Source organism: Centroberyx affinis, unplaced genomic scaffold, assembly GCF_046629955.1.
Source record: "Centroberyx affinis isolate AG114_WGS23_722 - 3 ecotype Tasmania unplaced genomic scaffold, CSIRO-AGI_Caff_v1 ptg001542l_1, whole genome shotgun sequence".
Lineage (NCBI taxonomy): Eukaryota > Metazoa > Chordata > Actinopteri > Beryciformes > Berycidae > Centroberyx > Centroberyx affinis.
The window spans coordinates 77,496-142,646 of NW_027279998.1; the positions used below are offsets into that span (position 1 = coordinate 77,496).

Consider the following 65,151-nt stretch of genomic DNA (forward strand, 5'->3'; position numbering starts at 1 on the left):
AAACTTGAAGTGAGGTTAGACTGATAAATGAGTTTGTTGCTATATGGGGCCGATATTGGCCTTTTATTAAATATCAAGTATCGGCTAGTTAGTGTCCTGCTGCTGATATGATGGAGATTTCTCCCTGAGCACAGATTCATAAAAACTGTCTGTAAAACCATCCATTTAATTGTGCAATAGTGTTTTTTGTAAATGAATTCTTAAAGGTAGAATTTCTCTGCCATTGAATAGGTGCAGTGGGTCACCCTGCATTAAAGAGCAGCTAACACTAAAAGAATTTAATTAGTCTGTGTTTCAGTGGAGAGTTTTTGTGTCCCATGATGGTCTAAATGCTGTTTCAGATGATTTTACACCCTAACAACAACAACACGATTTTTGGGGGGGGAACACTTGGATGTGTCACCATGAAAATGTTAATAATGTAATGATATTGAACATTGGCACAAAATATCGATATTGCTATTGGTATCAGATTCGGTATCAGCCTTCAAAGACCCATATGTCGGTTAAATCCTAGCTTGAGGCATAGAGGCTCAGTTCCTCTTGATCATCTCATTTATATAATTCTTTCTAATATAATTTTTACTTTGCTTCATCATTTTATTCACAGATTTTTATGGCTGACTATTACTGTACCTTACACAGCTGTCTTGAACCTTGAACCTGCATGTGACGCATGCGTCTAAATAAATGTTAAATGATCCACAGTATCCCACTCTGAGGGGCTTAATAAAAGTAGACCTGTGTGCTGTACGGTTTAGCAAATAAAAACTTACCATTGGACCATTTCGGTCTGTTGTTGGCCTGCGGCGGAGGCTTGGCTCGTCCGGGTTGAACATCGACTTCGCTCTCCTCCATCACGTTGCAATGCCCGTTCTTGTCCTCCATCATCGCAGAGAAAACCAGATCCTGATGGAGAAGGAGTGTATCAGATTAGAGAATATCAATCAGAACAATTTAATTCACGCAGGATTTTTTTTCTTGGTGGCGTTGGAGCGGAGACAAAGGGTGTGTGTGTTGTGTGATACGCTGCAGACTATTTGTGATTTCTGAAAGTATGCAACTGGTTTTCAAAAGTTTCGGTGAGCCCTATAAGGTCGTGAAACCTGTCAACACTTAAACATCCATGTAAACTTTCAATCCAAGTTTTAAAAAAAAAAGAGAGATTTTAGGTCTTCATGTGACAGCAGCCATGCACCACTACACATTCACATTAGAAACAACAGTCTCACAGAAGAAATGAATGCCTGCGGTCACTTTGATAACCTAATGACTGTAATATATGACTGTGCAATATACTGTAGCTGTGGAGGAAGACAAACCTAAGTAACACTATGATACCAGTATTTATCACTCAGATCTGCAGGTTAAGATGTGACACAGGATGTTGCCATGACAGGATGATGGAGTGACTGATAGAGGAAGTTGACATGTTAATATCTGCTTGCTCAGTGAAACAAGCAGACACGAAGCTAGACGTTTACTCCTTTGGTTGTGTTTTTATAAGAGATAGAGTTAGAGATATCACACTCCAAGAAACAGCACATCACACCAAATGGCTGTAATCCCTTTCTTAGAGGAACCATAGCCTTTATCTATATCACAAACATGGGTGGTAATTTAGGGTGCAGTGGCTGAAGAGAGGCTCTTGAAAAAGTCCCCCGTTTCTAAATCAGCAGGAAACCTTTAGATCACTTCTCCTTTCAGAGCTGAAGGCATCACCGCTGTGTTCCTGTCATGCTGCTATCTACTCACACAGGCAGCACAAACAGGCTAAATTTAGAGGACTAGAAAAAACGATGACATGATGCATTTTCGTTTTTACGTGTTGTTACAGATGACCATTAAAGTGAATAGCAGAATGTCATTTTTTGAGGACTTGGTCTTCACCTTATGGGCAGCTAACTGAAGCAGTTTCTGTTTAAAGAGGATAAGGAGTATCTCTAGCCATGAGAGAGATATACTGTACCTCGACTGGGACCCTCCTCTTCTGCTCAGCGTACGCAGCACACTTCCTCTGCTCCTCTCAACAGCCTCTGTGAAAGACAGAGAGTGGAGGGGGGAAAAACTAAAGAAAAGCTACATGCAGACAGAACCGTAGCACACTAACAGGTCTTTTTCCATCTTGCTCTCTCGCCTGCCTGCCTGTGATGGAGCCGCATTTTGGCGTGGAAGTGTGAAAATTCATTCCGCAGTCGTGATGTCAAGTTGTCTCCTTCGTTCCCTTCTAACCTCTTTCTCTTTCTCTCTCTCTCTCTTACACACACACCTTCTCTCATGCTCTCTCTCTCTCTCTCTCTCTCTGTCTGTACTCGCTCATTCTCACTTCCTCTCCTGTAAATAATCCACAATGACTCTGAACCAATTTGTCAGTGCCAGTTTGCACTGCACCTGTTCAAGAGTGAGGGGGAAAAAATACACAGCGTTCACACATGAAGAAGCAAAAGGCACAGGCTGGGTCTGCACATCAGCAGCATGTTTAGTGTTTCATTACTAGAAAGAGGAAACTGCACTTCTTTGAAATGTCTCACATCTCAAAATTGTATTTGTGTTTTCTTGTTCCTGTCTGTATTTATGGCCTTTCTAGTACTGTAAAGCACATTGTGACAAACCTATTTTGTAACTAAAGCTGACTAGAGACGATTCATTTCTTCTATAGGCTGTGTCTTATTTCAGGTGCAATTTCTAAAAGGGCACTCAACAACTTTATGTCCAAAAGTTAAACTGAAGCCTGCATGTTGAGGCATTTCTGTTTTATGCCTCTCCAAACTGTTAAAACCTGTTAGCTAAAAACAGTTGTCATTGGAGTCAAGGGTAAAAGAAAGAAGAAACAAGCCAGGGCATTCTTCTTTCAAAGGGAAAAGTTTTTAAAAAGCCTTTATTTTCCTATGGCTATTCTACATGTTTCAGCATAGGTGCCTTCAGAAGTAGGCTATCTAAACTGAAGCTTTTGAATCATGCCATGACTAAGCATGAAAGTCCATGTTTTACACAATTAAACACATCCTACCTGCACTTCAGCTGAAGGTCCATCAAAGTCCCATTCACTTTAACGATGTTGTAATAATTGTATTCCCTTCCTCACTGAAAATACAACTCCATCCTCCCCACAATTCCACACATAGTCGTCTTGGAAGCGGACACAGCACACACAGACTCTCGAGTACTTTCATTTCATTCACACTGTAGTTTCTCCCCTTCTTTCCCCTGCTCTCTCTCTCTCTCTCTCTCTCTCTCTCTCTTGCTCAGCGTGTGACTCAGATCAGCCCTGCCGCATGACTGTTGGAATGCAGTCTGTGGTTCCCAACCCGGCAGAGACAACACTAGAAAGAGTGTGAAGGGTGCTAGGTCACCCAAGTGCAGCCATTATCTATATGCAGAGCCTTATTGTGAATTGACCTGGCACTATAGGCATGAAAATGTCAGAGCGACCTATTTCTCCAAATTCCAAAACATGTGTCATTTTGAAAAACTCCACCCTGAACATCTGTAACATCTGGTGAAAACCTGAGACCGGAGAGACAGACGACCTGCTGGAAGAACTGACACATTTTTCTTTGTGTGTGATTGACTAATTACAATTTTCTATTGTTCAATTATTTTTATTGTTATTATTGCTACTTTTTTTAATCACTTTTTTGCTTTGGCAACAGCTACTTTAATGCCAGTAAAGCTCATATGAATTGAATTGAATTGAATTGAATTGAATTGAATTGAATTGAATTGAATTGAATTGAATTGAATTGGCTATGCAAATTGAGTCTTGGTTTTTATGGGTGGGATTTCTGCTATAATCAACATAGTCATCACAAAAAGAAGCACTGTCATCATGATGGATAACAAATCAGCCTCATAGCTACACAATGAAAACTTTTTCATGACATATTGGTATTTTATTGGCATTATAAACATTATAAACAGACAGAGAGACCGACCTCATGCACTTTGTTAATTTTCTTTGGTATCATGTTATGGACTGGCGGTTTTACTGGAACTGTCACACATTAACTCATGCCTTGGCTGTGGATTCAGGGGGTCAAACAGGGGGCACACACACACACACACACACGCACACAGCCACAAATGAATCTCCTTCTGTGGAAATGTGGACATTTTCTTGTTGTTTGCTGTTACATTTGATGTTAATAAGATTTAATTCTAAACAGGTATTTAAATTTAGTTTTACTTTGTGTTACTGACCTAAACTGAGTCACAGTAACATGGCTCACCTAAATTACAGCAGCTGCTGGTGTGTGTGTGTGTTGCAAAGTCTGCCCCCATGTGGATAAAGGCGGTAAGTTTTGTTGTTTTTTTATGAGACATAAAAAATATGGGAAATTTAATTGGTCATGAATTGCACTTAAATACTGACAATAATTATCCAGATCTACTGCAATTCATACAGTGGGAAAAACATTTGGTTCCAGCTGAAAGGCGCTGGAAGTCCTTACAAGATGTTTTTTTCAGCAGGGGGAAATACTTTACAGCGGCAAAAAACATAAAGTATGTGCAACGATGTGAGATATTAACATTGTATCTCAATATGTCTAATACTGTCTTATATTTTCAAGGTTTCATTTTTTTATTCCGATCCGTGACGACAGAGTCATGTGACCGTCCACCTTGGTCATATGATCAAAATTTTGCAGTGGATGCGCTCAGCTCAGCAGCACAGAGAGATCGGGGTGTTTTCGACTTTGGAGTGTTTTCAACTTTGTCTCTCTCTCTCTCTCTCTCTCTCTGCCTTTCTCTGGTTTTCTTTTGAAACCCATCGCTTCATTTCAGCTTCATTTGACGGAGTAAAGTCGATGTTGGCAGGAGTTGGATCTGGATCTAATATGGGAACAAGAGGCCGCCGTGTTCCGCTGACATTACTTGTCTGGGCTGCGCTGCTTCCCTGTGTTTTTACCCGGTTGAGACAGGTACAGTGGTTCTTCCCCGGCTCCTAGTGATGTGTGTTGTCGCATTTTTGTCGCAGCATTGCTTTCAGGTGTAGCTTCTGCGGCCTCAGGGTTGTTGTTGAGGTTTGCCGACAAACAGGCCATCTCTTCCTGTGTCGAGATAACATCATCACTTGATCATATTTCTCTCTGCTGGTCACATGCTGTAGTTATTTCTCCTGAGTTTACACTTCCCTAAAATGGTTGTTGCTCTAGGTTGGCAAGGTTAAAACTCCTATTCCCTCCCCTAAGCCTGCGAGTCAGCCTGTCTGTCTTTCTTTCCATAAAATTGATTTGTATAGCGCCTTTTGAAACAAGGTTACAAAGTGCTTTACAAGATAAGAAATACAGCATAGACAAGAGCCAAGTAAAACATAAATAAAAGACAATAAAAAGAATAAAACAGTATTTTAGGTAATGGAATAAAATACAGTGAAAAACTTAAGATAGAAGGTCCTGCTCCTCATTTTCTGTCTCCCTCCATCTGTCTCTCCCTCAGATTGAACCACTGTTGGTTGAGGAGCAGCTGCTGTGGGGGAGCAAATGGGCCGAGGTGGACACCTATAGGATCCCCCTGATCACCTTCACCCCCAGGGGAAGCCTGCTGGTCTTCGCCGAGGCCAGGAAGGATTGGAGCAGAGACATAGGAAAAAAGTTCATCGCACTGAAACGATCCACAGACAGAGGTCGGTGGACTGGACAGTCACATGAGAGACAAACAAAAAGACAAAAAGTATACACACAAAACACACACTCATACACACACACACACACAAATAGAGAAAGTGTGGCGCTTAACAGATGCACATTTGGGAGTGGAAATATATACTGCATTCTAGGGCTGGGCGATATGGACCAAAAATCATATCTCAGTATTTTTAGGCTGAATGGCGATACACGATACATATCTCGGTATTTTCTACGAAGTGGGCTAAATGTTCAGTTGTAAGTAGGGCTGGGCGATATGGACAAAATCAAATATCACAATATTTTTGACCAAATACCTCGATATCGATATTGCGACAATATTGTAGGGATGACTATTGGTGCTTTCACAAAATATTTACACAATGAGATTTTGGATAAATAATCATCAGTAATGTGGATATAATGACTAAGTGGGTAAAGGCAGATATTAGAACAGCTATAACAGTCTGGTAAGTTCAGAAAATCACATCACTTTACTGTAATGCAGCCTTTAAAACCAGGAAAAGACAACACTTATGCCATATCATGATATTACGATATCCAAAATGTAAGACGATATCTAGTCTCATATCACAATATCGATATAATATCGATATATTGCCCAGCCCTACTGCATTCACAAAACAATTCAATATATTGACAATGAAATATTGTCACCACAATAGTCCATGATTACTTATGTTGAGGATAGTTTCCATTTTTTTTCCTTGATGAAAATAGATAGTGAGGACAATTTGTAGCTACTTTGGCATCAAACTGTACTTTTAAATTATGAATATTGCTACCTGATGGTAATCAGTCATAACCAAAACTGCTATCTTTTCAATTTCGACTTCTCTCGATTTTTTTATTGCTCAACAATGAAAAGTGTGATTTTTCTTGTACCACAGTTTTATTATTGTTAAATGTCTAATATATTCTTTATAACAGAAAGCAGCATCACGACAAAAACAGAAGTTGCAAACAAACAACATACTGTACATTAGCAAAAATTCAGTTAATACACAGGGAATACAGGTGTGATGTGCAGGAAATAAAAGCTAAGTTATTCCTTGAAGGAACATGTCTACTTTGTGATTTGGGAGAAACTTGATAATGTCATTCATTTTATGTTCTGCTGTCCGGCATATGTTGATCTAAGAAGTGTGTTGTATAGCAAAATGGCTTCTGTTTCTATGAATTTCTTTTGGCTAGATGATTATGAAAAACTTGAACTATATTTTAGAAAGGGTAGTTTCCATAACGCTTCATTCGTAAAGCATGGGGAAAAAGGCAGAATGTTGTGTTTGTGTGATATCTGAGTTTGATCTGTTTCTTTGTTATGATGCTATACATCCATGTAACTACTTGGCAGTGTCATGTAAGTCTGTGTGTGCTGGGCCTTGTGTGTATGACACTTAAATAAACTAATTAGGGCTGCTAATTAGGGCTAATTATTTTCATTGTCGATTAATCTGTTGATTATTTTCTCGATTAATCGATTAGTTGTTTGGTCTATAAAATGTCAGAAAATGGTGAAAAATGTTGATCAGTGTTTCCCAAAGCCCAAGATGACGTCCTCAAATGTCTTGTTTTGTCCACAACCCAAAGATATTCAGTTTACTGTCATAGAGGAGTAAAGAAACTAGAAAATATTCACATTTAAGAAGCTGGAATCAGAGAATTTTGACTTATTTTTCTTAAAAAATTACTCAAACCGATTAATCGATTATCAAAATAGTTGGCGATTAATTTAATAGTTGACAACTAATTGATTAATCGATTAATCGTTGCAGCTCTAAAACTAATCAATCAATCAGTCAAAAACAACCAAACTCACTTGATGTTTTGTGTGGATCCGTCTTTCCAGGAGCCACCTGGTCGCCCATTTCCTTTATTGAAAATGACGGACAGAGGCTGGACGGCATGAACCTGGGCGCAGTGGTGGTGGACGAGGAGACTAAGTCGGTGATACTGATCTACTCCATGTGCTTCCACAATGAGCAGTGCAGCCCGTCCAGCACCATGATGATAGAGAGCAAGGACGACGGCCTCAGCTGGACGGCGCCTAGGAACCTCTCCATCCAGCTGGGAGTCATGAGCTTTGCTCCTGGGCCGGGCTTCGGCATCCAGGTGAGAGGCTGCAGCGTTATACTGTCAAAATAAGAAAAATATTTTGGCATGATATTTTCAATAGCCTTTATTGGCTATAGGAGGGTCTATGCTGGCTACACACGATCAATATGATATGATGATATTTGGAATGTTTGGAACTTGAAGAATGAGCTTAACCTTCCACTTCCTGTTTGTTAAAACTGCAGAATGCAAACACCTATCTGGGCTTTTTGTTTGTCTACCCTCTTTCTCCTCATGTGATGCTTGTTATGTTATATCACCCTGTTATTAGATTAAATTGGATTGGATTATTGTCTGTTATAGTGGAACATTATCTTTAGCCTATCCCTCATACATGCAATAAGTACATACAATGCATACAAAGCAGACAATGGTGCATTTGAAATGGTCGCAGCAATAGAATTACTATATAGCAAAGAGTGAGCATCTGTATAGCTTAAATTATAAATATTTTTTGTACAGATTCCTGCTAGCTCTTGGGACCCTAAACCTTCTGTGGGAGCTGTGAAATTATGATTCCTGCTTTGCTATGCAATGAGATGTTGAGGATGTCAGAGAGCTGCTTTTGTGGTTCGCCAGTAACTTTCCCTTCAATTTTAACTATGTCGGTCGGCGTGTTTTTACTCTTTGCATTTACGTTCCCATCGTCTTGTAACACAAAGAAAATGCTTTCCTCTTGCCGTTTGTTGGCCGTTTTAAGAATCATGTAATTGCTCTCGTACATATAGCAAATTTCTGTGTTCAGCAAACCCATTTGAGATTTACAGTTTGATTTTTACAAAGTGAAGTGACTGCTGAGTTTTGTTTTTAGAGCTTCACTCACACTGATCGCAGTTCCACAATTGTACAGAATTCAGTTTCTTTTTTTAGAATGAAATTTACCCTTTCTTTGTGCAGTTTTGTGTGTTATGTGATGAGGCTATGTCCCTTCATATCTTTGTTCTACAGAAGCGCTACCTGCCACATAAGGGGCGGTTGGTGGTGTGCGGGCATGGGAAACTGGATAGGGACGGAGTTTTCTGCATCCTGAGTGACGACCACGGCAAAAACTGGCGCAACGGAGCCGAGCTGAAGAGCATTCCTTACAAACAGGAGAAGAAATATCTGGACTTCACCCCTGATGAGTGCCAGGTACACTTGGTGCTGTTCATGAAAATATATTGCGAATCAGACAATGTTGCTCACATCTTTTCCTGACAAGGCTTGCATCACTTAAAGCTGCTACGTGTAGCATTTTAACATGAATAAATAATTACCACGTTAGTTTTGAGACGTTAGTATTCACGTTAATACATTGACTGAGAACATTGGCAGCCTCTATCCTCCTCCACACTGCATTTTGCATTGTGTGCCACCCGGTCTGATTTTGTGGGAAATCTGGTGGATTGCTTCACGGGACAAAACAGGAGAGTTGTTTCTCACTTGCCTCTCACTTCATCTCTCTGTCTCCCTTCAGCCGTTTGAGATGACGGACGGCAGCATCGTCATCAATGTGCGGAACCAGAACAACTACCACTGCCAGTGTCGCATAGTGGTGCGCAGCTTTGACGGCGGAGAGACCCTGCCCCTAGACCAGGTGTCATTTGACCACGCGCTGGTGGACCCCGTAGTGGCAGCTGGTGCTCTGCAGAAAGAAGGAGTGCTCTACTTCACCAACCCAGCCAGCACTGTGAAGAGTAAGGACTGTTTCTGAAGCATAACACCACAGTCAAAAGCCACTACTGGCTGTTCTGCTGCAGGTTTGCTTTACCTCTCAGAAGTCATGAGCTCCTGTTGTTTTCAAAAATACAATTACAAACAGCTCACAGAGACACACTGCTGCCTTGACTAAAGTAATCCATCATTTTCAATAACACATGTATTGTATAATTTCCTAACTTGACTTTATAAGGCCAATTGCAGTCATATCAAAACTAGTTCAATTCGGCCAGAAAATAACAGTGTAAATAACAGCGCGCAGTAATGGAAAAAGTGGAAATAGTCCCCATTAAACACAATAATTAGCTGCGTGATTACGTTATTTTTGTAAAAACTGCAATACACATGCTACACATGCTACACATGCGTTAGTCAATGCAGCAGCATGTGTCTGAGCTGTTTATAAGGGATTTTTTAAAAGAATTTCAGCCTCTGACTGTGACAAACACACCAGCGGGTTTAGCCTTTTCATGAGCTTTAATGGCAATAGGAAAAAAGTTAAATTACACCAGTGTTATCCTTTAAGTTGGGGGTCAACAGAATCTCTTCTTCTCGGAGCGTTATTGACTGTTGTAGTTGTTGTTTTCCTTCATGCTAAAAAAAAAGTTATATTTTAGTATGAGTTCTGTGTGTGTGTGTGCATGTATATGAGTGAGTAAGCTCTGATTTCTTGCATTAATGTCACTGTCTCTACCCCGTGTCTCCCTCAGGAGAAAAACTCACCTTACGCTGGTCTCTGACCAATGGCACGACTTGGGAGGATAACGCTGTCCAGATATGGGCGGGGCCGAGTGGCTACTCCAGCATGACATCACTGGACAGCGGCAAGGCAGAGGACAGGAATTACATCTACATCATCTACGAGAAGGGCCACAATGTCTCTGACGAGACCATCTCATTCGTTAAGATCCACCTTTACGGCGGACTGTAGAGCTTGGCAGTGGGAGGTAAGGAGGAGAGGGAGGAGTCACTGACAGATTTGGTAAAAAACTAAATATCTCTGAGCATGCATCCTTCCACACTGTAATGACTTCACCTTGTTTTTTTCCTCCCAGATGCAGAAGCTGGAGGGAAAGGACGCAGGAAGAGGTTTATTCCCAACACTTTCTCAGACAGACTAAATTGGACTTTTAAACCTCAAGCTCAACACCATGAGTGGCACAAGCTTTGGGTTTAGTCTGTACATCTCTTAACGCCTAATCTTCCTGCTCTCTAAGACAAACTAGTCCCAGCTCCATGTTTTTGTTCTGGGATACGGAGGATGGAGTTTGTGTCGCCAAGCTATAAAAACAGCTGTGTTTTGCTATAAAATTTGCAAATTTGCACAAAAAAAATTCAGTTGCCAGCTCCTAGACAACAGTAAATATGACCAGTTAGGAGAAGGGTACAATATTGAGCAAATTATTTTGACAGATCAATCACACTAGTTTCCATGCAACATAAATCATACTATCATAAACATGTAAATATGATTATTATTATGTAAGTATATTCTGAAGTCGTCAACAATGCCACATTTTTACCCTAAAATACTACACCAAAGTATCACCATAATTACCATTCAATGGTTCTACTAGCAGTCTTCCATGCAGAAGCAGAGCAAAGCCACAAAGGGCAAGGTGACCAGCTCTTACTAGTTTGTCTCGCTATTATGTTCTTTAAAGTTTGGACCTTGGAATGCGTGTTTTTATAGTGCATAGTACTGTTGTATGGGGCAACGCTTTATGAATCTTAAGTACATCAGGAATTTATTGATTATCTGTCAGTCACTCACCTTAGAAACTGGGAAAGTTATATTAGGCACTTGTATGAAATGTGTCCTTTTTATTCAAATAATATACAATCATATACTGAAACTGGTTCAGCACTCCTTGGTGACCCACTTTCAAAGCATATATTGGTCTGTGCTAATGATTATAATGAGGAATTTTTTGCCTTTATTGACATGCATGATAGGATTGTGCCATGAACTAATGCGGATTGAATTTCTTCTACCTTTGTAATGAGATTAAATGTGTTAAGGCCACATGATCTTCTCCAGAAAGTGACTTCCAGAAAATGCGTCTATGACTGTTGATAGCCTTTTGTGATGAGTATGCTATTGAACAGACTCTGCTTTGCCCTACTGGGGTTTGAGATCAGAAGTGGTTTTAGAAAATCAATGATAGTAATGAAAAAAGGGATGTGTGTGTGTGTGTGTGTGTGTGTGTGTGCGCGCGTGCATGTACATGTGACTGTATGAGAGTGAGAAAGCAAGTTCATCATGTGGCCCAAGTATCCTCTTTTGTACATCATGTAATTCTATTATTTCCTAATGTCATGACCACTCTTTAAATCAGATTTGTACCCACGGTTACATTTTCTTCATCCCACACATTCTGATCTGTACTTTTTTCTCATGGGAATTTCAATAGAGTAAATAAATTGTGATTTCTAACAGATTGCATACCGTTGTATTTATTGTGAACATGGTCCTCCTGATTTGCGGTGTCATACAGCTTTTAGGCAAACAAGTCAAACCATTCTCCTGAGCACGGTTTCTGATACCACAAAGATATCAAATACTTTATCTTCAACGATACTGTGTAAAATAGCCTGGTGTGCTTGTGCATTATGTCAGTGATTTCAACATGGTAGAGGGAGAGGGCTTGATTTAAACCAATGCTAATAGGAAATAAAGTTGAAATGATACATCTTCCCATGCATCATCATTTCAACTTACTTTCCTATATCCTATTAAACCAATGCTAATAGGAAAGAAAAACATATTTATGTTTCTGGCGCTGTGTTAATTTCACTCCAGTCCCGTCTTTGCCCTGCATGTCCTAAAGTGCTGTTGCTAATAGGGCGATTTCATAAAACCAGTGGCATTTGCATGCATCTTGACAATATTGGCAGCAACATTTTCAGGAAAATCTACAAGAAAATTATGAAATGAGAAGTTGAAATTTCTCCTGTAAACAAGCATTCAAAAATTACCTTGAATTTTGATATTAGAAAACCTTTCTGTAGACGTATCAATGCTTTTTGAGAATGTGTCTCCCAACAGGCCTTTGATGAATTTGATCTTAGCATATAGCAATTAAAATGTTGAAATAAGCTCTGATTTTGTCATGGTTACAGCCATCTGTTTCTACTCCTATGCTTAGAATGTCTATTTTCTAACTTAACATTTGTTTACTGATTTAATTCATTCAAAATATTGCCAACCGTGAAGCTATCCCCTTCACCTCCAAGCCCTTTGACTTTTGCAGAGCTAAAATAAGGTTTTGTTGTTGTTGTTTTTTACCCGCCTAACACCTTTTCATTAAAAATGTATAACTAACTTAACATGGTATTGTCAAGAGAAAGCAACTGTTTTATGTCTATAGTTAATTATTTATTGCTCTTAGATTACACCATATGGTAAAAATATCTGTCAAACTATACTTTTTATATTGTATTGAATTCCTGATCAATATCATGTTGTGCTCTTATGTTTCCATCTAACTAACTTCTTAAAGCCAATATTCTTCTTCTTTCAGCCAGATTTCAACTCTGTTCAACTGTGGTGCAATGACTACAGAAGGTCTATTAATTTTCATAACAATATCAAATGCAAAAACGCACAATGTGTACGTTTCCGCATTAGCTTTACAAACGTGTCTTTCTGCATGCCTAAATATGACTAATTCCCATTATGAAATGCACATGAATAAATCAAAAACTCTCAAAGCCTTTTGATTTTTTTTCCTTCGAGGTCCCAAACGGCTCCCATCTCTCGGAATTACCCAGTAGCCGTTGACGGCTCTTTTGGTGACGGATCGAGCCCACTGTAACATTTTTCTTTTTCCTTTTTCATTTGTTTTGTGGAAAAAAGAAAAGGGGTACAAGTAAGCCGCTTTATACAAATGTTTTTCAATATCCCGTCTTCGGCTTTATAGTATTAATCAGATCTAGTTCGGGCTTCTGCATAGCCAAAGAACTAGCAGACTTCGAGGTCGGGGTAGCTAACGACGTTAACGTTGCTAGCTGGGTCACTTGCTAGAAAGCTACGCGATAGCATAGCTAACCTCATTATTCTGCGATACAACCTCGAGACAAGTCGGGACAAGACCAGGTCAGTGGCTGGCAAATTTTGCATGTTTTATGCAAACACCGATTCGGTTACGTTGTGTTGAGCGAAAATGATTACCGTTAGCTTTAATGTAATATGAATTTAGCCTGGAAAATGTTTTGTGGGGGTCCAGTCTATATGTTGGAAATGAACTGTTCCTTGGTTGTTGTTAGCTAGCTAGGTTGTTGGTTAGTTAGCCTAGCCGGGCTAACTGGTTGGCTATTGTTATTAATGTCAGAATATGAAATTCGCGTGTTTCGTATTATTCTATGAATTATGTAACGTTTTCTAGTCACATGAGTAACTGTTTGTAGAAATAGTTGGTACCTGACGGTAGCTACCTCGACATATAACGTAGCTAAGTAAGCTAATAAGTTAGCGGATAGCAGGTTGCTTGCCTGAAAAGATCCAATGTTACATCTCAGCTGGTCGTGTATAACGCCAATACACAGTGGATTTACGTTTCCATATAGTAAGAGCTCATATTTATCAGATGGGGATTTTACCGGCCAACATAAGGAGTCACAGCATGTGTGTATTTATGCCCTGCATGATAAATTGGTAGTTAACAGCGTACGTTGGTGAGTTGGCTTACAGCTACCCAGCCGGTCTATGTAATATGCATTGGGGCCTATCTTCACCGCCATTTTGTTTTGTTCTCCTAAAAAATATATTTTTCTGTGTTGTATTATGCTTCTGATGGGCGGCATGTAATCAGTAGTGTCTCATATAAAGGCCCGATTGCGATGTCAGTATTATACAAAAAAACAACCGCTCGTTGAATTGAAGAGCTATGAGCTAACGTTACCGCAAGGGATTGAAAATGCATTATGAAACATCGCAGTCCCCCTCCCAACGTGAATATTGAGGCCCTGTATTAGCAAGCTAGTTAGCACAGCAGGAAAGCTAGCTAATGTGTTGGCAACAGTCAACAGTTTGATGTTTATGTTAGCAACGTCCTCATTGAACGTTTTGTACGATATTCCTTCGTGTCTGGCTCGTTTCCGTACTGCCGGTGTATGTTTCCCGAGCCAAGGACTGCCGTGTATTAGTGGTCATTGCGCATCGTTAGCCATAGCTTTACAAGGCCCCTTTGTGGTGTATTGCAGTCACGGCTTGCTAACGTAGCTGCCCCTGTTAATCCCCATACAACATGTAGTTGGCCAGCCATCCCACGACCTAATTTCCTAATCTCATCGGGCTATTGAAGCACAGTGCGGTGCTGCTCGGTAGTCATTGTGTAGGCTAAAACTATTTGTTGCTTGGTATATTTATTTTCGGTGACTGTGTGATGTGTGTTGCCAACATCATACATTGTGTAGTTACAAGGCTTAGTGCGCAATAGTAGATTTTCCGCTTTACATTGGGTTTTAGAGCTGTTTTTTGTGTGGCCATGATTTCAAATCTGTCTGTTTGAATCCGTTGGCGTGCCTAAATATGGATACGTCAGTGTTGTTTATCTCGTTCCTGGTGTAAGCCTTGTTACAGCTATCCTTTCAGTGGACTTGTTGTTCAGGTGTGCCGAAGATTGACAAAGCAATGATGTCATGTGATACCATTAATTGTTTCAGTTTACCCAATTATTGAAATTTTGATTTGGACAGACTACTGTGATGCAGAACAAGGTGACACAATACTGAGCGCCATTACTTGAAAGCCTATTTATAGCTCTAATGTTATTCTTTTGGTCATGAACCGTTTGGATTGGTTTACATCAATTTCACCGCTTCAAAATGCCAGTGAATGAAATGACTAATGGTTTGTGTAGCATCAGATGGCTAGGAGAATCATCTGTTCTCAGTAATCATGCTTAATGGGAGATGGGTGGGGTTGGGGGGAGCAGTTTAACCTACTGGATATAGCCAAATCATTCTGAATTGGACAGATGTCAGCCCAGTGTGTTTTATTGATGTGCAGTAAAATGGGTTCAAGCAAAAGGCCTGGCAGTTGCCATGGAGGCAACCCTTTCTCAAGGCGAAGCATAGAAGAATATCATTTATAATGTGTCACCATGGCAACCATGGTTCTGCTTTTTTCTTTCTTTCTTTGGTACAGTGTTTCCTGTGATGAGGTGTTCAGTCATGCACTGTTCCAAGTCTGCTCGTCTAAGTGCTAAATCATATCACAAACACCCAGGGGAATCATCATTTAGGCCAAACCCCCCTCCATAATTGTCGGGGCCACAGCAGAAACATTCAGGATATTTCAGTTTTGCGGGATATTCGTAGGGTATTTCTGTTTGTGCTGGTTGTTTAGAATCTGTGCTGGCCAACTCAGCACATTTACTCTCACTTTCCATGTATACCTGGTGTCAGATGTCTTTCTCTTTCTTTCTCTCTCCCAGTCTCAGGGCTCACCATACTCAATGAGCGGACAGCGCAATGTCAGAGCGCTCTGGGCAAACTGCAAAGGGGAAGGATGGCAAAACCAAGTATGCGTCTCTCAACCTGTTTGATACATACAAAGGAAAGAGCCTTGAAGCACAAAAGCCTGTTGGTGAGTATCTTGATTTTCTCATGTCCAAGAGTTCATTACATGTCATGATATACAATCTATGGGATTTGCCTTGCTGTCTGTCTTCCAGTAACCCAGGGTATTAGTTTTCAAAATCGGATGCCTTGCCGGTTACTTTAGCATTTTTGCCAGATGTTTTTGTTTTTGCCGCTGACTGTAACAATGTAAGACTGGTGTTAATTTATCAGATGTAGCCTAAAGAAACAGATCAGCTTTGGTCACAGTTGGATTTACCCGCTGGCCTTTTGATTTAAAGTGGCTGACTGTGCTGCGTTGTGTCCTGCCACCGAGTGCTCCAAGTTTGATGTATTAGCTGACTGTCTCTCTAATGGCTCTGGTGCTGATTTCCAATGCAGGAAGTGGATGATATGCTACATTTCTCTGCTGCCTGACAACCTGGTTTTGCTGATACTCTTGTTGTTATCATTCAGAGATCAGGGATGTTTACCACCCTTATTTATAGGTCTTTACGGCTGTCTGGCAGAAAAAAATAAACATTGTCTGCTAGAATGCTACACTGCTGTAGCCAGATAGAGGGGTATAGAGACCTGGAGGGTGAATGACTCCTGAGCCTTGCCATGTCAACCGAGCCATTGAGCCTGACCTGAGACAGAGGCTCACTTGTGGACGCATTTTGACTTCAGTGCCGAGTCCCCAGTCTATGTTTTATTCAGGAGCTCCCCACCAGATCTAAGCAGCTGTCCCCGTTTCCAAAATACAGACTTCCCCCTCCTACATAGTGAGGCCATGTACTGCTGTGGTTTCTCTCAGCCTCCAGAAACAAATGAGGGATTGATATTCAGCACAGATTCACTTTTCAGAAGGTTTACAGCCCTGAAACCAGAGAGGGCTTTTCCATGCTTCTGCAAGCATTAATACTCTTCTATTAGCTCTAAGTAAAATGAGATTGCTGAAGTTTTTTTTAAATCATGACTTTGCTGGTAACTTTTCATAATCCATATTCATAAGAATCATCTGACTGAAACTGCCTGGCCCCAGGCCCTGTTGGATTGTTCAGCATTTTAATTGTATATCTAGCAAAGGAAGCAGCGACCACCATTTCTGTCCTCAGGCCCCTCCTCTCTCCCAGTGGTTTTCATTGGTGTCAGGTTTCAGTGGTCTCTCTCTGTGCTAATGACGTCTTTTCTCAATTACCTCCCTTTCTCTTCCCCATATCAGTTCCCCCCCGCCATGGCCTGCAGTCTCTTGGTAAAGTTGCCTCCGCACGGCGTATGCCACCCCCTGCCAACCTGCCCAGTCTGAAGGCGGAGAACAAAGGCAACGACCCCAACGTCTCGCTCGTTCCCAAAGACGGCACAGGATGGGCAAGCAAGCAGGAACCAGCAGACCCAAAGAGGTAAGTAGCCCCCCGTAGCCATCCCAACACACACACACACACACACACCAGTTAGACTTGTATCTGTTACAGTTGCTCCAGATGGTCGAGAACTGCATTAGGATGTTGTTATGTTGCTGAAGCTATCACAACATTTTTATAAGTGAGAGGTATACATTTTGAAATGTTTCTATGGAGAGTAGTCTTCAGTTAGTGTCATTGTTGGGTGTGTGTGGAGACATATTTTGAGTCTTACACATAAGGGGAAAAAAGATCCCACTATTACCACTTTTTATTTGCTGGAGTGTTTTACCGGTTAAAAATGTTAATTACCGCCTAATGGAAACCCGACCGTGATATTTTCTTTGTCTTTATTCTAAAGTTCTGCATGGAAACAGAGTAACACACAAACGAATAGACTCTTAGCTCAGTAAGTGTTTAGAGTACTGGCATATCCAACACTAACCCAACTGCTGTTTTTGTTTCTTTCTCGCCTTTTCTCTCCACTCCCTTCTCCCTTGTCTCCTTTTTGTCTCCTCTGTTTCATGCCTTCCTTTTTCTCTCAGTACCGATGTATTGTCAGCACCGCAGCCGGAATCGCAGCAGCCTGTGGTTTCACAGATGCCTGCACCGACCCGCCCGAGAACCCCGCCAGCTCCAGAGGTACCGACAGTCACAACAACAAACATGAATGCCGAAGCACACTGCAAGTTAATGACACACTTGGAGGTTTATAATGGCTGACATATGTGGCGTTTGTCTCTTTGCGTGTCCCTCTCAGGCTCTGGCCCCAGCTTCAGCCCAGGCCGCAGGGGCAAGGTCCTGGGCACAGGCCAGTGTTACACATGGAACACAAGGGGATGGTGGGTCTTTCTTTCTGTGTTTTTCATGAATTTCTTTGGAATGACCTTCTAGTTACACATGTTCCCCACTGTGAACAACATCCTCTTGTACTCTCCCCGTTTGCAGGTGGAAAGGGATCAAACCAACCGTCGCCATTCTCTCGCGAGGAATTTCCCACCCTGCAGGCGGCTGGCGACCAGGACAGAGCTGGCAGAGAACAGGGCACTGCAGATCAGTGGTATGGGCCCGGACCAAGCCTCCGCCCCCAGAGTGAGTAACGCCTACTTAAGCCTAGGTCAGACTAGACGATTTTAACACAGATTCTTAACCGATTATTTGTTCCGTCGCCTAGTGTGAACAGCCTCCTGACCAGACTGCAGGCGTTAAGTTTGAACTGCCCCTAGTTGAAATAGTCTTGTAGTCTGGCCTAGGCTTTAGTCTCCAATAATCAATCAATCTGTCCAGTTAATTGAGTCAGCCACAGTGAGACACTTCACTCCTCTATACTGTACGCTATCAAAGTTCATCACAGTGTATAGAACTTGATTTTCTATAAATCATATGTTTTTTAGCTGTATCTAATGCTGTATCTAATGTGATGTGGCGCGATCTTTTTATGATTGTAAAACATCACATACTCTAGCATTTTAGAATAAAGCACACTGCTGTATAAGTAGTTCTTTTGTGTATATATGTAATATGTTACAAGCTACATTTGCCAGTGGCTCATTTGATAATGTTATCTAGCGAGCCACATAGCCCAAAATCTGTTGTGTGTTCTCTGTAGAAGTGAACAGGGCGCTAGATCAACTAGCGAGTCAGAGAGCTGGGCTCACATTCAAATTAACTGCTAATTAATTGGGTCTGTACATCACCACCACAATTGTGCCATGGTACTGTACAGAATCTGTAGGTGTTGGTTCTGTTCATTTTATGCTAAGATTTGCAGTGCAGTGTACTTGACAATGCAAAAAAAGAAGAGAAAAGAAATATCTTGCAGCTGTAGACTGAAGTTTGTCTGATGAACATCCACCCAGAAGATGAAGTATTGTAGAGGTTGCTCTTACATTAAGTGGATGTGTTATGTTTCTAAAGTAATGGGTTTTCATCTCTGAACTCATTCCATTAACGCCCATAAACCATATTGACCTCTGTGTCCTTCCTTGCTTTCCCTCTCTCCTCAGACGTTACAAGTTGGCGGGACGGTGGGGGCCGTGCCCTGGCGCCCACCCTGTCTGGGGAGGGGGTAGCGGAGGGTGGCGGTGGCGGGGCTCTGGTGATGGAGGGGGTGGCCGGGGGAGGCCAGGTCCCCCCTCAGAACCCCCAGTCCCACGGGCCACCTAGGAACCCCCCAGCAGGCAGCCCCGCCCTGCCCCTGCCGCAGCCCCCCGTTGGGCCTGGGTTCCCCGCGTACCGAGGGATCATGCCTCCCTTCGTAAGTTTGCCTCCTCGCTTTTCTGTCTCTTTGTCTTCAATGTGCCTTTCCTTCTCCTAGAACTGTGCTGCCAGCAAAAAAAAAATGTTAACTTTCACTTAATGAAGATGTCTTTTTCCATAGCTGTAGGACTTAATGCTATGCAACGCATCCGCAGAACTCATTTAAATACTGTAACATTTGTGCACAGATGGAGTGCAGAATTTGCCAGCGCTGCACTTTCTGATTCTAAAGATTGTTACCTAGTTTTAATGAGCCCTTCCTCTTTGAATGAATGTACGACTCAGCAGAGGAGTTGGTTAACTAGCTATGGCACGTCAAGGTGCCTCAGCTAGGTGCCAGACTGTCAGTGTTTTGTGTGCTCACTACAGATGGGCCTGTAGTCTTCTTTCCACTGGGATAGCAGCGCTCAGCTGTCAGTCAGCTGTCCATAAACATGACTCTTAACTACAAGTTACCACCACTATTCTTAACACAACTCCATCTCTCTTTATACTGTACTTGGTGCATGAAGAATTGGTATCTGAACCTGCTCTGTTTCTCTTCTCTTGCTCTCTCCTAGATGTATCCTCCCTATCTGCCCTTCCCGCCCCCCTATGGTCCTCAGGGGCCCTACAGGTACCCGCCACCTGGGGAGGGGCCTGCCCCCAGGTAAATCCCTTTGTATTTCTCTCTAATGAAAACAATTTTGTGAAGCTAATGATTGAGCTGATTTGATGTTTTTCTCATATTGGCTTGTGTTTTGATGCAGTGCAACACTGCAGTGTAACTATTCTTCTGCTCTCCTTTCCAGCAGAATAAAACTCACTCTGAATGCAAATGAATTAATAGGGATATTTATCAGATATCAATCTGATTTATCAGATTTGTATAGGCTTTTAGGGCTCACAAGTTCCATTCATTTCTAATTGAATCCCAGTTTTCCTGCCTTTTTTGCACTGTGTCCTATGTTTTTAGCTGCGACCAGCAGCTCTATAGCTCGCTATTGCGAATTCGCGCTTGTTTTTCTGTATCTTCATCACGTTCCTGACAACAAACCTCGTCCTCCCTCCAGGTTTTCTCGTGGGCAGGGCGGTCCTGACGGGAGGCCTCAGGGCGGTCCACGTGGCGCAGGTGGAGAGGTGGTGAAGCGCCCCTCCATCCTGAAGCAGGACGACCTGAAGGAGCTGGACGAGCTGGACCATGATGGAGACGAGGGTTGGGCAGGTCAGAAGATTTCCATTCATGGATATACAGCTAATTTGTACACTTCGGATTATAATTTTCTATTCAGTTAGAGTGTAGTTCTGGCATGAAAGATCTGGCAAAACTAAGGTACGCTCTAGCTTTTAAAATATTTAACCCCAAAAGACACAAGCATAAAGTAGCATTCAGGTCATGAACTTATTGATTAACTCAGTTTTATTTAAAAACAATAAAAAATCTGATATAATCTTATAATTCCAAGATCACAAATGATCAAATGACAAGAAAAATAGGCCCATTAGACCTGTCTTAAATGCTCTATTATGTGCGTCCAAGAAATGTTTTAATAAGTCTGTTGCAATAAAGTGAAAGTAACAAAATATCAGAACGGTACCAGGTACCATATTACCTAGTACCTGGTACTTTTTTTGGTAGCACCTCCGTCGAGGTTCCAAGCGAGCTGAGGTGAGCTGAGGCGATACCAAAAGGTGACGTGAAAACACTGCAGACTACTGATTGGTCAGAGAGAATCGTCATCGCAACATGGGACATATGCTAATGTTAGCTACCAGGCTAGCTTACCCTCTTGCGTCGCCTTGAGCAACCAGAGAGCAGTCTGTTGTCTTGCTGCCTTCAGCCTCTTCTGAAATAAAATCTGTTTCCTTGCTTTGACTAACAGCTACATACCGAGAATCAAGAACACCATCCCTTCGATATCCTCCATTGTTGCTGTGTGTGTCGCGTTTCATGCAGCGTCGCTGCGTTGCTATGACGACCAGTTGTGGGGGGTGGGGCACATTGAGGGGGTACTATCTGCAGTGGAAAACCAAAGTGGTACTACCAAAAGCGAGTAGAGTTGAGGCGAGGCGAGTTGAGCCAGTACCATGCGGTGGAAAAGCGGCATTATTGAGCAGGATTTAAATCTTTGCACATAGATTGGTTGTGTCTTTGTGTACATGACATTCATATGGAACAGAAAAAATAAAGTTTATGCTTACCATTAGTGCAGAATGTTGACTATAGCTGTACTGAACTAGCACTTAAAAGGTCTTTTTTGTACAAGGCAGTGTCGGAAACCAGCGCTGTTAATTTTTCATGATGAAGAAGTACACCAACATACCTTTCATATCCAAGTGCAGTGCATGATGATTTAGTGCTTATGCTGCTAAATGATTTAGGAGGTGATGATTTAGCGGTAGTGGGTGAGATTGATGCTGCCTAACGCATTCAGATGTATTCTGCATATCATGTTTCCTGCTGAGCCAAGCAGAGGGGTCCTGGCCATTGCATAGGTCTACCGAGAGGAGGGGGGGGGGAGGGAGAGAGAGATCAGGTTTATCAAAGTGGGAGAGGAGTTAACAAGTGTCCATTGTCCCCATGCAGTGAATGTATGTTTATTTGTTTGTTTGTTTTTATACAAAGATGGCAATGGTTCAAATCCATTCCTTATGTCTGTTTTTTGTTTTTTGACTTTTAACAGGGGCACATGAGGAGATTGATTACTCCGCCAAGTTAAAGTTCAGCGATGATGAAGGCGAAGAAGAGGGGGATGAGGAGAGGACTGAGAGCAAAAATGGCTCACGGTATGTGGTTGATTCAAATGATGATTATGATCTGTCAATGTCAATCATCAGTCAATTATGATCAAGTGAGATGATAAAGAGAATGCTTTTTGTCGACTTAAAATTAAAATGTAATCTGAATAGTGACTGTAAATTTCCAACTATCTATAGTATGTTTAACCAACCGAGTAGAGCGCGTACCATGTAAGGCTCAGTCCTTCCCGCAGTGACCCGGGTGTGAATCTGGCCTGCGGTCACTTGCTGCATGTCCTCACCTCTCTCTCTCCCATACCTTCCCGTCTATCTCTCACACTGTCTCTATCTAATAAAGCATAAACATGCCTAAAAAAAATGTAAACAAACAGGATGTGTTATGAAGTTTTTCTTTTTTTTTTCTCTTTCTCAGGGAGCAGCAGAGGTCCCAGGATGGCCCCCCTGTAACCTCTCGCTCTCGAGCCTCGGACAGCAGCGGGGACACCCGTCGCACCCCTCCCTCCAACGCTGATGACGGCCCCCCACCCCCCTCCAGCAAGCCAGGATGGGCCGAGGAGGGAGGTAGTGGCTGGGGGGGCCAGGGAGCACCATCCAACTACCAGGTAGCATGCTGAACAGCAACAAGGTGTTGCCCAGACAGGATGGAGATTCCAAAGATGGAAATGCCAAACGTGACGATAGACAACAAACAGTTTGTACAAACTGTAAAGCAAAGGTTTCTTTGAGGGCAGAGATGTGTCAGTGTATGTGTGTGTTTTTGTCAGTGTAGTTTATTGTGGTGGAGCCTGGCTAACTGTGTCTGCCTGTATATAGGGGCGCAGGCCTGGACTGGGTGGTCCTCGGGAGCAGCCCTCCCCCCCACCTGGGCCGCTCCTTGGACAAGGGCCCTACTCCTATTATCGACAGGTAGATATCTGGATAGGGCCTCATAGATAAGCCATTGCTGTCATTCACTCATCCACCGCCCTTAGACCGTTTTATATATAGTTCATCTTTAGAAAAAAAAACATGTATGCTTTTTCCATGTGATTATTACAATTATTGTAATCACTGGTAGAGCAACAATGACATTGTTATCAAGAGGGTTAGTTACTCGTAATGGAGTGTGATGTTTTTTTATAATGTGCTCTTCTCAGGACCGGCCCCATAACCAGAGTGCCCCTCCAGGCCCTGTGAAGCCCGGCCCCTCCCAGCATCAACCAGCAGCGGGAGGCCCCACCCCTCCCCCCCAGGCTGGCCTGCTGGCCCCAGGGGCACCAGGGGCAACAGGGGCACCAGGGGCACCAGGGGCCCAGGGGGAGGATGAGGATGAGACTTGGCGTCAACGCAGGAAGCAGTCCTCCTCTGAGATATCTGCAGCTGTGGAGCGAGCCCGTCGACGCCGTGAGGAGGAGGAACGTAGGATGGAGGAAGAGAGGCGCGCCGCCTGCGCTGAGAAGCTAAAGAGGCTGGACGAGAAGCAGCAACAGCAGCAGGGCAGCAGCGTGGGTGGGGGCAGCAGCAGCAGTAAACCCCCCAGCCTTGATGGGAATTCCACAGCTGCCACGGCGGGCAGCCCCAGTCCATCTCTGTCGGCCTCCGCCTCCTCCCCCAACATCAGCCAGCCCCCGTCCCCCTGTGTGGACCCTGAGGAGCCCCCGGTGCTCACCGTCCAGCCGGGTCCAGGTCCTGGAGCCAGTGACAGGCAGCGGGCAAGCAGCAACAGCAGCTATGACTCCAGCGCAGGTGAGTTTGTCAGTTACAGGTGTGAACAGTGGTGGCTGATGTGAATCATTTTGAGCATTGATATGGCTGGCTTATTTCAGCTTTCTCAATCTTTGCTGTGCTAAACATGACAGTCCAAATAAAGGCAAATTTATGGTTTCTGCGGTGTGCCCGGTGTTCGCGCTGTTCATGGCAAGACCGTTCTCTCTGCAGAGGCACAGCATTTCATGGTAAATGCGGTAGCAGCGCAGTGTTTGTGGAGAGCGCAGGATCTCCTCCTATTGTCAGTTTTTGCCGGTTGTCAGCTGTCACTTGGCTCGATTAGACTTACCTCCCTGGTAACCAACTAACATAGCAACCATTAACCAATCATAGCCTCTGAACTGACTGCGGCATTTGCGGAGGCCTCCGCAGAGTTTCATTTTTTGAGAGGAGCGTGGAGCTCGGTGCGGACCCTCTGCAGACCCCCTGCAGAGCTCCGCGCTCGCCGCACACACCCTCCACACCTCGAACACCGGACACACCGCAGAAACCATAAATTTGCCTTAAAGCGTCCACCTCTTGATTAAAGCCCCCTGATTCAACTCTGTATTTGTATTCAAACTCCTTATGACTGAAACATCATGATTAATTAAACAATTAATTGGCTTAGCTTAATGGATTGCTTTACACCTACCTTCACAAACACTGTCTGAAATATTGGTACACTTTCTTTCCTGGTTTAGATGCCCAGCCGTGTCCCCAGCCTCCTGTGCCCCAGCCACAGCAGCCCCCTCTGGAGGCACCTTTACCAGGAGAGAGTAAGGAAGAGGCCATGGGCAACACTCACCTCCGTACTGGAGGAGGTGGAGGTGGTGGAGGAGGAGGACTGGACCCAGTGAAGATTGAGAACATGGGAGGGGGAGCAGGTCGTCAAGCCAGTGGTCCCCCTGGTCAGGGATACTCAAAGTACCAGAAGTCTCTTCCACCACGTTTTCAAAGGCAGCAACAGGTTAGGATTTGTGTTTCTGTATTGTTGAAGTCTTATGTCCAGGTTGTGCTTGTGTGGTCCTTGCTACTTGGCTACCAGCACTGGCATACCTTTATTGATGATAACGGTAAGTTTGCTTGATAGTCTAATACATCCTCAATGCTATCTTCTCCTGTTCCTATTTTTTGTCTTCAGGAGCAGCTGCTGAAGCAGCAGCAGCAGTGGCAGCAGCAGCAGCAGCAGCAGCAGCAGCAGCAACAACAACAACAGCAGCAGCAGCACAGCCAAGCGTCCCAAAGCCAGCTGCCCCCCCAGCCCCAGGCTCCACAGGGTCCCTCCCCAGGTTCTACACCGCAGCCTGGACCCGGACCCAAGCAGGGCGGACCCCTGTATCAGCCCAGCAATATGGGTCGACCCCCGCCCCTGCCAATGAACTTTGACCCTCGCTGGATGATGATGCCCTACATGGATCCTCGCATGATGCAGGGCCGCCCCCCACCCATGGACTACTATTCTGCTGGCATGCACCCCTCCGGTGAGTGGACATGACGTTATCTGTGAGAGCTGATGGAGTGCTTTGAAGAGAGATAATGCCAAAGCTCTATGCCCAAGTAATAATGACAGAATACAATAGTGGCATCTCAGAGAAAATGGGTCAAATGTTAATGTGTGGTGGGCCAATGTGATCGCTAGCGGGCTTAGGTGCATACTGTGTGGTCACCATGTTGAATCTGGTCCATGAATCGTCGTAATCTTTTTCCACGCTATACTGTACAATTGATCAGAAATGCAGATGATACAATTCCCATCACACAGTGTTTTTGTCTTTTTGTATCTCTTAAAAATAAAAACCTCTGTGTTACAGGACTCATGGGGCGTGAGCGGTCTGATTCGGGGGGTTCTGGTTCAGACCCCTTCGACAGGCAGCAGCAGCAGCATCCGGGTCACCCTCATCGTGGGACCCCCCCTATGGATCCAAAGCTGGCCTGGGGGCCGGAGGTTTTCCCTGGGGGAGGAGAGGGTCGAGGGCTGACCTCCCCCCTGAGGCAGAAGCAGGTGTTGGAGGAGGACGATGTGGCCAAGGGGCCCAGGTATGGATACAGGAGTTGGGTGCAGAGAGAGCTTTAACGTGCAGATATCCCAGGTCAAAAGATCTGTCTGTATTTTGGGATGCATAACTCCCATTGATTGCTAATGGAAATTTTGAGTTCTCTTTTCTGCTTTTATTTCCTGCCTTTCCTATTTGATCACATCTGTTATATGTATTGCATTGAGAACCACATTTGGAACTTCGGTACAGCCCTATATATGGTTGTAACACAAAATCTTGCGCATGATGATAAGATATCCATATAATGTATACCTATGCTCTAATATTGAATTACGATTGTATTAATTTACTTCTGTATGTTCTTTCCATTTTCCTTCTCATAGGAGTGACACCCCTCCACACCGCATGCGAGAAGGAGGACTGGGCCCCATCCAGCAGCCCAGCTCCAACTCTGGGTCCAACCAGACCCCACCTCCAGTGGGCACCCAGGTGGGGGCCCAGGCAGGCACCCACCACCCCCATCACTATATGGGTGGGCGGGGCAACTACAGCAACTTCCCTGATCAGGGCGCCAGGATGCCCCCCCACCAACAGCAACAGCAGCAGCAGAGGGGGGGTGAGAGGGGAAGCCAACAGCACAGCTTCACCCACCAGGATGAGGGGCCTCCCCGGGGGTCCCAGCAGGGCCAGATTTGGGGAGCCCCGCACCCCCACTATGATCGCAACGGTCGAGCAGACCTCTCCCCCATTGAGAGCAACTCTCACCTTCACCACCATCACAGCCACCACCCCCACCAGCCCCACTTCCCTCTCCACCCCCACAAGCCTGAGAATGGCCGTGAGAGGGGTGGTGAGGCCCCTGCCAAGAAGGGCGACCCCTCTCCCCCACTCCACCAGCCCTCTCTCTCATCCTCCTGCTCTTCCTCCTCCTCTTCTTCCTCTGCCAGGGAAGATGGAAGTGGCAAAGTTGCCCTGCATCACCACCCATCCCAGAGGGAGACAGAAGCTGGCATAGGGCACAGTGTCAGTGAAAGAGCCAGTGCTGGTAGTGCTGGCAGTAGCAGCCATGTGAAACAGGAGAAAACAGGCCCAGCATACGCTCCCCATTCCTCCTTGACCTCTGGCCCACCTCTCACTCAACATGGCAGCCATGCTCAGCCTCATCAGCAGCAGCATCCCCATCCCAAATCTAACCAAAGAGGGGGACGGGAACACAAGACAGAAACCCAGTGGGGCCCACGGCCCAGCAGCAGCAATACAGGGGTTGCCTCTTCACATGGCAGGAGGGCCAACAACGCAGGAGCAGGTGGGAACTCCCGTGGAGGAGAGGACTCCTCCAACACTCCGTCAGACCACAAACCCTCCAGCCAGACAGGAGGCAGCAATGCTAACAAGAGGGCTGGCCCCATCAAGAAGCCAGTGCTGAAGGAGATGAAGAGGGAGGGAGGGGAAGTTGAGGGAGGAGAGAAAACAAGCGTAGGTTCTGGGAAAGATAAAGAGCAAGATGGCAGCCAGGCCACCTCCACAAAGCAGGAAGCCTCCTCCGTTTCCCAGAACACATCGGCTCCATCTGGTAAAGACGAGCCCGTCCAGACAACCAAGCCCAGGAATGGAGGAAAAGAGCGGTCCTCAGGAGGAGGTGGGGGAGGATCAGGTAGAGGGCCTAAAGATGCCGACACCACTTCTTCAGGATTTTCAGGCTCTTCCTCCAGGAGGGAGAGGGACCGCTCCTTTGAGAGAGGAGGCGGCACCTCCTATCACCATGGAGTCTCCGCCAGAGGCAGCAGAGCCAGCCGCGGACGAGGGGGAGAGTTCTATGGGCGTGGCCGTGGTTACCGGGGCACCTACACGGCCAGCGCTGGGCCCAGCAGTAGCAGTCGAGGCAGAGTGGGCGGCAGGAGTGGCAGAGACTACCGCTCATCTGCTGCCAGTGGCTACCATCAGGAGTTCAAGGGTGAGGGGGCTGGTGGCAGGCACGGTCAGGACCGGTCCCAGCACAACCCAGCCCGCGCCAGGAACAGAAGTGAAACCCGTAGCGAGGGCTCAGAGTATGAGGAGATCCCCAAGAGGAGGAGGCAGAGAGGTTCGGAGACCGGCAGTGAGAGCGGAGCCAGTGACATCGGTCACTCAGACAAGGAAGACACCCGGAAACCCAATGCCAAGAATGGTTCCGATAATGCCGGCGCCGCTGGCAGCAACAGCGCTTCGTCTGCACCACCCAGAGGTTCCCAGGCCCGTGTCTTCACCCCTAGGGGCGTGCCCTCCAGGAGGGGCAGGGGTGGAGGCAGTGGAGGGGGAAGCATCTACAGGAGCAGTGGCAGTGCAGGAGGAATGGCTGGAGGACACCGGGTTGGAGCCGGTTCAGCTTCTCACGGCTGGTCTTCCAAGTCTTCGGCCTCATCCCGGAAGCAGCAGGCCCCGCCTCAGTCCTCTGGGCCCAAAGACACGGGCCGCGGAGGAAACGGCGGGGAGAAGAAGGACAAGGCAGCTGATGGAAGCCAAGCCCAGAGCCAGGGGGCCAACCCCCCTCAGTCGTCTTTACCTGCTGCCGCTCCTGCCACTCAAGGCTCCACTGAGAACGGAGGGGTTGTGACTCAGCAGTCTTCAGCCAACTCCACGGCAAACTCTGGAGGACCCAATGCGCTCCCTCTCTCCGGCGGCCGTGGGTTCCCTCCCAGCGGGTTTGAGCGGCCTCCTAGACGTCGCCGCCACGGGCGTTCCCAGCATCAGCAGGACAAGCCGCCCCGCTTCCGGAGGCTGAAGGAGCGAGAGAATGCCGCACGCATCAACGGAGGAGTGGGGGTCATTGGGGGAGGAAGACCCTCCTCTCCCTCCCTGAATTCAGTTCAGGACAATGACGTAGCCCCCGTCTCTGCTCCCATCACAGGCAACGCCCCAAATGCTAACCACAACGCCACACTAACAGCCAACAGTAACAACAACAGCAGCAGCGGCGGTGGGCATCTCGGCAATGTAAACAGCCACCACCATCACCACTACAACCAGGGCAACGCTGGGCAGACCCACTCCCAGCACCACCACAACCACGGAGCCAAGTCCCCCGACTTCTCCAACCAGAACTCAGACCAGGCCAACGAGGAGTGGGAGACAGCCTCCGAGAGCAGTGACTTCACAGAGTTCAGAGAGAGGGAGGGAGGAGGAGGTGGAGGAGGAGGAGGAGGAGGAGGAGGAGGCGGGAAGTCGTATTCTTCTCACCATCACCACCACCTGGGGAGGGGAGGCGGGGGTAGCGGAGGAGGAGGGGTGGTAGAGCGAGAGATGACGGGAAAAGAGTCTTCAGCAAACAAAAGAAGCTTCTCCAGCCAGCGGCCAGGAATGGAGCGACAGAACCGGAGGGTCAACGCTGGAGGCACAGGAGGAGGAGGAGGAGGGGGTGGAAGAGGCCCGCGAGGCCCACCAGGCGGGGGCGGCGGCGGAGCCGGGAATGGAGGAGGCAACCGTGGAGAGAGGCGCGGCAACTGGCCCTCCCCCAAAAATAGGAAGTGATGGAAGATTTCAGAACATTTCAGATGAACCCCAACCCCCCATTTAAATCCACCTTCTTGCATCTTTATCCCTCTTGATCATTCTCTCATCTCTTATCTGTTCTCATCCCTTAACATATTAGCACATTGTACAGTATATGGAGACGGTGTTCACGTTCACTTTAGCTGTCCCGCCGCCGCCTCTTCTCCCTCTTCATCAATCTGCTATCTACCGTCCGTTATTGTAAATTCTCCCTCTGTCCCCTGTCTTGCTCCCCTTTTCAGTTGTGCCCCCCTTTCCTTCCCTCAACAATCTCACCCCAGTTGGATTCAACAGACATGTGCTTCTCTAAGCATGTTGTTTTGACTGAAGACATTCACACAAAAGAAATCCACACACACTTGCATATACAAGCACAATATGACATCTTAAAACACATGGAACACATACGCAGTCATGTGGATGCAGTGCAACATGAAAATGTGGTATTGAATTGGCAAAATATTAGATTGGGCTAATTTTTATATTTATGTACCTGTGTATATTTCTACCACACTTTGGGCTCGGGTGGTATTCAGTAGTGCAGTTCTGCATCACCTTCCCTCACAAAGGGAGGAGAGTGCAGTTTCTTCTTTTAATGAGAACAATTGTACCATAAGATATTTTGTTTTTCTTTGTGTTTTTTTTTTTTTTTGGCCTCATTTGTCAGTTCAGTTTCAGCCTCTCCCTCCCTCATGGAAAAAAGTTAGGGTGTGTATTTTTCCTCTGCAAAGCAGGTCATTAAAATACCTTTTTATTCAATCCCCCAATCCTTCCTCCCTCCAAGTTTTTTTTTTCCTCCTGAAAAGTACATCTCTGATTACTGTGATAACAGACCCATTGAAGTACTACTGCTCACCCATACTTGCATTGATTTGTCTCTAATATCAATGTTTCTGCTGCTTGTTCAGATAGACGGTGTGAATCATCCCCCCCCCCCACCAATTGTTGACCTGCTCTATGACTTATCATTGCTCTTGGTTGGTCCTTTTAGGAAATAAAGGCTTTTTCGGCCTCGTGGTAGCATCTTTACCTGCAGAAGTTCTGCACACTGCAAAAGTGGAAGTTTCCCCAAGGACGATGATTTCCCCCTCGCTCTTCTTCTTTTACCAAGTTTTGTTTACCCGATGAAGACTGAATTGATAGCTTGATGGCTTTATTTTAACAACCATTATTTCCTCAATGACTTCCATTTTTTTGTATTGGAAACATTTTTTTCTTCCTCAAAGATACTTTCAGCTGAAATATCTATCTTGTTAGGAGAAAAATGAGTTCTAATGAAAAATGTAGGTCATGATAGAATAAAGAAAAATGTTTGAATATTTACTTTCAGAAAATAGTTTATGCTTCAATAGATAATTGAATACATTCTAATAAGCACTCCTTGTAGTATAACAAAAATCCATGGTTGGTGTTTTTACTTTCTTTTTTTTTTCTTTGTGTTATCTTATTGAGCAAAGTTACACATGATGCAACAGGACTGGTACTCTGTCTGGGCCCAGAGTACTGAGATAGGCTGTCTGAGTATTGTACTATTACACCCACCCTGCTGTCCCGCCTGCAGGGGTGCACTCTGTGCTCTTTTGGAGACTCCTTTGACTTAGAAGGACTGGCAAGAGCTCCTTGTCTGAGGAAGTATTTTCAAAGTGTAAGTTTTCAAGATGGCCGTTTCAGTCCATGTACAGTAGCCCAAACAAATTGAATTCAGGACTACGCTGAAATGGTGGCAAGCGTCCCGCGTCACCTACTACTGTTCATCACACGGTTTCCAAATATTCATTTGCAACGAATAATGCTGACCTCGAGTGTTACAGGAAATCTCATTGGATTGATGTAGGCTTACACTTGTAAACATATGTATCACACAAAGACACAAAATGGCACACAGCTTGAAAATTACCGGGGACAACATCCGAGATGAACTAAATATCATTTTAATCTCATCTGCATCAATTCTGTCACTGCTGTAAGTTGGGGTTTGTTTGTTTACTGACAACAGTTTGAAGATCGGCTCTGGGATGTTGTGAGTAGGGCATTTGATAATGTGTATCTGTGTGTATGTGTGTGTGTGTGTGTGCGTGCGTGTGTGTGCGCACGTGTGCATTTTCTGGCGTCTGTATAATAACTTGGGAAGGGGACAGGAGGGTAACATGAATGGCAAGCACTTTCTGCCTTGTTTGCCCACTCTTGATTTTAACCAATATTATTAGGACGATTCTACAGTTTCTCTTAAATACATCCACGTATATATACATTCAACTGTGTGTATATGTTCATCCCAATGAAGAACATGCAGTGGAAAACAGTTAACCAGTTTCTTTGTGTGTAAATTTAAACGTACACTCTTACACAGGCAAGTGAAGTTGGATATATTTTATTTTTCACTATGACTTCTAAGCATGAACACATCCATGGGTGCAGCTTGCCTTGCCTGTTACTGGTTATATATTGGTAGCCATACACTTAACACTGGCTCAAAGAGTCCTCCATCCCTCCTTAACTCCTAATGTTGATGTGCGCATATTGTATGTACCCATGTTAAAAGAAAAAAAAGTAGTGTATTCCAGAAAATTACTCAAAGATTGTACTATATTTCCAGCATTACCAAGGTACCTGGAGTGGTTCAAGCTGTTCTAGCATTTATGGTTTATTAATGGAACCGTAATATACACACATGTATGTATATTGGTATGTATCTAAGTTTTGTCTACCCCAACTTACATTCCCACAAACAAATGTTGCCATTTTTTAAGTTCAAGGGAGCAATGTACAAGCAGAGAAGTGTCTTATTATAATAAAATTATACAGAGAAAAAAAGTTAAATAAACTTCTTTTGTTTTAATGGAAAATCTTACTGCGTGTTTCATTCTTGTCGGGTAGATGAAGTGGAATATTTTGGCAAAGTCAGACGAGATGACTGGAATTTGTTCCAACATGTATTTTACCTGAGGACACACAGACCCGTACACACACATTTCATCACAGAGGTTAGGGTGCAGGCTTGCCAACTGCAGTACTTTTCCACCTGTGCACAGACATAAGAAATGCCCGTCTTTAAACCAGACGTATTATCAGAGTATGTTACAATCTGTATTTTTAATGATAAAAGATCAATACATTGAAAAATATATTATTTTCTTATATAGGCTAATATATAGTGACATTATGGTTGTATATGGCCAAATATATTAACCCAAGACATATCAATCTTATAGATACATTACCATCACCATAATATGGGCTAGTGTCATTAATAAAATGCTTATACAAAGGCAAACATAAACACCAGACATTATATAATTTTATTGCAGGTATAGGTTTGGATACAGGGTTCAGTTCCAGGAAGATTGTTTCATCCATTAATGAACAGACAATAATGGCCAGCAAGTAAAGCACTTTTGTCAAACATGTGCATGGGATTGACACTGCAGTCTTTATTGATAACCTTATTGTGAATTATATTAACATGGAGACAATAAACCTGGATAGAGAGAGAGAGGGAGATGTCCAAAGCCACTCAAATAGGATTATTCAAAAGCATGATTATAATGGTTTTAATGTGATTTACATCAATGATCCAAGTTGGTGGCCTCAGAATAATTCTACACCATCACAAAATAAAAAAACAATTGAAAAATGAACCAGCAACCCAGTTTACAGTTATTAAAATGAGCTGTTCTGTTTATATGACTGATTTTAGGAATCACACATGGTCAGAAAAAACTTTTTGACTGCTTACTTTAGAATATAATGAAGAAGTCAGGGAGACGACGGGTATTTTCCATTAATGACTCATTAATAATACTGTAAACCAGTGATTCTCAACGTGGGGTCCGGGGACCACCGGGGGTCCTTGAGGGGGTTCCAGGGGGTCCCAGGCAAATTGATGAATTGTTAAACTTCACCATTATTTCATTTACAAGAAGTTAACACACTTAGAGAATGTAGAAGAATGACTGTTTTGGTCATAGTTTCACTGTTATCTCTCTGCCTACAATACAGATAGTCATGGAATTCTGGAACAAATCATATCTGACAATACAAAATATTCCCAGATTTGGGTCTGAGAGACAAAATCTCATCAAATGGCGGTCCGTGGCTCTAATGTGGACTAAATTAGGGGTCCTTGATATGAAAAAGGTTGAGAATCACTCTTGTAAACCATGCACAAAAGCCATAAAAAATCCTTTAATTACTAATTACTCTTCATGAATCAACCCATAAATAGATTCCTTAAAAACCCATGATGCTAACCCTTACTTTTTTAAAGCTATGATATGTTTTGGATGGATAGTGGATAATTAATGTTTATGTAATGGAGAAATTAAGGACATTTCAGGGATAAAATGAAGGGTTTTGGTTTCGTAGTGGACTAGGTAGAAGAAGTAAAACCCCAGCAGGTAGTTATTTGTTCTTATTCTTGCAGATTCTGCTGCACTGGCGACTCTGCAGGGAGGAAGATCATGGGTCCGGCCTCACTTGACCTCCTTTTCAAATATGGATCAGACTGGGAGTATGGCGGGATTTAAATTCAGTTAAATGGGTTCCAGCTTTTATGGTCTGTGGCTGCAGCACATGTGGGGGACAGAAAGCAGTGAGGCTGTAGATGAGGCAACTAAAGAAGCAGTGAAGTGGGTGGTGGTGGATTTGAAGGAGAAACTAACTAGGAGATGGCAGAGGGAGCGGGAAGAAGGAAATGAGGGGACACCATTATTTTAGTATAACGGGAGAATGTTAGAGGAAGATACATTTTTCTGGGGAAATGATAGGCTATAAGAGATAAAATGATTATTAATTATTAAGAGTGGGACATTGTGGATTAGCTCACAATGGAAAGCATGAGGATGGACTGTGTGAAATGTCTTTATGGAGATCCTGAAATATAAAGAGAGAACAAGACTGTTTCGTCAATTGTCGGATGTGGGTTTATGATCTTTTACAATGAAAAATGTTAACGGTACCTCTTTTTTCTTCTCTAAAGGTCTAAATGCCCACCTAAGGGTGTGAGGGTCTGGAATTGGAATTAAGAAGAATGTGCAACACTCAAAATAAACTGTGGGAGGCAGCAACACGCCGACGGGTGTCTAGCCTGCCGAAAAGCTACAAGAAGAAGAAGGAGAACGTGATGACGTTTTTGCCCATTGACGTTATTCAGCACCGTACGTACCCTAGAGGGTGAACTGGGAGGTGGTGTCCATCTTATTTACACCCCGCAAGATAGCTGAATTTTAATCTGTCATATTTTACAGGAGTAGAAAAGTTGAAGACGGGGTAAGTTGGCAGAATTACTCGCTCATATGGTTTGGTCCGTTTGCAGCAGAGGTGAACGTAGCGCCGGGAAACGCTGATCTTCTTCATGCGGCCTATTTCCCAACGATGCGCCATATTGAATTTCATTTTGGGTCTTAGCCGCTAGCGAGTTTTAGCTTAGCGGGCTAGCGTTCGCTATTAACCGCTTATTATCGAGTCTTAATGCATTGGCCTTTACTTCTGATTTATCACCAACAACCCATGTTTACAACCAACTCATTAGTAGACGATTTCTAGTGAGCGTACGGTAACTGCAAGCCTATAAATGAAACTAATGTTAACAAGATAACGTCAGCTAGTTAGCCTAGCCGTTGTCAGATTTCGGCAGTCATCATCTAGTAATAGTTAACGTTACCCTTGTCTTGACAATCGAGTGTTGCTGCGTCCAGACTAGTCGTGTCTTTTTCCAAAACCTGATAGTGAGAAAACACCTAGGTTAACTGAATGGATGCTGAATACGAGACTGTCAGTCATGTTTTTTGTATAGATAAGCAGGTTCAGTGTTGATAAAGTTGATTTATCCTCCGGTTCTCCAGAGTCTCCAGAGATGAGCAGTTCAGAAGAAGTGTCATGGATCTCCTGGTTCTGTGGACTGAGGGGGAATGAGTTTTTCTGTGAGGTGAGTAGCCTCGCTCTCTATCTCATCCCTGTTACTTTCACTACATACACATACACACAGCTAGATCACATGGCCAGCTCTTTCTTTTTTTTATCTTAATCCGTTTTCTTATCAATTCATTTCTCCCATGCTAGGTGGATGAAGACTACATCCAGGACAAGTTCAATCTGACGGGGCTCAATGAGCAGGTCCCCCACTACCGCCAGGCCCTGGACATGATCCTGGACCTAGAACCAGGTCAGGAAGATGCAATCTAATTCTCTTTCATGTAAAGGATGTAGTTTTCTTTCCAAATCATGGTATGTTTTGAAAGGATCTTTGAACCTCAGTGCAAGAAAAAACCATGTCAACTCATTTCAAGCACAACAGGTCTTCAGGCTCCTTCAGAACTGTTGTGGTTCAGAACGGCATCTTTTTTTTTTTTGGTTGTGCCCTAAATTTCAGTATCACGCTTTGAAAACTGAATTATTTATCATGTGTCTCAAACCTTGAGTGAAAAAAATTGCTTTCATATCCCAAGGATGTGCTCTCTTTGTTTTATTTTTGGTATTCCCTGTCCCTTTGATTATTTGTCTGTCTTCTTTTGTGCGTCTCTGTAAGCTGTCAGAAACAGTGAGAATAACAAAAAGGGCCTCTCTCCTCTCTCCCTTGATTTGCGTCATCAGATGAGGAGCTGGAGGACAACCCCAACCAGAGCGACCTGATAGAGCAGGCGGCTGAGATGCTGTACGGCCTCATCCACGCACGCTACATCCTCACCAACCGAGGCATCGCACAGATGGTAGGTGGTAGCAGATCCACTATCCCGATCAGGATTTGTGGTGGAGGTTTTCCCTGAAGTTTTTCATGATGCAGTAAAAAGGACATTTCCACCATGTGAGAATAAATCTCTCCGCTGAAACAGTGCTATTGAGCTTGTAGGCTGGATAGCAGCTCTTCTAGGCAGGATGAGGGGAAATAATGTGGGGGTTTTTTGTGCTTTGGTGTGGGATGAGTAGGGAAACAAACTAATAAAGCTGGTTTGGCCTATCTGTGTCAGCAAGTGGCTGTCAATCACAGCTTTTGGCATCTCAATATCTGGAAAGAAACCTTTCACATTGATTATAAATCTGGCTTTATCTACACTGGAGATGCTATGTCTAAACCTAACTTTAGAGACCAAAAAATAATAATCCTTGTGATCAGTGATTTTTTTTTAAAGATGTTAGACATGGCTGCTTGGCAGAATCAGGGACTATTCTACCTCTCAGTGCTGCAAGATTATATTTACATCATGTAAGGTCACATGATGATGATCCAGCAGGAATCCCATTTCAGAAACTTTAAAAATCCCCACGTATCTTTTGTCCTGGCCTGAATTTTAAAATAAAAAAGGAGGAAAAGGTGGCTAGATTAGACTTAATATTGACTCTTTATCCTCATCTCTGCCTCTTAGTTGGAGAAGTATCAGCAGGGAGACTTTGGATATTGCCCCCGGGTCTATTGTGAGAATCAGCCTATGCTTCCCATTGGTGAGTAAAGACAGATTGATACAAGGTTTTCACTCCAAAATACTATATATCAATATTTAGAAAAAAATGTTTTCTGAATTGAATTGGATATCATTTTATAAAACAAACAAACAAAAGGAATGATGTTGTGCAAGATGGCTGGTAACTCTGTTTATAGTCCGTAATGTTTTACATGCTAGCAGTAAATTTGTATAGGTGTCATGTTGTGGTTGTCTCATTTTGCATGAGTTGTCTATTCACCATTGTAAAGAACACAGTATTTCCTTCTGCTTGGAGTTGATGCGTGCAAGAGATCAAAGAAGTTTATCGAGGAATGTAACCACAGTATGTTCTTCAGTGTAACAGTGCATAGTTGTCAGACTGCTGTTTTACAGACCGGCGTGTTGAACGAGTGTTTTCCTTTGTCTGCTTTTCAGCTGCAGCCGCCTGTTTGCTTGCTATATGTGGTCATTTGTTTCATAATAATATATTTGATTTATGATGCCAATTTTCATTTGGGTAATAATGTCCCTTTCTGTTTTCCAAGGTAAATTCATCATATGTTTTAATAAGTTAAAGTCTGATCTTAGCAATGGTCCTCTCTGGTGTGTCCATCTTGCTGTAAAACCAGCAGGCTGAATGAATACACCAACAAACTGATAGCTGCTCTAAAAAGTGTGTATTTCAAAGGTGAACATTTAAAAAAAAAAAAAAAAAAAGGTTGAAAACATGACAAAAACAAAGTTTAAATAAATTGTGCAAAATGGTCATAGCAAGAAGTGACCGAGTCCATTTTGTCTATCAATAACACCTACATTGCATTGAGAAATGGAGGAGCCGGTATCAAAGCCAAAGCCGACCATCTGCCAGACTGCAGCTCTACCGAAGCTGGCCTCAACTCAAAATGTTGCAGATTGTTCTCCATTCAAATCTTAGTTTGCTTGGATGTGACAACAAAATTGATGCACAAGGTTAATCTGCCAGAGGGGGAATAAGGGAAGTATTTGCACTAGCATTGTTCGATGGGCATTCGTCAGTTAATGCTGTCTGTACCTAAGGTTTAGTAGCTTCATTTAAGTTCTTATCCACAACAATGAGTCACACCAGTGAGTCTTTATCCTCACGTTTTTGAACTCGTCTTCCTCCTCTCCCTCCGCAGGCCTGTCGGACATCCCAGGAGAGGCCATGGTGAAGCTGTACTGCCCTAAGTGCATGGACGTCTACACACCCAAATCCTCCAGGCACCACCACACAGATGGCGCCTATTTTGGCACTGGCTTCCCCCACATGCTCTTCATGGTTCACCCTGAGTACCGGCCCAAGAGGCCCGCCAATCAGTTTGTCCCGAGGTTAGTGAGGCAGGCCGAACCTAAAGCTGTGCGCACATTAGGGCTGGGTGATATGGACCAAAAATCATATCTCTGTATTTTTAGGCTGAATGGTGATACACAATATATATCTCTGTATTTTCTACGAACTGGGCTAAATGTTCAGTTGTAAGTAGGGCTGGGCGATATGGACAAAATCAAATATCACAATATTTTTAACCAATTACCTTGATATCGATATTGCGACAATATTGTAGGGATGATTATTGGTGCTTTCACAAAATATTTACACAGTGAGATTTTGGATAAATAATCATCAGTAATGTGGATATAATGACTAAGTGGGTAAAGGCAAATAATAGAACAGCTAGAACAGTCTGGTAAGTTCAGAAAATCACATCACTTTACTGTAATGCAGCCTTTAAAACCAGGAAAAGACAACACTTATGCCATATCACAATATTACGATATCCAAAATCTAAGACGATATCTAGTCTCATATCACGATATTGATATATTGCCCAGCCCTAGCGCACATTAGACCAGCTCATCACTGTGTGTGTTGAACTGCGGTGGACAAAGAAGCTCTAGTCAACTTTGTGACTCAGATAAAGTCAATGTTAATTTTGGCAGCAATTTTAGACTTTTGACTGAATTGTTTATTAGTTTTAGTCACGTTTTGGCCATTTAATTAATGCTAAACCCACACTAGGCAACTCTGCACTTTGACAGCTCCAAATGGCAGCGAGAGGTAATTGATTGAAAATTTTGATCTTATGAAATGCCCAGAAATTATGCTACGTGACGTCACCAAGCACACACACACCCACACCTCGCTCATGTTTACCAACCCAGCTTTATACCAAAGGATACCAGAGGGACAAGAGAGGCAACAGATTTAATGTTAGTGAGTCCAGCTTTCTCTGGACAGAGCGCTGCTGTTCGCTGCAGTTTGGATTTCAGTCTTAAGGTCGATTCATTACTCCTGTGGGTGGAGAAGCAGCCGTACCCGACACCAGAATTTCATTTGGGCAAATAGAGTGAATCTACAGTGTCTCAGTTAGTGGGGATGGGACACTCTTCTCTGTTGCAGCCCTACTTTGTGATTTAGGCTGATAAGATGGGTGTATTTTTACATAAAAAAATCTTGCCTAGTGCAGCTTTAAGGTTATAATTTCAGCAAATCTCTGGACACTTAAGTCGACTTGTTGTCACATCGTGAACCAATTCAGTCACATTTTCATCCTATTTCCCCGTTGTAATGTCTATTTGCAGCAGTAAGCCATGTAACAGTTTGCAAACAGTTACAGTAAATTGCAGTAAATGTCATGTGCGAAGGAGGGACATGCACTGTGTACGTGAGTCAGGGTGGGGTGAAGTGAGATGGTGAGAGAGTGAGAACACGCATTTACATTCTTTTCCTAAAAGCAAATACATTGCTGAACACAACTGAAAACAGCTTCATCAGTTTTAAAACTCAGTAATCTCTTCATTTTTATATATGTATCAAGACAAAAATGCATCATTTTAGTCGTCAGTTTTATTTAAAGTTGATTATGTCTCGTTTTTGTCTTAGTCATCAAACACATGTATGTGAACAAATATTTGTTTTTTTCTCCTCACACATGCGCACGCCACGTTCTCTTTTTGCCGTTTTTTTTTTTTAATCATATGGTGAAGAAATGCTCATAGGTGTTTGTCGTGTTCCTCTTCCCCAGGCTGTATGGGTTCAAGATCCACCCCATGGCCTACCAGCTCCAGCTGCAGGCAGCCTCCAGCTTCAAGAGCCCCGTCAAGGCCATCCGCTAGAGCACACAGGAGACGGGAAGGAAGGAGGACGGATAGAGAGAGAGAGAGAGACGGGAAGGAGAGAGTTATCGTCAGAAGGGGAGGGGTCACCTGCGGTTCAAAAGCTCTCCAGATGCCCCCTCCCCACCCTGAAGACTGTATTATTTGGGTTTAGATTAGGGCAAAAGAAAAACGACATGTAAAGATTTTTGAGTGTGAGCGAGACAAAAAAAAAAACGCACAGCCATGATCTTAACCACAACACACACACACACACACACACACACACACACACACACACACACTTACAAACAAATGCAACCACACACTTGGGATTCCATGCACGTACCTTACCAAACTCATCAGTGCCAAAACAGGAAAAGAGGTAAGAGGAAGTCTAACAATACAGGGGCTCCACGCTGCTGCTGTTCACTCACATTACTAGCACACGGTGGGTAACGTCACCCAGCGGGGAAACCATTATTATGTTACGGGTGGCGTTACCCATCTCGCTCCCACGGGAACTCTCCCTCTCCAAGGGTTTTACTTCTAGGGGCCGTAGATGGAAAGCTAAAAAAAAAAAAAAAGAAACGAAGAAGAAGTGCAATGGCTGAGTTTAATTCCATCTCTGGCGCTGTTTATGTTCTGTATTTGGCACAGTTTGGTAAAGAGTGGTGGTAAACCCTCATTCATTGGAAGCCAACCTCCACCCCCCCCCCCCTGTTATTCCCAATGCATGTACACTCAGGCTGGCACTCACAGAGACAGTTTGGACGGTGGCGATGGGTGTTTGCTGTGTCACTCGCTGTTTTGTAATCTTAGTTACCGGCTTTTTATCGGTCAGTCGTCGTCATCGTCGTCGTGTGTGATGTCGTTTTGCCATTTTCACGCAGCACAAAGTATTCTGTTAAATTTGCCTTAAGATGTCGAGAAAACGCGTGGGTGCTGTGTGTTTTGTTTTTTTGTTCTTACAGAGGCACGAGCGCCCGTCTTGGACGTAGTTTGTTTTTGTTTTGCTGTTAAGAGGAGGCGTAGTAGAAGTAGATCAAACTTAGGTGAATTTGTTTCAGAATCGCTCAGAAAAGCTCAGCCTTCGTCATTTCTCCGGCTGTCTGTGTGCGTGTCAAACAACCGTCTGTATTGGTACTGCAGCATAGCGAGAATGTAACTTGTACTACATTTTCCTACACACAACGTCCCACTACAGCAGGCTAGGGGCTGCGTTTGTATCGTTGTCCCCACCCCCACACCCCCCTCCCCCTCGTGTAGCTTCATCTCCCTCGCAGACTTCGAGGAGGAGTCGCAGAGAAAGAGGAATCTAGACAATCTGAATCCTACAGCTCTCTCCACTACTGCACTGATTCTACTGGCGTTCCCTCCACATTGTAGTCGGATTATTTATGTCAAGGTTTAGCGACAGAATACCAGCCGCTCTGCTGAGAACCTGTTTGTTTCTGACACAGCGGGGCGGATACTCTCCATGTTACCCCCCCCCCACCCGCCCCACCCCACCCCCTTTTCCCTCTGTATACTTTTTAGTTTGCGTGATGGAAATGGATTGCTTGAAATGTGTTTATTTGATTTACCTGAAACAATAAGGATGGGATTTATGTGTCCAGATTTTAACTAATGTACGTCTGTGTCGTTGTCTTTCTGCTACTGTGGAAGGGTGAGCAGGATTCAGAATTCTCAATAAACTTCTATTTTCTTTTCATACATTCCTGTCCTTTTTGACTTCTTTCTTTCAAGACTTTATTTGTGCCGATGGTTACTCATGCTGCTGCTGTTCTGTTCCCTCGCCACACGGTGTCAGCGGAGAACTTGATAACTTGTGAAACCCTTCACAAAAGTCTCATCTTTTGTTATTTCCAAGGAATTCATGGCAGCAATTTGAGTAGTATTCAAATTTTAAACCTCAACTGGTCACAAAAAAATCCTTAAGGCAAAGTGTTTTCACATAACCTGGTCTGTAACATGATTCTAAAAGCAGCCACCACATCAAAGTAATATCCCAGAGGGGTGTGTGTGTGTGTGTGTGTGTGAGAGACGAGTTTGAAAGCATAGAAAGATTTCCCGTGCTGATAGAGAGAGGGAGCGATAGATGGGAGAGTGTCTGGCTTCTGGGTGTGGCTGCAGCGACATTTCACATGACTCTGAGTAAGAGTCACACACACACACCATTTAAGTAAATAATGAAGATCATACAGTCAGCCTTCTGTAATTATTTTTCACAATTCAGCTTTTAGTTTTGAAAATCCACTGGTACACTGAGGATTGGGAAAAGTCCAAATGGATTTAACAAAAACAACAAACCTTAAAATGACCAAAATACATTATTAAATCTGAATCTACGTCTATCCAGTAGTGACCCCCGCCCTCCATCCCAGCTGACGCCTTACAAAATATTCCTGAAAACACCAAGGGAGAGACAAACAACCAACCAGCAGACACTACGGTGCAGCTTCCTTACATATGACTCATAAAACCTTGTTTTTCTCTCCGCATGGCAGCTGTCTCTTTGGTGAAATGACTAGTAGGGCCAACTGTATTCATGTGGCTTCACCCAGTCAGATTTTCCAGGGAGAGAAGAGAGGAGAGCAGAAGGAGAGGAGGAGGTTCCTTCATGACTCAGGGAAACCTCAGGCCACAGCATGGGACTGGACACCCTCCTCCTCCTCCTCCTCCTCCTCGGGCAACTCCTTTAAAGTCTGTGGACACCATGGAGAGGAATCCCCCTGTTTTTTTAGGTGTTGTGTGCAGTGGTGGAAACAGTACTAGAATGTCCTACTCAAGTAGAAGTATTGTTACTTTGCTGAAATTTTACTTAAGTAGAAGTCAAACTGAAGAAAAGACACTGCTCACCCAGTATAAAGCCTGGTTGAGGTGCTGGAGCTGGAGCATTATAGATTTGAAAAAGGCATTCACACACTCAAAATCTGTGGAAAAATCATTTATTGCAAGGTTTTGGCCAGATTACGGTACTTAAGTAGAAGTACCAGTGTAAAAATCTACTTAAGTAAAAGTAAAAAGCAGCTCATTTAAATTGTACTCAGAGCAAAAATTACAGAGTTAAAGTTAGCTGTGATCTTTTCCATGCAACTCAAAAAGGACGAGAGGACAGAGTTCAAACTAGATTCTTTTCATTGTAAAAATGAGAAATTCCACAATAAAGGGTAAGTCAAGACAAAGACAAAGTCAAGTCAGATTACTCTGCTCACTGTGAATTGCTCCACAATTGGTCAATTTACATTGGTCCAGTTTCTGATGCTTATAGAGAGACACAACATTTGTAACACTCTCTAATGGATGTGATTTAATACAATACTTGCAGCAAAAACATACTTGAGTAAAAGTAAAATTACTGACTTTAAAATATACTCAAAAAAGTATTAGTACACACAAAAGCTACTCAATGACAGTAACATGAGTAAATGTAATTAGTTACTTCCACCTTTGAGTGTATGTAGCAACATCTTACATTTGCTTGTCGACCTGTGCGTGCGTGTGTGTGTGTGTGTGTGTGTGTGTGTTTATTTCATTTCTCTCTCTCTCTCTTCCTCTTTCTCTGATGCTCTGCAGTGGAACCGAACACTGAGAGGTGTCTGTGTGCTCTGAGTTCGGAAAACATTTTCAATGGGGGGGAAATGTGACTTTGCAGTGTTGTGAAAATGTCATGCCTCTGCTCTGCCACACCCCGTGCAATATTGCACCCTTTTCAGCCTTTTTGAATATGCGTGGTGGATGTACAACCAGGAAATATCTGCACAGGCAACCATAGAGACCACACGCACAAAACTCCCTCATATTCAAACAGATGTATATGTTCCTGATCATGGATTACAGAGCTGTACTGTTGGTATGCAAAATAAGGTCTTTTGAGGCTTTCTGGCCAAATATTATGTTCCAGCATATGTAAATACTGCGGTGGGCAAAGATGTAATACACTCTGATGGTCTTTTTTGTTAAAGCAAGTTTGTTAACTTGACAAGGAAGGCTTAGGCCAATACTACAACTACACTGGAGCATGAAGCCAAACGTAACCATTTGTTTATCAGTACACAGCATGCAATGTTGTTGAATTCCCTTATCGGCTTTTTAAATCATTGTATTTACAAAGACTAGTAAAACCCCCCTGCTTTGTTGAGTCCTATACGTTTGTTCTCCTTCCTCTTATTCTTCTTCCCCCCATTTGAAGTTTAAACTTCTTCACTGTGTTGTTGTCTGAGCTGTCACGGATGGGGAGGAGGATTAGTTTGGCTGTTTCTCACCCACACGCCCTGCGTCCCAGTGACAAGAGTTGAGAAACATGTCAGAGAGCCGAGGATCTGTGGGCAAAACAATGGAGGCATTTCACCGGGCCAAAACAACCTCCCTCTTACTGAAGTATTTCAAAATGATGACTCTGAAGATGCCATTTCATAACCGTTCCCCCCAGGAGGCCAAACCATGCCCCCTTAAAGTAACATTCACACAGACACTCATTAAATGGCTCTTGACAAACACATAGCAACAGCAAATCTCACACCAACAGCCTGTCTTTGTGATTGATGTGGAGAAACACACTGTGAAAGTCTTACCAATGACTTGACTCCCATTTAAGTCACTAGTGGCAGTCGTCTGCTAAATGCTTTGTCTTTTCCTCCAAGGATATTTGCAAAGCTGACAAACACAAGGAGACAAATAGACATAGAGGTAAATGTTCATAGATACTCTTTGGGCAAGACGAGACTTGCTTGTGTGAATACTACAATTTAACTCTGCAAAGGCCATTTCATGACTGGGACTCATGTCTCATTTCTCAAGCCTCTCAGAATAGGAGGAATGACCGACAGAAGCCTCAAGTCTGACTAATTTCTTTCCTGACTCACGTAGGATTAAAAAAAAATAGAGTTTCCAGCCAGCTAGTCCAACCCTTGACAGACATTGAAAGTGTCTTCTTTAACTTGAGCGAGCGACTCTTGCAGTTCCAGCATGAAACTGCGTTGCAAAGCGAGCTGTCCCAACATGTTGTCATCAGGTTCAACTGGCTTTGGGAAGACAATTATATTTGCTCATGTTTGCCCAATAGGAAAATCTGTGGTTCAGGAAAAATGCCCCGAAAATTAAAACAATAAATGCTGAATGCAAGGAAAATACTTTACTCACTGCTGACACATGATTCCTGAGCCTAAACCACTTTTAATGTTATATGACCTATACAAATCATTATGTTTTGCTTTAAAATACAGGAGACAGACCTGATATTACAAGTTTTTGTTTGTTTGCAGCAAGAAAAGTAGCCTACTGTCTACTGTAAGTGTTTGTTCTTTTGCAGGTAGCTGTGATCAACGCTTGATTGCCACCTCAAGCAAAACCTGTAAATGGTTTGAATAATATTTGAGAAGTGAAACCAGTGAGCCGGTCAGAAATAAAGTATCGCATCTTCTTTTTGAGAACAACTGACACATACCTGTCTCTCGGGAGGAGGAGGAGGAGTCGTCGACCGGGAAAAGAAACACACACACCACCCTGCCGCCCGCAAGCCAAATCATATTTTTTAGATCAAAATCACTGATGACAGTGTAATTCCAGAGAACTCAGTATAAGAAAGATGATAACTTATTTTAAGGAGTGTAAATGAAGCAGAAACTATTACAGATACTGAAATATAAGAAGTGCACACAGTTGGGATGCAGCACACTGACACACTTCATGGTATTTCCGCTTCACTGGACAGTCGCAGAATGTATAAAATTTGACTATGTATAATTTATGTTAGTATGTATAGTCCCTGCAGATCAGTGATATTATCTATTGTTTAAAGACCTATACCTTTGTGATGTGGATAGAAATCCTACAGCAAACTACAATCTCCTCCAGTTAGTCACATTAAACCCAACTGCATTGACTCTTATTCACAACACAGCCAGTGGAAATACATATGTGTGGATTCTAATGTGTTTCTAATATTAGTTTGATGGCATTCCTGCTTCAGCGGACTGGAAGCTTCACACTGGAGAGCGACAGGGAATATGGTGGAGAGAGGGGATGGCATGCAACAAAGGTGACGAACAGGATTCACTCGAGTCACACGACTTGGACTCGAGTCAGACTCAAGTCACAATGTTAGTTGCCTGAGACTTGACACGATGCATGGAGAGAATACTTGAGACTTGACTTGAGTTTGGTTCTGGTGACTTGGGACTTGACTTTGACTTGAAAAGGTTTCTAAAGTCTTGACAAAAGATCTTGTGTTTGTGGGATTTGTTCCACCTCACAGCTGAATTTAGATTCTGTTTTCTGAGTTTGTATGGAATGATTAAATGGTGACACTTTCTATGAAGGCCATGTCAATAAGGCATTATAAGCACATTCATAACACGTTATAATGCATTTATACGGCATTGTAAAAAATACATTGTCATAAATGTTTATAATCATGCATGACACCTTATAGCAAGGTTTATTAAAGATTATAAGTTGTTGGCATAGTGTATTATAAGTTCAGCATTCATTATGCTTTATAACCCCGAGGCCAAAGTGACAACAGTGTTTGAAAGAAGAATCTGAGTCCTGGGTCACACAGCACCAGTGGTGGAAAGTAGCTAAGTACATTTACTCAAGTACTGTACTTAAGTACAATTTTGAGATACTTGTACTTTACTTGAGTATTTCCATTTGATGCTACTTTATATTTCCACTCCACTACATTTCAGAGGGAAATATTGTACTTTCTACTCCACTACATTTATTTGACAGCTTTAGTTACTTTTCAGATGGAGATTTGACACAATGGATAATATAACAAGCTTTTAAAATACAACACATTGTTAAAGATTAAATCAGTGGTTTCCAACCTTTTTGGCTTTTGACGTCTTACAAAAAGCAGTGTGTAGTCGGGGTCACATTTCAGATGTCTATGAGTTGTTAACAGCTCCACCAAATAGTGATTTTTCCCTCTAAACCTCACATGGTTTCATTTAAAAAAAATGTTCAAATGATCCAATATTTCAGCAAAAATCAAAGATTAGAGAAAAAGTCCAAAAACTGAAAACAGATTTGTGTATCAGAACTTTGTTTTTTCTTCTTTCCTCTCCCATTAATCATCTCACGACCCCTCAGATGTATCTGGTGACCCTTTGGAGGGGCCCGACCCCTAGGTTGGGAACCACTGGACTAAACTAGCTAACTGTATATAAAGTACTTCAAACTAGCTCCACCTCCAGCAGCTACAACAGTAATATGCTGTTTACGCACTGATGCTTCAGTATTAATAATCTAATAATGTCATATATAATAAAATATCAGTCAGAGGGACCAAACCACTACTTTTACTTTAATACTTTAACTACGTTTTGCTGCTAATACTTATGTACTTTTACTTAAGTAGGATTTTTCATGCAGGACTTTTACTTGTAATGGAGTATTTTTACATTGCTGTATTGGTACTTTTACTTCCTAAGTAAAGGATCAGAGTACTTCTTCCACCACTTATAACTACCAAACATTAGCCAGTTATAAAGACACATAGAAAACTGCTCTAATAATAGATTATAAATTCTAAATCTCTGAAATGGAATAAGTCTTATAAACAACAATAACATCAGTAATACGCTATAGCATGACTTCAAGTAAAGTGACAGCACTGTGTAAGGTTAATTATGAGGACAGGTGATGATAGGTTGCAAATACCTAGTTATTCCACAATTATGAACAGCACATTTCCTAATGTCATGCAACAGCCAACCAATTACATGAAATGTAATTACCTTATACAATGCTGTCACTTTACTTAAAGCTTGCAAATTCATGTTACAGCATATTACTGATGTTTATAAGTAAACATAAGTAAATTTAGAGAGTTATGGTTTGGTAGGCTAGTTATAATGTGTGAAGGGATTTGGTTTCGTAGGTAAAATAAAGTAGCCTAATAAAGATAAATAAAGTACTATATTATCACTATAAAGTCAGTATTAAGCACCACACATACACTTTAAGCCCCTAGTGGAGCCCCTACCTGTTTGGCACAGGTGGAAGATTAGGAAAAAGGGTGTGGATGTCTCAAACGCGTCCTCTGATTGGATAACGGTGACGTTTGGATGGGAGGTGGAAGATTATAAATAGCGGGATGGCGGAAAAAGTTTGTTGTTTGATCAAGATTATAACGGTCTGAGTCCACGCAGACAAAATCCTCCTGGGAGTCGCGTCGAGTTTTCTAACCTTATTTTTTCAAGATGAACAGAATTATTCTCCACATTTTTGCAGCTGGAATCTGCTTTGCAATCGGTAAGAAAAGAGGAAAACCGCTAATTTATGGTTAATTGATTCGTTTGTAATGCATTTTTTTTAACAAAAGAACTTCGTTTTTACAGGACCGCTCCCCGTAGGCTAATTGAAAAAGTCACACAAACAAACAAAAAAACAAATTAGGAAAACAGCCTGTGGGACAACATTGCGGATTTCAAAGCAAACGTTATTTATTTCCAGTTTAACTTTTTTACCTAGCGAAAAACCGCTATAATACTCCTGTAGAGACTGTGTGTGTGTGTGGTACTCAATAGTGAGTTTATAGTGACTTTTAGGTCATTTTTTCATCATTAATATCCCCATATATGAATATTATGTATAGTTTAGAATTGCTGAGATTTTTTTTTTTATTGTAGACCTATCTTTCTAAGATTTAGTATCGGATTGATATTGTTCTTTTTTGTTAAGGGGTTATATAACTGCTGAGAAATTACAATTCTACATTTGTCTCGAGCCGATTGACTCTCTATAATCTAATTTCCATTGAGGAAATGAGGAAATATAGGCTCTCCAATGCACGGTGCTCTTCACTTAACCATCATCAGAAGCAGCCTAGATAACGTTGTGCTCACATAAGCAGAACAAAATCCTGTCGAGCACGTTTTTGTTGGAGCACTCATTCTGTATTCTGGTTCATTAACAACAACATTTGCTCTAATATTTGACTTATCTGAGGAGTTTTTTTTTTCTCGTCTTCTTAGTTTACTGACTCTGCTTTGTGTTAAACGGTGCGGAGCTTGAGGCTGTTGTCAGACTGGGTGTGTTCTCCTATGATATACTATGTTGCCTGTAACCCAGTGATAAATTTACAAAAAGTGGCTTAAACTATGACTTCAGTTATTCATCATGATACAAAACCCCATCATTTAGAAACAAACCTCAACTCTAGTCAGAAAAGCATTAATTTCCCCCCCTCAAAACATCCCATCCTCCACTTAAATCAGTTTGATACTGCTTCATATGATGCACACTGTGAATTTAACTCAAATATTCATATGGAAAAATACGAAAAATATGGGTAAAGTCTGTCCCACGAATGGAAAACAAAGTGTTTCAGTGGGTTTATCCTCCAGTACATCCCTAGCTCTTGCTGTAATACCTTATTATAGGTTTTGGGTAAGGCAGCCTGTTTGTGGTATAAGGTGTTGTCTTTTCCCAGACTGCGTCTCATGTCCCAACCTGCCAGGCATTAGATGAGAAATTCCTCACCCAGTAGGAGTTTGAGGCAATGCCCGGTGTCAGATTCCCTGTCAACAAAAAGGGGTTTGCAGACTGGGTGCGTTGCGAAGGCTATAGCCTACATCGTCTTATTATTGTGTTTGGTTCTATTGTAGTTCGTTTTGTCCTAGGCAGCCCCTTGCTCCGCTACTCCCTGTCTCTTGTTTCAAACCACACCCTTCCTATCTGGGACCTGACTATATGTCCGTCTCTATTGCTTCTCACAGCAGGTGATTTAACTGTCACCTTTTCCCCACTAATTAGTTCCTTAAATGATTGTTTGTGGGAGGGAAGTGATTACACACTGAATTTTCAAATCCATTTAAAAATGAGCAGAAATGAATCTGTATGAAAAAGTAGATTATTTCAAATGGGGTCTGGTTGCTTTGTAAATTCAGCATGGTACAGGCTGTTGCTTGTGTTGGTGACTATGGTTAATAGACTGTAAAGTAGTCCTTGTTTGTTCCAGTCCCTCAGGGATACAGGGGATGGGACAATAGTTGTGCGTTTTGGCTTACATCCACATGCACAGTACTGTAAGTGTATTTACTCAACGGCAGTAGACCCGCCTGGGTATATTTAACTTTCCTTTGGGTAGGTAGCAGTGTCATTATTTGTATTTGAAGGGAGCTTATGAAGGCCCTCTTTGCATGTTTACCTTTTTGTTGTAATTGTTTTTGGAAATATTTGGGTACACATTATTGCATGCCAAGTTGTGAGTCATTCCCAGTGAAGTAGGTGTGCACCATGTGATGTGGTGTAGTGCATGGCGTGAGCTCACACCGCGGGTTCGAGTCCGGATCATGGCCTGTGTACTGTGACTGTGAAGCAGAAGTCCCATGAAGTGCGTCAAGTGTGTCTCACGTGTTATATTTCAGTATCTGTATTGCTTCTTTCCCATCAAATTAGATAACATCTGCTTCATTTACACACATTAAAATAAGTTGGCACCTTTCTCGTACTGAGCTCTCTGGAATTTGATTTGGCTTGTGGGAGGCAGGAATGGGCCTGTTGCTTATCAGCTACTTCTGCTGATCGCACATGGACAAACTGTTGTATTGAATGGGCAATTGTTAGTACTAGAAAGGATAATTGTCTTAACTAGAAACAAACTGTTTCTCTCCTTTTGAGACGATGATGCCCTCAGGTGGAAAGCTTGGGTAGTAAATTCAGAAGGTGTCGTCTTGGAGAACATTCCTCCCTTGAGCGCTCATTACATGGGGAGATATCAGGCCTAGAATATTATCCAATTACTGTAATTGCTCTATAATCGTCTTGCTGTTCTCTTGTCCCATGATACAGCTATTGACTAGATTTTAAAGGTTTTTTTTCTCAGCCAGGATTTCAGTCTTTTAAACACGCAGCTCCCATTAGTTTTCATGTGCCGTTTCTGTTCCGTACAGACTGAACTGAAATCTGTAGTTTCAGTGAATGACCTGTAGGGAGCGATAGAAGGCTGACTAGGGAAATCTAGGGTGATTAGCAAGTGGCACACCCCATGGTTTAAACTGCCACCATACACTGTTTTGATGCACTTACTGACTTCTAGCCAGCCAGCCACCTCATTCTTTTGTCAAAATGGATGGCAAAAGTGGAGAGAGACCTGAAATATATTACTGAAGTAAAAGTGCTGTTGCCTTAGTAAAATTTTACCCAAGTTGGGAAGAAAAATTCACTCCAGTACTTAAGTGTAAAAGTACTCAATAGTAGCGTTACTAAGTGGTGTTCTGGTACAATAACTACATGTCATTAGTTACTTTACAAATCTGGATATAAATTTTATCTTCCCCATGTCTTTTAGAAGAACATTACCTGTTTTCAAATGTATGTCAATAGGCTATTTCTACTTATTTCAGCCTGTTTGAATCCTTCCGCACTAGTTTTAGATCCACATTACCCTGCAGCTCTCTGGGCTGTGCCTCAGCTCGGCCTCGGTGACAGATGGAAGATATTCTGCTGTGTGGAATTTAGAGAAAGTGGTCCTCTTATCTGCGTATGATAATTTAAATGCCATGGCTGCTTATGCAAAGATGTGCACATTGTCACGCACAAGTGAGAAAGATGGAGAAAAATAAATATAAAGGGGAGTATGTGCTCCACATGAGATGATTGACATGTTTGTTTGATGGTGAAGCATTTTTTTTTACTAATAGAAATACCACTCTTTAAACCTCAAACCACATGGTACGACCAACTTGGAACAATTTCCCAATGAAAGCCAAATGCCATGTCAAATGGCTTAACCCATGAAGTATACACAGTTGTCTGCTTCACGCCCTTTTTTTTTTTTTTATTAATCCCTTCAAGGAAATATTTTAAATCCCCACCCACAAGTTTATGTAGACCTTTATCACAAAGGTCACACACAAACATTTGAGCACAATGAAAAGCCAAAAGCCCATCTAGCCTAGCCCCAGTTTAGTCATCAGTATGTACAAATTATACAAACACTGGCAGTGGCAGCAGGATGTGGCAGACTGTAAACACTGTATCATGGCGAGTGCATCGGCTGCTTTGGCTTGAACATACATCTGTTTGTTGCCACAGTGTCAGATGTTTTGGTGTCCGCCCTGTGGAGAGCGTGGTGCAATCAAGAGTGCTGGAGACGCAACCAACCAATTATGTATTGAGACACTTCTGTCCCAGTGAACAAATATCCTTGTATAACTGAACATCGTTGTTGTCATTGCTCCCATGTGATGAACCTTCTAGTTCACCTCAGTCAGCTTCTCCCAACCCCCTCAATTGACCTTTTCTATGCTGTAGTCTGAAGCCGTGAAACTTTAGTTGGTGCGTAATTGTGTGTGACGTATGGATGGGGTGACTGAATAGCAGGGAGGAACAGGTCGGACTGGATTTAACCCCCAAAAAGCCTCCCAGACAGACCCAGGGACAGGTGACGTGTAACTCGTCGGTCAACATTGCAGAGCCCTTAATCCCTCGCTAGGTGTGGCAGCATAGAGGGGAGGGGAGTTCTGTATTGTATTCTGTCATATTTAATTATCTGGATATTTTATTGTATAAGTGAATCCAGTTTTTGTAGATTCCAGATTTAGTCGTAGTCTTGGCTGTTCCCTTTTTGTCAGGTAGACAAACCTCTGACTTGGTGATACTGTTTGTATTCTAGAGAGAGAGGGGGAGAAGGGGAGAGAGAGGCTGCATATTTTAGATTCTGACTAACCGATCACTTGTAATCAATGGCTCCTATCTAGAACAAGTGTGAGCATGTGTCATGTCCCTTTTTATGGGGAGTGGAGCGTCCTTGTAGCAATTCGCTGTAACTGTCAACTCCTCTTGTGTTCGGGTGTGACCGAAACCAGCAGTACAAGGTGCGGTGTGTGTAGGGGTGTTGGTATATTATATCTGTATGAGGTAATGAATTGGGTTTATGGCACTATAGGAGAACAGAATCATTCTTAATTGTTTTTCATGACATATGGACACCGCATCTTTCAAACTGTTTCCTTCAAGTTTATTTCAAGCAGTTGTCTTTTCTGGCCAAGCTGAGAAGAAAAATGATTTTATGCTTACTTTTAAATTGACATGAATAAATGGCATCCTGCAGTAATGGTAGAATGAGACATTTCATCATTAGACACCAGAAGTAGAAAGAAAGCACAGTAACAAATACTTTAGTCCTTTGGTAGATTCTGCTCTTTTGAATACTTAATCTTCTGTCATTTTACATGAGTAATTTAAGGATTTACATACTTTACTTGAGTTATTTTTGGACATGAGTAGTGAAGTACAGAACCTTGGGCTGATAATAACCCATGAAGTCACTTACGCATGTATTTTGAAGATTTTGAAACATGCCTAAAATCTTTATGTATTTGTTTGATGACAAATGATCTCAAGTGACTTGAGTAAGAAACTGAAGTAGCAGTATTTCTAAATGAAGAAAACATGTCAGTCCTCTTTACACCTCTGCTAGTAGCGAATGGAATGTAGCATGTTGTATCACACATTTATTGCATCGCTAACCGCTCATTTCCTGGTTCTCAAAATTATATCAAGGCAGGTCAATGATTAGTGGATAGGTAACAAACTGGTATTCCTAGTGAATATCCACTGATACCAATTTGATCATGAATTGTCATATATTGCAGTGAACCTAATGCTCTGTGAGTCTTACTTTTTTTTTAATGTCACCCCATGTAACAAACCCACTTGGGTCTGGGCTTTGATTTCCTCTGATGCTATAAAATTGATCTAAGCAGAGTAAGGTGTTCTTCATAAAAGCCAAAAAATCAGATGGGACACGCTGAACAGTTCACTGGTGTCAAGTGTCGAAGCTAATCTTGCTCAAACAAACTCACAACAGACATGCTTTGTGTGTTTAAGTCACATAGGATCAATTTACCTTTGCATGACAATCCCTGTCATGAGACTCTGAGGTCGAGACCTGAAGGACAGGTTTCTAACTGTTAGAAACTCTAGTAGTACTGGAGTGTGTGTGTTCACATGTGAAGAGCTGGGTGAGTGCATCTCCCCTCCCAACGCTTGGTCACACACTCATTCCAGGTTTTCTTCACGTAGGAGTTCGTTGAATTTATGCATTAAGTCAGAGCGTAAATTAATATGCATATTTCCTCTGCATCTGGAAAACACACATCTATTTAATGAAACCGGTAAAGTGAAAAGGGTTCAGGTCATAGTAGGGCTGGGCAATAAATCAACTTTCAGTGGGCTCATATTGTCATGATATGGTGATTTTGGGATATTGTGACGCATATCTGCTGTCTAAACTGATAAGACACAAAATTTATTTAAAAACTCTGACAAAATGAGATGTGAAACATTTTAAGGAATATTATTTGACGCACGTACCATTCAGTTCAATGGGATGAACATGAATTTGATTATTTAACATAATTTTGCATACGTGAGCCATATTGTGATGCACATCGATATTGAAAAAAATCCTTATGATTATCGTGATATAAATTTTCAACCATATCGCCCAGTCATAGGTCATAGGTCACCCCAGTTGTCCCTGTGAACCCCCGCCTGGCTCTGCTCCTTTGGTAAATGTCTTGGAGCTTTTCGAAAAGCCCTGTCCTGTCTGTGTGTGTGTGTGTTTGAGGATCAGAGCAGCAAACAAAATGTCTCATTACGTCTCACTCAGCCATATAAGGCCTCCTTTTTTAAATGCTAAGCTGCAGGACCTGAGTCAGTGGTAAACAAGAGCCCCTTGACCCACACTGTTCAACCAGTCTAGACAGCAAAGGACTGTCACCAAGAGCGTTCGTTTCAGACAAACAGCAAGATGTTTATTGGAACGCAGACCTCATTTTTAACCTAATTGCCCCCTCATTCTACTGCTTTTGTTCCTCTTCTCTCCCTTGGCTCCGTGACGTCTGCAATTCAATCTGTCTCTCTCTCTCTCTCTCTCTCTCCCACTCTCAGCTCATGCCCTGGAGTGCTACAAATGTGATCTCGGTATCGGGAGTCTGTGTCTCACCTCAAAAACCACTTGTGCTGCGGGAGAACAGTGCTTCAGTGGCGTTGGGGAAGCAGGTAAGGCGCTAAAGCTGCTAGAAATCCTACCGTCAGCATTCTCCCAGTTTCGACAGGCTTGAAGGAGACTTTGCATCATCGCACACTTTGAAAGTCACAATGAACTACTCCAGATACACAACTAATAAATACCAGCAGTAAAGGAAGATGTTGCAGCGGTTATGGTAGTGTGGGCGCATTTTCATCACACAGTGGGGGAAGAAGAGGATGTTTGTTCTTCAGCTTTTTTCATCAGATCCTTACACAAATTAACATCTGTGCCTTTATGCTTGAATTTAGCAAGGAGTGCCAGTGTGCCTTTTTTTTCAGTGATTACAGAAGTCACATCCATTCTGAGGCACTTATTCCTGTGTCGCCAGTCTCTGCTTTCACTGCAGATTCATCATAGATGAAACGAAGGGCATCCTGGCACCCATAGGGCGCAGCTAGATCGCTAATGATGGTAGTTAGTCGGTCTTTAGGCCCATAAATCTCTCAATTTTTAACATTTCAGCGTTTGACAGCTCAGACAGCCACATATGCAAAAGTATTCATTCTGAACCCTTAAGTCTTATGGATCTTATAATTTGGATTGCTGACCTAAATGTGTCACTGTGGGTGAAAATTCAAATTTCCAAAATGTCAACTTTTCAAGAACAAAGAAAAACCTTATTTTTTAGCTTGACCACCATGAATTTATCTAATTGGTTTTGAAAAAGTTTCATAAAAGCAATGGATGTATTTTCTCAACCCATAAAGCAGCATGCAATCCTTCAGTAGAAGCTAAAACATGAAAATCACCAAAATCCACAGCAGGGTACGATTGTGTAAAACCGTAACATCTCCCACCTTTTCTTTGTGACGCTGACTTTATTCACACAGCGGACATTTTGAATACTCAAAGTGAGAAACTTTATACCTGGAAGATTGGCGTTACTACTTTTAGCGTTATATGTGAGGACTGAAGATGGACCAAACAATTATCAAAGCATATTCTCAGGAAGAACGACCACAACAACACTGCTGGAAGTTAGCAGTTAGTTGGCTAGCTTACTAGCTTGAGATCCATTTGCTTCAATGTTGAAAGTTTTTCAATGATGAATCTGTGAAATGATAAATGTTTGTATGATGCATCTTGGTACACAACAGTAGGACACTGGCCAACTTATTTCCCACCCCAAGGGTTCAAAATGGCCACCGTGTGAATGGTCAATAGCCAGTGTAATCCAACAGCTAATTGACAAATGGTAAATTGTGTATTTGCTCTCGCTCCACAGCTGGCTTCGTGGACATAAAGAAGAAGGGCTGTTTAGCAGAGGCCAACTGCAACAAAACCGAGCAGCTGAATTTCCCCGCCAATAGCAACACCACCCTCTACACCATGACCAAGACCTGCTGCAACACCGACCTGTGCAACGCCGCGCCCGGCCTGCCCAGCACCACCGCGCTGCCGCTCGCCCTCGCCACCGCCACCGCTGTGCTGATGGTCAAGGTCCTGGTCTAAGGAGGAAGATGTGGATGGCTCAAAAACACACACACACACACGTTGTACGCACACCAACACATAGGGATTTAGTTAAATGCTCTCCTCCAACACAAGCTCCACAGTCTCCTGTGTACATAAATGATCCACAGAGCTCGTTTTTCACGCGGGCCCCGTGTTCGACTGTCAACCTTCAGGTGCATTTTTAATTTCACATACACAGCAAAGTTTTTACATCCACGATGGAAATTTAATCCTCTTTTCATCTCTAGGTCAATGTTTTTGTTTTGCGTTTTTAAATTTGTCAGTCCGTTGCCTCTCATCCCAAAGATTAATTTGTCACCAATTCGGCCCTGTAGTGTTTAAGGCTTTGCAATCTTTATACACAATGGATAATTTTCCAGATCTAACTTGTGCTGGTGTGACTGACAGTAAATGGATGAACTGAATTATTGCAAAGTGTTTCTTGGAAACCGATGTCAGACCTATTCAAATCTGCGCATAGCTCAGAGTGCTTGAAGCGTAATTTGATGCATATATGTGGAAAGCACTGACCTGATTAGATGATTGAGACTATAATTGCATGCCATTCATCGCCATAACTGTCTGTGTGTGGGCCCTACAATTGACTTGTCCTACCAGAATGAGCAGCAAGAAAAAATTTAAGTACAGGGCCTTAGGTGCCAATACTAAATCATGTGAGTTAGGTAGTTCACTGTGTGGCTAAATTATTTTTTTTTATTGGTTAGTTATAGTGCCATTAGAGCTAAACTTATTGCATTTGACCCACCGTGTTGCCATTTCTACATGCCGTATAAGCAATTTGAGAGATTTCAAAGCTTCTATAAGCATTTCCATTTCAAATCAAATTTCTCTATATTCGTTTCAAAACTTAAACATTTCATTTTGATGCCTGTTGTTTTATAATTGCTTTATTTCAAGTACTGTCTAGCTAAAATCATGCAAATGGGCCCCATTGCTATTAAGTCATGTCTGTGAAAACATTTTTTTTTTTTTTTTTTATCACTAACTATGCGCTTAATCTTGTTTAACTGGTTTTTATTCTTGGTGTTGATGTCAGAAATCCACACTGCACATTTCTTAAAGGCTGTGGGGTGATGCTTCTGTTTATCTTGCTAGTTTAGTGTGTGTGTGTATATATGGAAAAAGGTGATTAAATTGATTTTGTTTATTGTTTGTGTATCATCTGGGAATGTATTTGAGGTTACAGCAACTGGAAAATTGTCAAGGCGCTTCCTCGTCAAGGAAGTGCCTCTGCACCTGTTTGGTTTTGGCTTGGATTTAAGTATGAACCCTGTAATTCATAAATTGCATGAGCAATTGGGTACACCATTTCCTTCCTGAATCTATTTGACACTCTTGGCATTATTTTTCTAAAAAGAAATGTGTATACTATGCCTGGCTGAATGTCTTGCAAAATTGGGTATGTAGAGAATTTGAAGAATTCAATAAATGACAATGTCAACTTCAAAATGGAGGGAAAAAAGGCTCTTTCTTCCTACTTTAACACTGTAACTGTTGTGATTTGGTCTCTCCAAACGTCTCGCCTATTGACTTTCGTCTTGCAGGACTGACCGGTTCTCCTAGTTTCAGCCCGCTCAAACCTATTCAGGCTGAGGTAGCACAGACTGTATCATGTGAACATTTTTGTGGTCTCGTGGCTGTTTGTATAAAATGATTCACATAGAATGGACAATGTTATATCATATCAGCCGGTTATTCAAGTATCAAAATTGCTGCTTGCTGCCCTGCGGTTTTTAACTGACCACTCCAATCCACATCAGAAGTGACTCATACCTCTGGAAATCCTCAGTAAATACCTTGATGGAGTGTTTTCTTACCTGGCCAGTCTCGTGAGGCATTTCCTCTGCCAAAACATAGGCAACAAGTGTACTGTGTCATCTGTCACTTTGTGTTTTGGAATCCTATGTTTGTTAAAATTCATGATGACAAATCAGGAGCGATCCACATGAGACTAATAAGGTTCTAGTATGTATTAAGCATGAAAATGAACTTCATTTTTTCATTAAACAACTATCTTGAAGAAGGCTGCAGGGCCGAAACATCATCAAATAAAGAATATTTTCTATGGAGCTAGAGTGTGTGTGAAACACTTTTTCTTGTTTTCTGTGATCAGCACCTCAACAATTTTCATTAATCATTAAACAAACTATAACATAGCTGTTATCACGTGAAAATCTCATAACTCCAATTTGGGTGGCTTTCATGTTTTCACTTGAATTGAAGGCTCACATGCTCCTCAATGGGTTGTGGATGAAACTCTTTCAAAGCCCTTTGGATAATGCCAAAAGTGCATTATAATCTTTTTTTTTCTTACTGTTGAGTTCCAAACAGTGCTCCACTAAATTATATAAACTTTAGCTAATTGTTGGGCCTGCAATCAGTGACTAATATCTGTTCTTGAATCGAAGGTCAGATTGAATAGACAGTTTCGACATAGCATAGCTCCCTCTTTGTCTTCACCCATCCTTCTCTCATCTCTTTGTTATGTGCGTCAATCAAGTGTTTGGGCTTACATCACCGTGTGACTCTCACCTACCAGAATGCCAAAAACCTGTAGAACCCCCTCTTGTCCCCTCCCTTCTCGCGTCTCACTGGGTTGTATTTAACTTTGGGCCTGTGGTGCAAGCTCACCACTTCCGTCCACTTGGGTGACAAGAAGCTTTGCGTGCATTTACTCTGTGAAATAAATTTTTCTGCCACCAGAAACCAAGAGCGTCACCTCACACAGCAAGATGGGCAAGATCGTATTTGGAATCATCGCAGCTGTTGCATCTTTCATGCTGGGTAAGCCTGATCAATAATCAAGAGCAAGAATCAATGATCACAAACGTATTATTGGATGAGTAAGACTTTGATGGACAAGATGTGATCAAAACAATTCTGGCAATTAGTTTGTAAATGGAGGGTTTTTTCCAAGAGATTCTCCAATAAATTTCCAGTTTTTTGAAACTGTTTAGGTCAGTTTTTAGGTTTGGTTGCAGTATGCAATTGACCAGTAGTTAATCTGATTAAATATATAGCTATTCTTAATTTGTCATTCAATTAGAGGGGTTGGCTGGGAATAAACAGTGTGCTATAATATTTGAAAGGACTTTCAAATAAAGGATCTGGGCAGCTAATAACAAATATATCCAACAACTCAGTCAGTAAAAGGGCCTGACGCTCCATTTGTGTTTTATTTTGAATGGAGTGCCAGATTGATTGACTTGGAGTGACTGTAGTTCAGTTTATGCATCACTGTTGATCAAACAGAACAACTGCCACAGGGTGAATTCAATTTGTTTTTGATTGACTAGTTAATCAGAATCAGAATCACTTTATTTGCCAAGTCAAATGCACAGGAAGTTGTCTTGGTGACCGTATACCAGTCCAGTGTTGAGTGAATATAGGCCTATTTGGGCAAAATTAAAGATCAAATTCGTCTTACTTCTTAGAGAAATGTATCCATTGACACACTCTGAGACTTGTTGAACTAATTAAGCTCCCACATCTCCATCCAACATGAAGTTTTGGGATTCATTAAGAAAGCCTCTTTAAAGAAAACTGCGAGCTAGGACTCTCTTCTCAATCTTGCAAATTAATGTGAACCTAAGTGAGTCAAAATCTTATTATTGATAATAATAATAATAATAATAATAATGATAATAATAAAATGTATTTGTATAGCACCTTTCATACAAGAAATGCAGCTCAAAGTGCTTTACAACAAAGAGATTACATGCATGAAAATAAACATAGAATGTGCATAACATAAGATGGAAAATAAAACCCACTGAATAATAATAAAAATAAAGTTAAGAAATAGAGTACATAGAATGCATAAAATCAAGTAAAATACAACATTTTAAAAGAAGTGCAGCAGTGCATAAGTGCGAAGCAAGTAAAAAAAAAAAAAAAAGTTTAAGGCCTGTATCAGGAAAATCTTGTTGTGCATCCCCATTTAGTCTGAGTTTAGCATTGATTGGCAGTTGATCTCCTTTCACAGAGGATGTTCCTTGCCGATATGAAATTCAATCCTCATTTCTGAAATCAGAATGTTTTTCTTTATATTACTTATGCTAGCCTGTGGTTGTTTCCTCATACACAATCCAGAAATCCAAATCAGGGTGTGGTCATGGCAGGTGCTCATGGTCCAGTTACTGTTGCACAGCACAGCAGAACACTCTTGCACAGCAGAACAGGGTGTGGTGCACCACAAATCAACCACAGCATTTTTTGGTGATACTTTGGCGCCGGCACAGAGGTGATGCCATGCGGCCCGGCGGAAAGTCATGCTGAACGGTCAGGAGCAAGACTAGAAAAACATTATGAGGCATCGCTGACATCAAAGGCAAACCAAAATAACACAAAAATATCACAAACTCTAACCAAAAGCATTGCTGCTATGAAAATAAAGCAAATTATGGGTGGATATTAAAGTCGAGAGTCTTTGTAAAATCTTTGCTTACAAAATAGACTTGAGGACATGATAAATCTGTTTTTGAAATACTGACTGGAAGCTTTTTTAATGAAATCATTCCAATATGAGCAAATAATCTCTTGTAGATACAGAGATAATACAGATTTTTTTTTCCAGTCCATTGTTTCAGCTCATTTGACTGAATCTAACTCTTTGAGGGGAATACAACTTTTGGAGATCAGCTATCTTACTGCCACCAACATCAGAAACTTGCAAGTCAAATAACACCTCTTAACCTTTTGTATTGTTTCTGTTTCAGTGGAGTCCCTGACGTGCAACAAATGCTCAGTGGGTCTGTTCGGTGTCTGCCTGAACTCTGCTGAGGTGACCTGCTCAACCAACACCAGTGTCTGCTTTACCGGACGTGCAAGTAAGTCTCGTCCACCTCACCAGCACTCACACCCTGTCAGTCAAACATTACATCATCACATGGGCATGTCCGCATTGTCAAAATCACTTTCACATACCAACACTCAATCACACACACACACACACACACACACACACAAAGGTCAACAAGCATACCCAGAATGCCTCAACTGCCCCCACGTGACTAGAAATTCATGTTTTACCTTCACACTGATCTGTATGTTTTTTTCTCTCAATACAATCCCTCTCTTCTCAACATCAATACTTTATTCCTCAGCTTTCCCCACCATCAGTTCATTCCAGGGCTTCAACACCCAGGGGTGCAGAGAGCCCGACAACTGCAACGCCACCACCAACGGCACCCTGCTGGGCATCACCTTCCAGACCACGATCGAGTGCTGCTCCACGAACAAGTGCAACCCCGTCCAGCTGAACGGCGCCCCCTCCACCAAGCTGCCCCTCACCGCCGCCCTCGCCGCAGCCGTCCTGGCCTCAGTGTGGGGGAGCATGCTGTACTAAACACCTGACCGCGCCCCGCCCCGCCCCTCCCCTTCCATCCCCACCCTGCAGAGCAATAAACACGTTACACAAAAACAACAGCAACAACAACAGGAAAGATACACCGCATCTGCCAGCGGTCCATGAAACCAGTCTGACAAACCAGTTGCTTCAAACCAGTTGGGCATTACTTGACTTAATATGTTCTTTTGCTATGATGTTGAATTAAAACAAGCCGCTGTCAGAGCAAAAGTACTAAGAATTCAAACTAAATTCTCTTGACTTTTTGAGATAATGGTCTATATCAGTGGTTCCCAACGTGGGGTCTGGACCCCCTGGGGGTTCCAGGGGGTCCCCAGCAAGTTGATCTATTGTTAAACTTCACCATTATTTCATTTACAAGAAGTTAACACAATTAGAGAATGTAGAAGAATGACTGTTTTGGTCATAGTTTCTCTGTTATCTCTCTACCTACAATACAGATAGTCATGGAATTCAAAATCATATCTAACAATAAAAAATATTCTCAGATTCGTATTCGAGACAAAATCTCACCAAATGGGGGTCTGTGGCTCTAATGTGGACTAAATTAGGGGTCTATGATATGAAAAAAGTTGAGAACCACTGGTCTATATTATTTATATGCTTTGGCTGTCCTATACTCAGTTCTGCTTGTGGATAGTTGTCATGTCAGTTTCCCCCTTTCTGATGACGTGTAACGTGAACCCAAATGTTCAGTATGAAGCTAAATGAACCGTGTATGGCTGGAACTGTTTTCATTTTTTTCTATGTTTAAGTAAGTCGATCAGTGGAGTGTTTAAGGCAAACACTGAATTCTTACTCCTTCCACGCTGTTTTTATTCTTCTTTTTTTTTTTAACAAATTTTATTTATCCTTTTAATTACTGTGTGTCTCATTGGACAAAATGAAGGAGTGAAAATAAAGAAAATCCTTTAAAAAAAGTTCACTGGTATTTTTATTTTAGAACATCATACAGAATATGAGCTTATCTTAATATGTCTTAGCAGTATTTTTCTCTCTTCTCTTCTCTTCTTTTCTATACTCTTCTCTTCTCTTCTCTTCTCTTCCCTTCCCTTCTCTTCTCTTCTCTTCTCTTCTATACTCTTCTCTTCTCTTCTCTTCTACACTTCATATTAAAGGAATGTGCCTCCCGTCACAGGTTCCCTCTTATCGCAGGCCTTTTGTTGGCCTTTATTTGCAAAGTATCACTGATCTAACTCCTGGTATATATAGATGTCAACTCTATTTCTCAACACTTTATCGCACTCACTCAGCTACTGGAAGAGGAAGGTCCTGCATTATCACAGTTAGAGACCAACACTACTCAGTGATATTTTCTCTGATATTCTCACACATCTCTTTGAAGATCATAATGAACAAGTTTCTGTGGACCTGTGTGGCTCTGGCGGCGCTTTTTGTTACAGGTAGGTGCATGGCAAGCATCTATTGTGCATGGAAAACTACACATGCCTTTAACTTATACTTACTTTGGGAAAATGAAAATGTTTATCTTTTGTTAATGAAACTATACATTTTGTTCATCCTGGTCGATAACAACGACTTAGGTTGTTCTTCATTTCTTCTTGTTTCAGCTGTGATGATCTCTCTTTAAATTTGTGTTTGGTTGAATTTCCAAAAAATCATGTTCGCTCCTTTGAGTTAGAGTTGGGAGATGTTTCTATTAAGGATGATGATGATGATGATGATAATGTAGAAAACCAAGGACAGGGTATTGTGGTCAGAGCATGCGGTGTGATTGTACAAAACTGATTTAAAAAGCAGGGCAGATTTCATCTCTTCTGTATTTACCTCATAAAAAAGGGTGCGGCATATCACATTATTTGCTTCAAAGTCATAATCCATTTCACATTGTAGAACAGGGCCGAGGCCACTGTTCACCTTGAGTGGTTATGAAACAAACCCTGTTGTGTACATTGTGATTACAGCAGGCGTTTGTTTGATAAAGGTGGTAAAGTAAATGAAGTTTGAATTGTTGAGCTTTTTGGTTTTTAACTTTCACCCACAGTATATGGTTGAGGATTGATGCCAAAAATAATTCAAAATAATTAAAATGTTTTCAATCTTTCCCCTGTGTCCCCTCTGAACTTTCTCACTCTCCTCCGCGTTCTCCTTTCCTCTCCTTCTCCTCTCCTTCTCATCTCCTCTACTCTCTCACCTCCTCCTCTCCTCTCTCGCCTCATTCTCCTCTCCTCTCCTCCTCTCCTCTCTCTCACTTCATTCGCCTCTCCTCCTCTCCTCTCCTCCTCTCCCCTCTCTCACTTCATTCTCCTCTCCTCTCTCACCTCCTTCTCCTCTCCTCTCCTCTCCTCTCTCTCACCTCATTCTCCTTTCCTCTTCTCCTCTCTCACCTCATTCTCCTCGCCTCCTCTCCTCTCCTCCTCTCTCACCTCATTCTCCTCTCCTCTCCTCTCCTCTCCTCTCCTCTCTCACCTCATTCTCCTCTCCTCTCCTCTCCTCTCCTCTCCTCTCTCTCACCTCCTCTCTCTCACCTCATTCTCCTCGCCTCCTCTCCTCTCTCACCTCATTCTCCTCTCCTCTCCTCCTCTCCTCTCTCTCACCTCATTCTCCTCACCTCCTCTCCTCTCTTCTCCTCTCCTCTCCTCTCCTCTCCCCTCCTCTCCTCTCTCACCTCATTCTCCTCTCCTCTTCTCCTCCTTTCCTCTTGTCCTCCTCTCCTCTCCTCTCCTCTCCTCTCCTCTCCTTTCCTCTCCCACAGTTGAGTCTCTGATCTGTAACACCTGTGATTTTGATCTCTTCGGCACCTGCTTCAGCGAGTCAGCTGTAAATTGCAGCAGAACTCAGGGCCGCTGCTACGTCGGAGAAGCCAGTAAGATCAACAGCTGAATGACTGATGCTTATTTCATTTAGCAGAAGGAAAAGCCATCAGATAACTGTACTGTACTGTTACAAAGTTATCCAGGAACTATTTGCATTAGACTGACATGTCGTTATATTGGTTTGCTGATATACTGGGTTGATATTGGACTTATATTAAATATCGGAAATGGGCCTGTCAATGCCGTCCATCTCTGATACGATTA

General features: G+C 42.6%; 5 protein-coding genes across 7 annotated transcripts in view; 4 read left to right on the forward strand and 1 right to left on the reverse strand.

Moving 5' to 3' along the window:
* Positions 1 to 3,217, reverse strand: part of tmem268 (transmembrane protein 268) — a 10,060-nt gene extending 6,843 nt beyond the window's left edge. Inside the window, exons 1-3 of one of the 3 annotated variants that reach the window (XM_071527508.1) lie at positions 3,011 to 3,217; positions 1,970 to 2,034; positions 777 to 909 (exon numbers count right to left, since the gene is read on the reverse strand). In XM_071527508.1, coding sequence (XP_071383609.1) covers positions 777 to 891 — 115 coding nt within the window. In that variant the 5' untranslated portion in view covers positions 892 to 909; positions 1,970 to 2,034; positions 3,011 to 3,217. Of the gene's footprint in view, positions 1 to 776; positions 910 to 1,969; positions 2,345 to 3,010 lie in introns of those variants that run through there. The other 2 variants (XM_071527509.1, XM_071527507.1) reach the window with 2 other exon arrangements.
* Positions 3,218 to 4,637: 1,420 nt separating this feature from the next.
* On the forward strand, positions 4,638 to 11,893 carry neu1 (neuraminidase 1). The gene is made up of 7 exons (XM_071527495.1): positions 4,638 to 4,922; positions 5,440 to 5,626; positions 7,498 to 7,760; positions 8,712 to 8,894; positions 9,220 to 9,439; positions 10,172 to 10,408; positions 10,517 to 11,893. The coding sequence occupies exons 1-6, from the start codon at positions 4,653 to 4,655 to the stop codon at positions 10,390 to 10,392; spliced, it is 1,344 nt and encodes a 447-aa protein (XP_071383596.1). The 5' UTR covers positions 4,638 to 4,652; the 3' UTR covers positions 10,393 to 10,408; positions 10,517 to 11,893.
* Positions 11,894 to 13,481: 1,588 nt separating this feature from the next.
* prrc2a (proline-rich coiled-coil 2A) lies at positions 13,482 to 32,517 on the forward strand. Its single transcript, XM_071527491.1, has 18 exons — positions 13,482 to 13,560; positions 15,902 to 16,053; positions 17,251 to 17,428; positions 17,974 to 18,079; positions 18,213 to 18,270; positions 18,377 to 18,520; positions 19,435 to 19,685; positions 20,248 to 20,336; positions 20,740 to 20,891; positions 22,351 to 22,453; positions 22,812 to 23,028; positions 23,240 to 23,332; positions 23,563 to 24,151; positions 24,856 to 25,121; positions 25,296 to 25,635; positions 25,966 to 26,191; positions 26,535 to 29,314; positions 29,345 to 32,517. The coding sequence occupies exons 2-18, from the start codon at positions 15,939 to 15,941 to the stop codon at positions 29,656 to 29,658; spliced, it is 6,021 nt and encodes a 2,006-aa protein (XP_071383592.1). The 5' UTR covers positions 13,482 to 13,560; positions 15,902 to 15,938; the 3' UTR covers positions 29,659 to 32,517.
* Positions 32,518 to 34,821: 2,304 nt separating this feature from the next.
* Positions 34,822 to 41,929, forward strand: csnk2b (casein kinase 2, beta polypeptide). The gene is made up of 7 exons (XM_071527499.1): positions 34,822 to 34,947; positions 35,523 to 35,605; positions 35,740 to 35,842; positions 36,271 to 36,386; positions 37,041 to 37,116; positions 38,255 to 38,444; positions 40,142 to 41,929. Exons 2-7 carry the CDS (start codon positions 35,534 to 35,536, stop codon positions 40,230 to 40,232), a joined length of 648 nt encoding a protein of 215 aa, XP_071383600.1. The 5' UTR covers positions 34,822 to 34,947; positions 35,523 to 35,533; the 3' UTR covers positions 40,233 to 41,929.
* Positions 41,930 to 48,341: 6,412 nt separating this feature from the next.
* On the forward strand, positions 48,342 to 58,191 carry LOC139650758 (sperm acrosome membrane-associated protein 4-like). The gene is made up of 3 exons (XM_071527506.1): positions 48,342 to 48,476; positions 55,125 to 55,235; positions 56,492 to 58,191. The coding sequence occupies exons 1-3, from the start codon at positions 48,425 to 48,427 to the stop codon at positions 56,716 to 56,718; spliced, it is 390 nt and encodes a 129-aa protein (XP_071383607.1). The 5' UTR covers positions 48,342 to 48,424; the 3' UTR covers positions 56,719 to 58,191.
* The last annotated feature ends 6,960 nt before the right edge of the window (positions 58,192 to 65,151 follow it).

Bases quoted from the DNA above. Each gene is read 5' to 3' on its own strand.
- neu1 (XM_071527495.1), top strand. From the start codon at position 4,653: ATGCGCTCAGCTCAGCAGCACAGAGAGATCGGGGTGTTTTCGACTTTG. The intron at 8,895-9,219 runs GTACACTTGGTG...GTCTCCCTTCAG, and splicing joins TCACCCCTGATGAGTGCCAG to CCGTTTGAGATGACGGACGG. The intron at 9,440-10,171 runs GTAAGGACTGTT...TGTCTCCCTCAG, and splicing joins CCCAGCCAGCACTGTGAAGA to GAGAAAAACTCACCTTACGC.
- prrc2a (XM_071527491.1), top strand. From the start codon at position 15,939: ATGTCAGAGCGCTCTGGGCAAACTGCAAAGGGGAAGGATGGCAAAACC. The intron at 22,454-22,811 runs GTATGTGGTTGA...TGTGTTATGAAG, and splicing joins GAGAGCAAAAATGGCTCACG to TTTTTCTTTTTTTTTTCTCT. The intron at 23,029-23,239 runs GTAGCATGCTGA...GCCTGTATATAG, and splicing joins GAGCACCATCCAACTACCAG to GGGCGCAGGCCTGGACTGGG.
- csnk2b (XM_071527499.1), top strand. From the start codon at position 35,534: ATGAGCAGTTCAGAAGAAGTGTCATGGATCTCCTGGTTCTGTGGACTG. The intron at 36,387-37,040 runs GTAGGTGGTAGC...TCTGCCTCTTAG, and splicing joins ACCGAGGCATCGCACAGATG to TTGGAGAAGTATCAGCAGGG. The intron at 38,445-40,141 runs GTTAGTGAGGCA...CCTCTTCCCCAG, and splicing joins GCCAATCAGTTTGTCCCGAG to GCTGTATGGGTTCAAGATCC.
- LOC139650758 (XM_071527506.1), top strand. From the start codon at position 48,425: ATGAACAGAATTATTCTCCACATTTTTGCAGCTGGAATCTGCTTTGCA. The intron at 48,477-55,124 runs GTAAGAAAAGAG...TCCCACTCTCAG, and splicing joins TGGAATCTGCTTTGCAATCG to CTCATGCCCTGGAGTGCTAC. The intron at 55,236-56,491 runs GTAAGGCGCTAA...CTCGCTCCACAG, and splicing joins CAGTGGCGTTGGGGAAGCAG to CTGGCTTCGTGGACATAAAG.